This window comes from Dendrobates tinctorius, unplaced genomic scaffold (assembly GCF_039654945.1).
Source record: "Dendrobates tinctorius isolate UK_male_01 unplaced genomic scaffold, ASM3965494v1 ptg000103l, whole genome shotgun sequence".
Classification (NCBI taxonomy): domain Eukaryota; kingdom Metazoa; phylum Chordata; class Amphibia; order Anura; family Dendrobatidae; genus Dendrobates; species Dendrobates tinctorius.
The window spans coordinates 39,388,434-39,460,522 of record NW_027361771.1 but is presented as its reverse complement, the minus strand read 5'-3'; the positions used below and the strand labels follow the sequence as shown (position 1 = coordinate 39,460,522).

General features: G+C 44.7%; 1 protein-coding gene across 2 annotated transcripts; it reads left to right on the top strand.

The window, feature by feature from the left end:
* The first annotated feature begins 14,354 nt into the window (after window positions 1–14,354).
* RBP3 (retinol binding protein 3) lies at window positions 14,355–71,811 on the top strand. Of its 2 annotated transcripts, XM_073588558.1 has the most exons (4): window positions 14,355–17,357; window positions 49,256–49,446; window positions 63,899–64,041; window positions 70,776–71,811. In XM_073588558.1, exons 1-4 carry the CDS (start codon window positions 14,355–14,357, stop codon window positions 71,090–71,092), a joined length of 3,654 nt encoding a protein of 1,217 aa, XP_073444659.1. In that variant the 3' UTR covers window positions 71,093–71,811. The 2 variants fall into 2 exon arrangements, 1 of the variants encoding a protein (XP_073444659.1); XR_012234654.1 differs by lacking the exons at window positions 14,355–17,357; window positions 49,256–49,446; window positions 63,899–64,041 and adding an exon at window positions 68,995–69,225 and having other exon boundaries at window positions 70,776–70,913.
* The last annotated feature ends 278 nt before the right edge of the window (window positions 71,812–72,089 follow it).

Sequence of the window (72,089 nt, the reverse complement as noted above, 5' to 3'; positions counted from 1 at the left end):
CACAATGTCTCGGAAAAGCACATCCTCACTCAAAACGAGGTCACGAGCAAGCTCCAGCAGATCGTCAGTAGCAGAGCTAGCTGCCTTTGCTTGCGCCGGGGCTGAGGCAGCCAAAGCAAGATCTTCCTTCGCCGAACGAGAGATGCATCTAAAGCTGAGACAAGCAGATCAAGATACGGAAGCTGCACACCTGCAAGCCGAAACCACACGCCTGCAGGCAGAACTAGAAAGACTTGCTGCAGACAAAGAGACAGCAGAATATATGGAAGCTATGAAAGATCCTGATTATGAAAGACGCAGCAACATTCTCAGACCAGATCTAGAGCAGCAAGATCCAGCGCAACGCGTCGCAGAGTATGTCCATCAACATTCTGGCGTAGATGACAGCCCTGGTGCATCATATCGATCAGCCCATTCCGATTACCAGCGATCCAACCCCGAGCTTCACTACCTTTTTATATCAATAATTTTTATTAAGATTTTATATAAAACAGATTATACACCGCAACAAACATGCGGACAGTTGAAAAATTTGTCCTATAACAGCAGGACAATAAAATTCAAAGTAGAAACAGATAACAGCTGAAAATTCTGCATAGTAGGCTTAGGGGATATAATGTGCAACATAGGAAGCAAAGGTAGGGATGATAGGTAATAAGATCACAGGTCCACCAATCAGGACTGGAAGGACGAGAATTTGGACACCACCCAGGGGAACCAGCGATTCCTTATTTTATTTTTGGTAAACATATCTGAGGTCAGAAGGAGCTCGTATTGGTAATGTTTATTGATTTTTTGGATAATTTCCAATTTAGAGGGGATAGTTATTTCTCTCCAGTGGTCTGCCAGACAAATACGTGCTGCTATTAGAATGTGTGATACAATTGGTCTCAGATCGCCAGGGAATATATGTAAACCAATCCCCAAAACCGCTAGCGGACAGCTCAAACTTCCAGCCAGGCCTGTAACTGAGGTAATAATGTTAGACACTTCTTCCCAAAAAGGCCAGATGAGCTGGCAATCCCACCACACGTGCCCTAGGGATCCAACACCCGAGCAGTCCTTCCAGCAGGATCGGGGATAGGAACCACGGAATTTGGAAATCTTCAGCGGGGTGTAATACCAGTCAAAGTGAACTTTCTTAAGCTGCTCAAGATGATTGATACAGGAGGAATATTTCTGCAAGTCGCCAGAAGCGGACCACCATTGGTCCGGGGTTGAGGAGAAAGCAAGAGCCCCTTCCCAGCGCCTCATATACGCTTGTTTAGGACCATTACCGGGGGAATTAAACACTTTATATACTACCGAGAGGCCGTGTTTTTGAGAAGAGGAAGAACTAAAAAACCGCTGTATTGGCGAGCAAACAGCATTATGGCAGGATAAGGGAAATACACATGAATTTAAAAAATGGCGCATTTGCAGGTACTGGTAGAAGTTATTTCTGTGAAGGCCAAATTCATCCATTAGGACAGAGAAAGGTTTCAACTCCTGAATTAAGAGGATATCTTTCATGACCACAATACCATTCCTCATCCAATTGCCTAACGTGAGGCCATCCACATGAAGCTCCGAGGCTCTAATAGAGAGAGACTCAAATTTAATCACCTGACGAGAAGAGACCAGATCAGACCAGTAAGAAAATGCCACTTTCATTGTCTGCAAGGGAAGAGAGGGGGCAAAGGAACTAAGCACTCGGGCCTCCAGTAGAAATCTCAAAGTCCCACGCGGGGCCAAGTATTTCTCCACAAGCACCCATTTGTGAGAACTAGAATCATCATACCACTCCCTTAACGCCTCTAGAACTGCTGCTTTATGGTACAAATAAAAATTCAGGACAGACCACCATGTGAATAACTATAAAATAAGGTAGACATACCAACCCTAGGTTTCTTTCCTGCCCAAGTAAATCTGCTCACAACTGCCTGCAGAAGAGAGAGAAACCTCTTGGGGAACCTCAAGGGAAGACAACGGAATAAATAAATAATTTTTGGTAGGAACATCATCTTAACTATCTGAATGCGCGCCATCCAAGAAAGGGGTAAATGTATTTGATTGTCTATGTCCTTTCGAATGGAATCAAGCAGAGTATTAAAATTCTGTTTGACAATATTGGAAAGTTTACAAATCCTTAGTCCTAGGTACGAGAAGCCGTCCCGGGCCCAAGTATATGGGACAAGTGAGGAGATTCTATTTCTAACAGATGGTGGAACATTAACCGAGAAGAGAACCGATTTTCCTTCGTTTAGCTTGTAATATGAAATCTTAGAAAATTCAAGGAGAGCGTTTTTGATCCCTATCAATGATCTTTCACTATCAGTGCAAGAGAGAATTACATCGTCTGCATATAGACCGATCTTATGCTCTACAGGGCCTATTTTAACTCCAGAGATTTCCGGGTTGAGCCTAATGGACTCCACCAGGGGCTACATGACTAAAGCAAAAATTATAGGGGAAAGGGGGAAACCCCGGCGGGTCCCATTAGTCAGGTCAAATCTATCAGAATAGAAGCCAGCTGCACAGACCGAAGCATTTGGTTTTTTGTATAAGGCCATAATAGCACCCTTTATATTACTAGAGAAACCAAATGTGTCCAAAACGGCGTCCACATAGCCCCAGTGTACCCTGTCAAATGCTTTTTCCGCATCTAGAGACAGGAATACACCGGGGGTACCACTGGACTCAAGAAAATCCTTCAAATCAATCACTCTTCTAGTGCCATCTCTAGCCTGCCTCCCTGGGACAAATCCCACTTGGTCAGAGGAGACCAGGGCCGGCAAAACTGAGAGGAGTCTATTAGCCCAGACTTTTGCATATAACTTCACATCACAATTCAAAAGAGAGATAGGTCTGAAGTTACCAGAAGAGGTTGGAGGCTTCCCCAGTTTAGGAATAGTAGTGATTGTCGCAGCCAAGCTTTCAGATTGGATATCAGATGAGTCCCTCCATAGTGAGAACGTTCTAACCCAAAATGGAGCCAAGATGTGCGCAAACTGGCAGTAGTAAGAATTAGAAAAACCATCTGGCCCGGAGGCAGAAAGTCTCTTAGAGGAATTAATAACCCAAACTACTTCCTCCTCAGTAAGGGGGGCATTAAGAGCAGCCAGAGCCGTGGGGGAAAGTTTGGGCAAATTTAGTTTAGCAAGGAAAGAAGAAATTTCACCCTTTGTGGGCTGGTGTGTTTTAGGATCTGACTTGAGATTATATAGTTGGGAATAGTATTCTTTAAACTCACTAGCTATATGAGTAGGGTTTAAAACTTTGGACCCGTCGTGCTTAATCAAAAAGGGAATGGCCATCCAAACCTCCCTTTTCTTCACTCGACTTGCTAGGACCCTACCGGCTCTATCACCCAAGCTATAGAATTTGGATTTAAGCTTTTTAGATTTTTTTCATAGGGATACAGCATAATCGATCTCAGCTGATCTCTCAGACCTCTAATAGAATCAAGGAAAATGTCAGAGGGGTGGGCCTTGTTTGCCCTTTCCAGGAGCTAGAGTTTAGACAAAATATCATTAAATGTTTTTAACCTTTCCCTTTTCTCCATTGCTGCAACTTCGATGAGGACACCTCTAGCAAAGTCCTTATGGGCCGCCCAAAGAGTTTCATCCGAGACCATTTGATTATCATTAATGGCAAAAAATTATTTTAATTGCCAAACGATTTCATCGCTGGTACCTTGGTTAGTGAGGATATAATCATTCAGTTTCCATTTGGAAGGAGACCGGGTAGGACCCTCATGTGAAATTGTTAACATAAGGGGCGCGTGGTCCGACCACGTAATGGGGCCAATGTTAATCTGGTCACAACCCAACAGTAACGAATCATCTACTAAGATATAATCTATTCTAGAGTAGGTATTAAACCTTAGGGAGTGAAAAGAGTAGTCTCTCCTGCATGAGCATATCGCCATATATCATGAAAACGAAACTCACGGATCAGGTGGCCCATCTCTTTTCTGGCCGGGGCTTGGTGGGAACAATCTAGGAATTTACACATAGGGACATTTAAGTCTCCGCATATCACCGAGGAACCCTTTGCTATTCCCCTAAAAGTCTCCAAAAATTTACGTATGAATCTCAACTGGCCCACATTGGGAGCATACACTGAAGCAATAGTAAATTGCACATTGTTTAGTAGACCAATTAAAATGACATATCTCCCCTCAATGTCCCCCACCACCCTTTCAAGCTGGAAGGCTACAGAGCTTTTAATGAGGATTCCCACACCCGCCCTTTTGTGGACATTATTGGCAAAAAACTGATGAGGATAATTAACATTTTTCATTCTACCATTATCCTGGGCTAATAAATGTGATTCTTGAATGCACAAAACATCACTACTCGCCTTCCCTGCCTCCTTCCAGACCCATGACCTTTTATGCGGAGAATTTAATCCCTTTACATTTAGAGATAATACCTTTAAACCCATGGTATGTAAGGCCAGAAGTGGCTGTGATAGCCGAGAATCTGCTTCCTTTGGAGTATTAACCCTGCAGAAAGAAGCGGTACAAACAGGCAAGACCTATCAACAAATAACATGACATAACAATTAAAGAAAAACTGAAAAACAAGTTACTCTTCACATAACATGACGGAGCTATACAAGGACTGACAAGCAGTCAAAGCAGTAAGAGTGAAAAAAAGACGCTCGTGGGGCAGGAACTGCTGGTGGGCTGGATGCGGCCACAAAATTTAGTAGCCAGCACCCTCTGCAGAAACAAAAAAAAAATCCAGAAAAATGGAGACCACAACCTCAAAAGGCGAAAGTTAAGGGAACTTCATGCTCTGCTGTATCATCCCATTCTGGGGGCCTATATACCATGCTGGACTGTATTATACCATGCTGGGGGGCCATATACCATGCTGGGCTGTACTACACCATTCTGGGGGGGCTATATACCATGCTGAGCTGTATTATACCATGCTGGGCTGTATTACACCATTCTGGGGGGGATATATACCATGCTGGGCTGTATTATACCGTGCTCGGCTGTATGATACCATGCTGGGGGGCTATATACCATGCTGGGCTGTATTACACCATTCTGGGGGGCTATATACCATGCTGGGCTGTATTATACCTTGCTGGACTGTATTACACCATTCTGGGGGGGCTATATACCATGCTGGGTTGTATTATACCTTGCTGGACTGTATTACACCATTCTGGGGGGGCTATATACCATGCTGGGCTGTATTATACCATGCTCAGCTGTATCATACCATGCTGGGGGAGGCTATATACCATGCTGGGTTGTATTATACCTTGCTGGACTGTATTACACCATTCTGGGGGGCTATATACCATGCTGGGCTGTATTATGCCATGCTCGGCTGTATCATAACATGCTGGGGGGGCTATATACCATGCTGAGCTGTATTACACCATTCTGGGGGGCTATATACCATGGTGGGCTGTATTATACCATGCTCGGCTGTATCATACCATGCTGGGGGGGCTATATACCATGCTGGGCTGTATTACACCATGCTGGGCTGTATTATACCATGCTCGGCTGTATCATACCATGCTGGGGGGGCTATATACCATGTTAGGCCGTATTATAGCATGCTGGGCTGTATCATACCATGCTGGAGGGGCTATATACCATGCTGGGCAGTAATACACCATTCTGGGGGGGCTATATACCATGCTGGGCTGTATTATGCCATGCTTGGCTGTATCATAACATGCTGGGGGGGCTATATACCATGCTGAGATGTATTACACCATTCTGGGGGGGCTATATACCATGGTGGGCTGTATTATACCATGCTCGGCTGTATCATACCATGCTGGGGGGGCTATATACAGTGCTGGGCTGTATTACACCATGCTGGGCTGTATTATACCATGCTCGGCTGTATCATACCATGCTGGGGGGGCTATATACCATACTAGGCCATATTATAGCATGCTGGGCTGTATTACACCATTCTGGGGGCTATATACCATGCTGGGCTGTGTTATACCATCTTGGGCGGCTATATACCATGCTGGGCTGTATTATACCATTTTGGGGGGCAATATACCATGCTGGGCTGTATTATGCCATTCTGGGGGGGCTATATACCATGCTGGGCTGTATTATACCTTGCTGGCTGTATAATACCATTCTGGGGGGGCTATATACCATGCTGGGCTGTATTATACCATTCTGGGGGGGGCTATATACCATGCTGGGCTGTATTACACCATGCTGGGCTGTATTATACCATTCTGGGGGGGCTATATAACATGCTGGGCTGTATTAGACCATGCTGGGCTGTATTATACCATTCTGGGCTGTATTATACAGCCCAGCATGGTATACAGCCCAGCATGGTATACAGACTGTATACCATGGTGGGCTATATACCATGCTGGGCTGTATTATACCTTTTTGGGGGGCTATATACCATGCTGCATGCTGGGCTGTATTATGTCATTCTGGGGGGGCTATATACCATGCTGGGCTGTATTATACCATGCTGGGCTGTATTATACCATTCTTGGGGGGCTATATACCATGCTGGGCTGTATTTTACCATTCTGGGGGGCTATATACCATGCTGGGCTGTATTAGACCATGCTGGGCTGTATTATACAGCCCAACATGATATACAGCCCAGCATGGTATACAGCCTGTATACCATGCTGGGCTGTATTATACCATGGTGGGCTGTATTATACCATGGTGGGCTATATACCATGCTGGGCTGTATTCCATGGTGAGCTGGTCTGTGTTATATACAGTCATGGCCAAAAGTATTGACACCCCTGCAATTCTGTCAGATAATATTCAGTTTCTTCCTGAAAATTATTGCAAACACAAATTCTTTGGTATTATTATCTTCATTTAATTTGTCTTAAATGAAAAAACACAAAAGAGAATGAAGCAAAAAGCAAAACATTGATCATTTCACACAAAACTCCAAAAATGGGCCGGACAAAAGTATTGGCACCCTCAGCCTAATACTTGGTTGCACAACCTTTAGCCAAAATAACTGCGACCAACTGCTTCCGGTAACCATCAATGAGTTTCTTACAATGCTCTGCTGGAATTTTAGACCATTCTTCTTTGGCAAACTGCTCCAGGTCCCTGATATCTGAAGGGTGCCTTCTCCAAACTGCCATTTTTAGATCTCTCCACAGGTGTTCTGGACTCAGGTCTGGACTCATTGCTGGCCACCTTAGAAGTCTCCAGTGCTTTCTCTCAAACCATTATCTAGTGCTTTTTGAAGTGTGTTTTGGGTTATTGTCCTGCTGGAAGACCCATGACCTCTGAGGTAGACCCAGCTTTCTCACACTAGGCCCTATATTATGCTGCAAAATTTGTTGGTAGTCTTCTGACTTCATAATGCCAAGCACACGGTCAAGCAGTCCAGTGCCAGAGGCAGCAAAGCAACCCCAAAACATCAGGGAACCTCTGCCATGTTTGACTGTAGGGACCGTGTACTTTTCTTTGAATGCCTCTTTTTTCTCCTGTAAACTCTATGTTGATGCTTTTGCCCTAAAAGCTCTACTTTTGCCTCATCTGACCAGAGAACATTCTTCCAAAATGTTTTAGGCTTTTTCAGGTAAGTTTTGGCAAACTCCAGCTTGGCTTTTTTATGTCTCGGGGTAAGAAGTGGAGTCTTCCTGGGTCTCCTACCATACAGTCCCTTTTCATTCAGATGCCGACGGATAGTACGGGTTGACACCGTTGTACCCTCGGACTGCAGGGCAGCTTGAACTTGTTTGGATGTTAGTGGAGGTTCTTTATCCAACATCCGCACAATCTTGCATTGAAATCTCTTGTCAATTTTTCTTTTCCGGCCACATCTAGAGAGGTTAGCCACAGTGCCATGGGCTTTAAACTTCTTGATGACACTGCGCACGGTAGACACAGGAACATTCTGGTCTTTGGAGATGGACTTGTAGCCTTGATATTGCTCATGCTTCCTCACAATTTGGTTTCTCAAAACCTCAGACAGTTCTTTGGTCTTCTTTCTTTTCTCCATGCTCAATGTGGTACACACAAGGACACAGGACAGAGGTTGAGTCAACTTTAATCCATGTCAACTGGCTGCAAGTGTGATTTAGTTATTGCCAACACCTGTTAGGTGCCACAGGTAAGTTATAGGTGCTGTTAATTACACAAATTAGAGAAGCATCACATGATTTTTCGAACAGTGCCAATACTTTTGTCCACCCTCTTTGTTATGTTTGGTGTGGAATTATATCCAATTTGGCTTTAGGACAATTCTTTTTGTGTTTTTTCATTTAAGACAAATTAAATGAAGATAATAATATCAAAGAATTTGTGTTTGCAATCATTTTCAGGAAGAAACTGAGTATTATCTGACAGAATTGCAGGGGTGTCAATACTTTTGGCCATGACTGTACCATGGGGGGTACATTTTACATTATATTCTATAGGGGGAGGCTGTGTTATATAATATGGGGGGCTACATTATAATCTATGGGGAGGTAGGCTGTATTATATTCTAATTGGGGCTACATTATATTCTATGGGGGAGCTGTATTATATTTATTATATTCGATGGGGGCTGCATTATACTATATGAGGAGGGCTACATTGTGTTCTATGGAGGGGCTATATTATACTATATAAGGGGCTGCATTATATCCTATGAGGGGGTTGCCAAATATTCTATGGGTAGCTGCATTATACTATATGGGGGGTGGGGCTGCATTATATTCTAATTGGGGTTACAGTATATTCTGTGGAGTGGCTGCATTATACTCTGCGGTAGCTGCATTATTCTCTAAGGGGTGGCTGCATTATACTATAAGAGGGGGCTGCATTATATTCTATGGAGGTTACATTATACTGTATGGCGGGGCTGCATTATACTCTGTGGGGTGGCTGCAGTATACTATGTGTGGGCTGCATTATACTGTATCGAGAACTATGGGGAATACATTATATGAAGAACTATGGGGTGCATTATGCTATGGGAAGTGAATTGTACTACATGGGTGACTATAGCGGTGCATTATACTATATGGAGAACTATGAGGAGTGTATCATACTATATGGAGGACTGAGCAGTGTATTTTAATATATGGAGGGCTATGAGCAGTATATTATACTATATGGAGGACAGAGGAGTGTATTATACTATATGGAGGACTGAGGAGTGTATTATACTATATGGAGGACTATGGGGCAGATTATATTATATGGAGGACTATGGGGTGTAAACTGTAGATGTGCTACTGATAACATGATACTGTATGGTGATCTGTTAGGGTGTGTGCACACGTTGCGGATTAGTCTGCGGCTTTTTCTGCAGAGAATCCATATCTCTTGGAAGAAACCGCAGGGTAAAACACATGCATTTTTCCTGCGGATTCCTAGCATGTGTACAGCGGATTTGATGCAGGTTCTAGTGTGGTTTGTCAGTCTGGATGAGAGAGAGAGATTGATTGATTTGCATGTCCCGGAACGTACACTGCAGCTGCGGTTCCGCAAAAAAGAAGTAACATGCTGCAGAATTTTCCGCAGCATGTGCACGGTGGATTTGGTTTTCCATAAGTTTATATGGTACTGTAAAACCGCATGGAAGCTGCTGCGGATCCGCAGGACCAAATCCGCTGCGGATGCGCAGCAAAAACCGCGACGTGTGCACACACCCTTAGTGTTCCATTAGTGATCGTTCTGTTCCCATCATTCTTTCTCAGACGGTGGAAAGTGGCCGGGAAACAAGTGTTGAACGACTTCAATTTTGTCGATCACACTCATTTAGCGGCCTGAACTCAGCGCATGTAAATACAACAGAAATGCTTCTGTGTGATGTGCAATATGTTAGCATTTGGGGCCCCATTTTAAACTTTGCCTAGGGCCCCACTATACCTAAAACCGGCCCTGCCAATAGCTCTACTTCAGAGAAGAGATATACTACAAGTCCACAAGGCTAGAGAATGAATAAATGGCTCCAGGAACGCTCCTCCGTACGCACAGAGACATGACCTTGGATGGGTCATCATAGGAGACGTCTGCCTAGGAGGAGCACACAAGCCGGCCTTAGTCGATAGCATGCTTACCTATACACTTGAAAATGAACGTCCGTCTCTCTTCCAGCCATGTAAAAGTAGTTTCCTGGTAAAAGAGTTGCCACACAATGCTCCTGTACCTTGTCCATTAGCTGATCCTTCCTGTGAAGACCACACATGAGATGGCGACGAAGATCACATAGGGTGAACAGTTTTCCACAGAACAAGAGAGGACAACAAGGTAGCAATGACCATAGAAGACAGACTGTTTTTGGACATCATGGATTGAGAGATGGTAAGAGATGAGTCAAAGAGTTGGATGGCCCCTCTACCACTTAAACCCCAGAGGCAACGCTTACCCAACAACAGAGAACCCGTCTATGGTCGATTTGTCTCTCTCAAACGCAAATTTCAGAAGGAACCTTAAATGAGAGAGCACTTCTTTGCCTTCAAGGAGAAAATACTTCAGAATGGCCATGCAGAAATTGCACCTCTACTTCAAGATTCCGAGGAATGTTGGTATCTACCCATTTTTGGCGTGTATCATCCTAAGGGTACTGTCACACTAAGCGATGCACCAGCGATCCCGACCAGCGATATGACACGGTCAGGATCGCTGGTACATCGCTAAGTGGTCGCTAGTGAGCTGCCACACAGGCAGATCTCACTAGCGACATCGCTGGGGTCGGGGGTCGCTACTTACCTGTCAGACGCGGTGATCCTGCGTCCTCCCGCCCGGCTCCACGCGTCGCTCGTTGTCACAGCAGGAAGCGCCGCAGGAAGCTGACGACGAGAAACAGTCCAGCCTGTTCTCGCGCGATCAGCGATAAGCAGCGGGGGAGCGGGTCGTAGGTAAGTATCATACACAGCGATATCGCTAGCAATATCGCTATAACGTCACTAGTTATAGCGATATTGCTAGCGATATCTCTTAGTGTGACATGCCCTTTAGAAACCTGGTCAGATAATAGTAGTATTTGACTCAAGCGCCAGATATGAAGGTGTCTCGCTAAACGATGTCTTTTTGTCTTGCCCAGACCTCAACAACAGACTTCTAGGAGTACTTCTTCGCTTCCGCAAAGATGCAGTGGCATTCATGGCTGGCATACAACAGATGTTTCATTGCTTCCTTGTCAAAAAAGAACATAGAAACTATTTGAGGTTTTTCTGGTACCGCGATAATGACCCCTACAAGGACATCATGGAATATCGGATGAAAGTACACATCTTCGGTAATGGCCCTTCCCCTGCTGTCGCCATCTATGGTCTTAGACATTCAGCCGGGGAAGGCAAGGCAAATTATGGGTCGGAAGTTAGATCGTTTGTGGAGAAGGATTTCTACGTGGACAACTGCTTGAAATCCACACCCACAGATGAATCGGCGGTCATTCTCCTAAAGAGGACACAGGAAAGGCTCGCTTTGTCCAACTTGAGGCTGCACAAAATTGCTTCCAACAGCCAAAGAATGATGCTACAAGCAAGGAGAAACAAAGAGTATATGTTGCCAAAAATTCAGAAAGAATGTATCTATCCAAAATTATTTTTTTAATAAATTATCAAAAAATTATACAAAGGTTATATAATATATTACAAAATTGCATGGGCATATATCAAAATCATGTGACTAACTCCATGGGTCAATAAAATGACCAGAAGATACAGGACCAGACTACATAATAACACATGTACCAGTTAAAATGTCACCATTAAACTCTTAAACCATTCCAAAACATGTGCTAAACGATATAGAGAGAGCAAATAAATGAAAATACACAGTGCTGAAATCGCCTAGTACATATCAATCACTATACCGCTAGGTAAACATCATATGATAAGGGTAAATAAACATTGCCAATACTATAATTACCTCATGTTGACACAGTGTTGTGCCTTTACATATACATCATCTAGTGCATGGTGAAGGAGGAAATAGTGAGGAATAATTACCCATAAAAGTGTGTATGAAGTCCCGTCCAGACCCAGGTCTTATACCCCAAAGAATAATGGCAGCTTTTCCCTCTCAAGATTACTCAACTGATCTAAAAGACTTGGATTTGGACACTAACTCCCTTCCCATGCAACGGAGCCTTGGTTTGCTCTGGTATTTGAAGAGAGATGCATTTACCTCTCGGATCAACGAAGAAGGAAAACCTTTCACACGTAGAGGCATCCTATCCGAGATAAACAGCCTGTATGATCTTCTAGGATTTGTAACCAGTGTAACTATCCAAGGTAAAATGATGTTGAGAGACTTCACCCAAGAGATGTCTGAATGGGATGATCCACTTCCCATGGAGAAGAGAGATCTGTGGGTAAGATGGAAGAATTCTTTAGAAGCCTTGTCAGATCTTTTCGTGGCACGACCATACGCTTCAGTGCCATCAACAGAATTCAAGACTCAAAGGCTCTGTATCTTCTGTGAGGCCTCAACCAAAGCGATTGCAGCAGTAGCATATCTGAAAACTACTGACATCAGAAATAAATGCCATGTAAGGCTTGTTATGAGCCAGACAAAACTAGCGCCAGTCCAGGAGCACACAATACCCAGACTGGAACTCTGTGTGGCTGTGCTAGCAGTAGAGTTAGCTGAACTTATCTTGACAGAAATTGACCTTGAAATCAAGGACGTTGAGTTCTACTCAGACAGCAAGGTAGTGCTTGGGTACATTTGCAATGAAACTCGATGCTTTTATGTTTACATCAGCAATAGGGTGCTAAGGATAAGGAGATCCACTTGCCCTAAACAGTGGCACTATGTGTCCACACACCACCATCCTGAGGACCACGCAACTTGATCCGTTGAATCTGGACACCGTAAGGGCACAACCTGGTTTACGGGCCCTGCATTCTTATGCCGTTCAATGCCTTACAGTGATGAACCAGACACCTTTGAACTGGTAGATCCAGATGCAGATGATGAAATCCGTCCTCAGGTATCTGCTCTAAGTACAGTGACTTCAGACAATCATCTCAAATCCCACCATTTCGGCAAGTTTTCAACTTGGAACTCACTTGTTCGTGCCATTGCTTGTTTAATTCATGTGGCTCAGTCTTGCATCCCGACGCGTTTCGTCATTTACTGACTCTTCAGGGGATCTAACTGCAAGTGCTGGACGTAACACATAGTAACCAGGCTCCCTCCTAGGTGACAGCCTGGTTACTATGTGTTACGTCCAGCACTTGCAGTTAGATCCCCTGAAGAGTCAGTAAATGACGAAACGCGTCGGGATGCATAGGGACATTGCAGGGCTATTTTTGTGAGGGTCAGATGTGGACTGCCCTTGTTAGGGCGGGAGTCATGGGTGTCAGGTTTGCTAGCCCCTACAGGGTTTGATTAGGGTAATTCCCTGCTTCCTGACTTGTTTCTACTCCGATGGACATCTGATTATCGGCATCTTCCAGACATATAGGTGAGATCCTTCCTTTATTGAGTATATTTATGGACTACTGGTTTGGTTTTTGATGTCTCCTCTCTAGACATGAATGGGTTATTTTTCTGTTTAAGCCAAGTATGATAGGGGCTATATACGCCTCTGGTTAAGTAACCATTCATGATAAGACTGTGGTTGTTATTCACATTGTCTGTTATCTAGTTGTATCAGTCTGTCCAGGTTTTTTTCACTTTTGGACATGGAATTAGCCACATGTATGTACTTTGGGTGATCTGGTGTGGAAATATAAACAGACACTCCACTGTATAGTCTGTGGCAACTGATTTAGTGTTTTTTAATCGCACTTTATCGTTTGGTAGCTTTTATACAATATTAAAAGTTATGTTTTATATTTTCTCTCCATGATTTTTTGTACCAAATTTATTGGGGCTTGTTACATCTATCTACATATATTATTTGATTATGACCTTGGTACTTATGTTGAACTGTTTGTTCAATAAACAAGTTAGACTACAGAGAACAGTCTGCTTATTTTGGAAGACAGAGCTGTGGTTTATGCTGTTTGCTGGAGTGCACAATGTGTCAGCCTGCCTGAAGGCAGAACAGTATATGGCCTACATTAGGGAAAGCAAAAATAAATAATTTTTGGTCAAATATTTTTGAACTTCAACAATGTACTTCTATTACTTCTATGCAGCTTCAAAATCCTTCAGCAAACCTTCAGAGTTACGTAAAGTGTGACATTAGCTAATTTTTCACTGAGTTACCAGAACAGATGCTCACATTCAAGGCAGCACTCTGTTTTCCCAGAAAAAGCCTTCTGCTGATGCTCATCATTACATTAATGTGATTAAAGGTTTAGCAGAGATAAAAGAGAATTTGCTGTTCTTGCCCTGTTCTAATTCTTCACTCTCGGTCCTAGAAGCAGAGTCTGAACACGGCGGAGGAGACAGGAATATTGAGTTTGCAGATTTGCCCAATATGCCTCCTTTCTATCACAGACTGATATTTCTGCTTATATTTTCCAATGCCTGGAGTAACCCTGTGTTTAAACCTTCTCTTGTGCTGGACATGGCCAAAGTCCTTCTGGATAACTATTGCTTTCCAGAGAATCTGGTAGGAATGCAAGAAACTATTGAGCAAGCAATAAAAAGTGGAGAAATTCTACACATCTCTGATCCATATACATTGGCTAATGTCTTCACAGCTGGAGTGCAAGGCTCCCTGAATGATCCTCGTCTCATAGTCTCATATGAGCCAACTGATACAATGGTGAAACAAGATGTAGAGATCATCCCAACTATTGAGCAGCTGCAACTCCTTGTTGAAAAAGCTATTAAATATGAAGTCCTCCCGGGAAACATTGGCTATCTTCGTGTTGACTGCATAATAGGCCAAGATATACTACAAAGAATTGGCCCTTTGCTCGTTAAAAACATATGGAATAAATTGATGCCAAGTTCTGCTCTTATCCTTGATTTAAGGTACTGCACTCAGGGGAAGATCTCTGGAGTTCCCATTGTTGTTTCCTACCTATGTGAAGCTGAACCTGCGGTCCACATTGATACCATTTACAACCGAGCCTCCAACACCACCTCTGAACTGCGAACATTGCCTACACTGATAGGTGAGAGGTACAGCAAAGATAAAGATGTGGTTGTGCTTACAAGCAGGTTCACTCAAGGTGTTGCTGAAGATGCTGCATACATTCTTAAGCACATGAACAGGGCTGTTATTGTTGGGGAGAAAACTGCAGGTGGCTCCTTGGACATACAGAAGATAAAGATTGGCCAGTCAAATTATTATATCACTGTTCCAGTAGCTAGGTCTATCAGCCCTCTGACTGGGCAGAGTTGGGAAGTGGCTGGAGTCTTTCCTTGTGTGGTTGTTAATGCAGAAGATGCTTTGAATAAAGCCATGGCCATTCTGTCTGTACGTTCTAAAATTTCAAATGTATTACATCAACTCAGAGCGATCTTGGGCAACTTTTATGCTTTCTATGATCGCATACCAACCTTACTAAAGCACCTTTCAAATACAGACTATGCAGCAGTCATTTCTGAGGAAGATCTTGCTTCTAAGCTAAATTATGAACTTCACTCAATTACTGAGGACCCAAGGCTAATATTAAGAGGCAAATTAGATACTCCAACAATTCCGGAAGTTTATCCTTCTGCAAAAGATTTACCAGGCGACAAAAATCTTCTCCAAGCTTTGGTCAACACCGTCTTTAAAGTTAACATCCTTCCAGGAAACATTGGATATTTCCGCTTCGACGAGTTTGCTGATATCTCCATTCTTGCCAAGTTAGGTCCTTATATTGTCACCAAAGTTTGGGATCAAATTAGTAACACAGAAAATCTAATTATAGATTTAAGGTACAACACTGGTGGGCCATCTGCAGCTGTTCCTTTACTTTTGTCCTACTTTCAAGAGCCAGAGTCTAGAATCCATTTATTTACTACATTTGACCGTCTTGCCAACTCTACCCAAGAATTCTACAGCTTTCCTAAACTTCTAGGAAAACCCTATGGGTCTAAGAAAGACGTCTATGTGTTGACTAGCCACAAAACATCCACAGCTGCAGAGGAGTTTGCCTACCTGATGCAGTCATTAAGCAGGGCAACTATCATTGGAGAAATTACTTCTGGGACTCTTATGCATTCTCAGGTATTCAATCTGGAAGAAACTCAATTAACTGTTACAGTACCAGTAATCAATTTTATAGATAACAATGGTGAATGTTGGCTTGGGGGAGGTGTAGTTCCAGATGCAATTGTGCTGGCAGAAGAAGCATTAGACAAATCTAAAGAGATAATTGCATTTCATCCAGAAGTGTCTGCATTGGTAGAAGGCACAGGACAACTTTTAGAAGTCCACTATGCGATTCCAGAGGTGGCTTTCAAGGTTAGTCAGGCCCTCCAACACAAGTTATCTGAGGGTAGGTACCGCTCTGTGGTAGACCTAGAGTCTTTAGCTTCTCAACTGACATCTGACATTCAGGAGTTCTCAGGAGATCACAGACTTCATGTTTTTTATAGTGATATAGAGCCTGAAATATTAGAAGAAAAAACAGCAAAGATCCCATCTCCTGAAGAACTCAGCTACATCATTGACGCCTTATTCAAAATTCAAGTATTACCAGGAAACGTAGGTTATCTTCGGTTTGACATGATGGCTGATGCAGAGATTATTAAAGCTATTGGCCCCCAACTAGTTAGTCTTGTTTGGAATAAGCTTGTTGACACAAGTTCCCTAATTATCGATATGAGATTCAACACTGGTGGTTACTCCACTGCTATCCCCATTTTTTGTTCCTATTTTTTTGACCCAGAGCCTCTGCAACACCTGTACACAGTATATGACCGTAGCACATCTACAGGCACAGAAATCTGGACTCTACCGGTCGTGGCAGGCCAAAGATATGGATCTACTAAAGACATTTATGTCCTTACAAGTCATATGACTGGATCAGCTGCTGAAGCCTTTACAAGATCAATGAAGGATCTGAACAGAGCAACTATCATTGGGGAACCGACAAGTGGGGTATCCTTATCTGTTGGTATGTACAAAGTAGAAAAAAGCCACCTTTATGCATCAATTCCAAATCAAGTAGTGATCAGTTCAGTGACTGGTAAAGTATGGAGTGTATCGGGAGTAGAGCCCCATGTAATAATTCAAGCTAATGAAGCTATGAATAGTGCCCACCGTATTATTATCCTGCGCTCCAAGATACCCTCAGTCATTCAGACTGCAGGAAAACTCATAGCAGATAACTACGCAGTTGCAGAAACCGGGGCAGAGGTGGCCTCAAAACTACTGTCATTGGTGAACAAAATAGACTACAAAATGATAAACTCTGAAGTGGAGTTAGCTGAGAAATTAAACCATGATCTTCAGACACTTTCTGGAGATGCCCATCTGAAAGCCGTATTCATACCTGAAAACTCCAAGGATCGCATCCCAGGCGTTGTGCCCATGCAGGTAATCTATATACAATACTGTCTTTTCTGTCATTTATATACATTATTTTTTTCTTAGGGCAGTGTAGAATGATGAAGTAATGTTAGAACGTAATTCAGCTGAATTTTGTTGTGAAATTTTAATTTATTAAGGAGCGACCCACTGTTCAGGATCATCGTTACTTGGTCAGAATAGAGATTGCCTAAAAAGAGCAACTCTAGTTGTAGAGGGCCTGAGCTGTAACCACACATACTATTGATTTGAATGGACACTGTGTAATGCTTAATTTCCCCTGTGGTGGCGTTGTAGGAAACATAGTTGTTAGCAGCCGATCACTTGTTTTTGCACAAGTTTGCTTCAGTATACACTAAACCTTGTGCAAAAACAAGTGATCGGCTGATACTCCACAGAAACCACTAAGATGTCAAAAATGATTGTGCCTTCAACAAAAGTAACTATCCAGTTCAGCGTAGGGTTGACAGTATAATTTACAAATTGCCGGATGGCAAATAGACCCTAACTAAAGATTCTGAGATTTTAAAAATATCTTTTATTGATTAAACTATAATAACAATAATAATGTCTCAGGAATTATAACGTTCTTAAGCACCAATTATGGCAATAGTGTGTAAACACGACCTAATCCTCTTGAATCTCCTTATGGGATCTCTTTAGGGTGGTGCAATTGCATTCATGAAATATCAAAGAAGAAAGGAATAGCACCACTCACCCCATCCTGTTTTATACGTGATTTAATCCATTAAAAAGACGGTATAGTTACAGGTGGAGGTGCAGGTGTCAGGGGTGTTTTTCAAGTGATACAGAAGACCTGATGGACTATGGCTGTTTCACGCCTTCCTGGTGCTTCTGCAGGACCCTATTCTGTTGGGTCACGCTGTGATTTTACTGTACGTGGCAGATGAAATGTCGGGTTTTCCAGGACATGGGGGAGTAAATATTGGACAGCACTTGCATTGCCTGAATGCTGTGTGATTGACTTGCATTGGCGAGTCTCGTCTGAGAACGATACGAGGACAATCAGCATGCTGCAATTTTTTTCGCTTCTTACTTCGGCTGCGGCTTTGGCGCAGACGTACTTTATCTGCTCTGTTGAGGGCAGAGTAAAGCACTGCAGTGCGCAGGCGCCGGGAAAGGTCAGAGAGGTCCAGCGTCTGCGCACTGCAGTACTTTACTCTGCCCTCAACAGGGCAGATAAAGTACGTCTGCGCCAAAGCCGGACCGTGACACCCATCGGACCGGACCGGACGCCAGGGTGAGTATAATCTAACTTGTTTTTCTTATCTTTCAGGTTACATCGGGGACTTACAGAATGCTGTAGATAAGCCGCTGATGGCGATGCCAGCAGCTGATAGGGCTAAAATGGGGTGACAGACTCCCTTTAAGTGAGAATAAGGGGGGTTTCAGATGTTTATGTGTAGAAGGCCGATTAGTCATACATTCCTAAGTCAAGACTTTCTGCGTTTTTTATGTACTTTACTGAACAAACTGAAACCTCAGTGAATGTCACCACCAAATCTTTCTGTAGGTCTTCTGCAGTTACTCTAGGATCATTGACCATTCCTGAGTCCTCAGGAATCTGGTGGCATCTAGTGATATCTTTCTCTTTCTGCCACATCTATGTAGTGTAGCCAGTGTTCCTGTAACTATGAACTTGTGAACCTTGCTTGAATTGTGTGTGAAATGTATCTCTAGGAACATTCAATACTTTTGCTTTGGTATCCTTCTCTTTGTGCAAGACAAATACCTTTTCTCTTAACTTTTTGGACCACTCTCTTGACTTAACCATATATCTAACATGTAATCAAATGACAAAGTCAACAATCCTCTAGCCCAGGTGCTGGGAACCTTTTTTTTTTTTTTGCCAAGGGCCATTTGGATATTTATGCCATCAAATTGTCCTTACAAATTGTGCGCTAACTCCGCCCACAAAGTAAGGGCCCCGTCAGACATAGCGACTCACCAGCGATCCCGACAACGATATGATCTTGTCAGGATCGCTGGTGTGTCGCTACATGATCGCTGGTGAGCTGCCAAACAGGCAGCTTCACCAGCGATCAGCACCAGCGACAACGAACGGGCGTGTCGCTGTGTACCTTAGTTACCAGCTCGCTGATGCAGGGAGCTGGTAAACAAGGTAAACAGCGGGTTTCTAAGCACTGCCCGGCACTTAGAAACTCGCTGCTTACCTTGGTTACTAGCTCCCTGCACCAGCGCGCTGGTAACTAAGGTAAACAGAGGGTTTCTAAGTGCCGCGCGGCGCTTAGAAACCCACTGTTTACCTTGGTTACCAGCTCCTGCTTGTTGATCGTTGCTCTCCTGCCTGCCATACGCAGCGATGCGTGCTGGCCAGCGGGAGACCAACGACTCAAATAGCTTTCAAGAACGATCAGCGATACCCAGCAGGGGGGCCAGTCGCTGATACCTGTCACACACAGCGATCTCGCTGGTGAGATCGCTGTTGCGTCACAAAACTTGTGACTCAGCAGCGATCTCACTAGCGAGATTGCTGTGTGTGACGGGGACTTAAGTCTTGACCCTGGCACTTGTGTCAGGACGTAATCTTTCATTGCACACGTCTCAGCATTCAGTAGTGAACAGCGCTTACTCACAGAGCAAGAAGAAATTAAAACGATGGATGTGTCACAAATCATTAAGGGATTGTGGCAGCTCTGGTAATGCTGGAATTTAAATGTTTTTTTTTCCTTTTTTCAACAAGAGTTAATGTCAGTCTCTTGCTGGTGTCTTTTTTAGGCTTGTCAGGTGATGTTGGCTGGTAATCACTCCCACCTCCCTTTAAATACGTGCATGACCCAACAGCTGATCATCGGTTACAGAGTTACTTCTATGCAGACCATCTAGGTGCATGGAGTTTTCCTTTGACTGTGGTATTTCCTCTGTTGAAGTCCTGTTTATCTGGTGCCGTTTACTCTGCTGCTGTGGAGCAGCAGATTCTGAGCTAAGTTGTATTCTTTCTGTCAGTCCCTTGATTGTCTCTTTCCCTGGGAATATTACCTGCAGTGGCAAGGCTAGCGTCCTTACCGGCCAGTGCACTAGCCAGAGTTAGTAGAGGTGACAGCCAAGGACTAGGGACTTGACATCGGCGGGGGGAGGACTGACATATTGCGTTAGGGGAGCTTAGGGACAGGCACAGGTTGGAGTCAGGAAGTGTCCCATCCCCCTCCCCTACCATGAGGCCCTTACTCCTTCATCATCCCATTGTATATATATATATATATATATATGTTGTGTCATCCACCGGACATACCTATGTTTGTTCGCGACAGATGGCCATCAGAAGACAGCTGCAGGCCCAAGCACTGTGGTCCCCAGGAATCTGCCTGGAGGCTGGAGAAAAGGTCATTTTGGGCCATAAATGGCCCGCAGGCCTGAGGTTCCTCACCCTTGCTCTATCAAGTCTGGGTATGTGTTGTGTTTTAATGAAGCTCTTGATTAGCAGGATTGTTTGAGGCAACACTTCATTTGTGCATGTTGGCTCCTTTGATGGATTCTATTCAGGAGGCTGAAGAATTCTGAGACTGTAGTAGTAAACAAAAGTGGTATTTTGTGTTGAATTTGAAGAAACCTCTTGCTATATTAGGGTTCCGTTTCACTTAGCAACGCACCAGCGATCCCGACAACGATACGACCTGGTAAGGATTGCTGGTGCATCATTAAATGATCGCAAGTAAGCTGCCAAACAGGCAGATCTCTTCAGTGACGCAGCAACGACCCAGCAATCAAACACAGCGATGCATGCTGGCCAGCGGGACGCCAACGAAAAAATGGCCCAGGACATTCCTGCACGATCAGCGATATCCAGCAGGGGGGCCGTCGCTCCTGCGTGTCACATGTAGCGAGACGCATTAGCGATCTCGCTAGTGATCTCGCTATGTGAGACGGGGCCTTTAGTGGTATTCAAGTATTTAAATTGTATTTGTTTGATTGGTTTATGGAAAATAGCTAAAAGTTTGTACATTTTGATAATAAGCCTAATTTGCAATGGTGGGGATTGAATAATTTTGCCTTCAATTGTGGTTATACAATAATTTTGAGCCTCCTTATAGTTATACATAGGGATGAGCGACTTAGCCTTTTTTAGGGTCGAGTCGGGTTTCATGAAACCCGACTTTCTCAAAAGTCGAGTGGAACGAAATTGGCCGACTATCGTGAAAAGTCGGAGGTCCGACTGAAACACGAAACCCAATGCAAGTCAATGGAGAAGCAAAGTTGGCAGGGAGTGGAGGACAGTAAACACACCAACAGTGCCCATTTCAATGCCAATGACATCAATTCTTATTACTTAAGCTTGTCAACCTTAATTTACTTTATAATAATAGTTATGCATTGAAAACTGGGGGTTATTTGGCTAAAGTTGTGGGGGGGGTAGGGCTGGCTCCTGGTTTTCGTGTGCCCTGGGCGAAAGAGTGTCAGTGGGCCCCTTTAACACATACCACAATTCATGATGCTCCGATACGGCAGAGAAATATTGGTATAGTGCAATGACAAATACTTCAATCTTACATTACATGACTGATATCTATTTTAAATTCTACAATAGCTCAAAAACCAGACAGTATATTCCTCCATACAGTATTATGGCCACCACATAGTGCACCATACAGAATAATGATCCCCATATATTGCTCCATACAGAATAATTGGTCCCATATAATGTTCCATACAGTATATGATGAGCTCCACATAATGCTACAGTATATGATGGTCCCCATATAATGTGCCATACAGTATAGGACGGTCCACATAGAGTAGAATGAGCCCCACATATTGCTACATACAGTATAATGAGTCGCATATAAAGCTCCATACAGTATTTGATGGGCCCCATATACTGCTCCATACAGAATGGGCTTCATATAATGCTCCATACAGAATAGGCCTCATATGTGCTCCATATAATGCTCCATACCCTATATGATGCCCCATAAATAATGAACCCCATATGATGCTCCAGTATATGATGGGCCCCATGGATGATGCTCCATTGTATTATGGGCCTATCTAATGCTCCATATATAATGGGCCCCATATGATGCTCCAGTGTATGATGGGCCTATACACTGTGTGCACAATTATAAGGCAAATGAGTATTTTGATCATATCATCCTTTTTATACATGTTGTCCTACTCCAAGCTGTATAGGCTTGAAAGCCAACTGCCAATTATGTAAATCAGGTGATTTGCATCTCTGTAATGTGAAGGGGTGTGGTCTAATGACATAAACACCCTATATAAGGTGTGCTTAATTATTAGGTAACTTACTTTCCTTTGGCAAAATGGGTCAGAAGAGAGATTTGACAGACTCTGGAAAGTCAAAAATTGTGCTATGTCTTGCAGAGGGATGCAGCAGTCTTGAAATTGCCAAACTTTTGAAGTGTGATCACTGAACAATCAAGCGTTTCATGGCAAATAGCTAACAGGGTCGCAAGAAGCGTGTTGATAAAAAAGGCTCAAAATAACTGCCCATGAACTGAGGAAAATCAAGCGTGAAGCTGCCAAGATGCCATTTGACACCAGTTTTGCCATATTTCAGAGCTGCAATGTTACTGGAGCACCAAAAAGCACAAGGTGTGCCATACTCAGGGACATGGCCAAGGTAAGGACGGCTGGAAAATGACCACATTTGAACAAGAAACATAAGATAAAACGACTCAAGACTGGGCCAAGAAATATGTTAAGACAGATTTTTCTAAGGTTTTATAGACTGATGAAATGAGAGTGACTCTTGATAGGTCAGATGGATGGGCCCGAGGCTGGATCAGTAAAGGCCCGAGAGCTCCACTCTGACTCAGATGCCAGCAAGGTGGAGGTGGGGTACTAGTATGGGCTGGTATCATTCAAAGATGAACTTGTGGGACCTTTTCGGATTGAGGATGGAGTGAAGCTCAACTCCCAGACCTACTGGCAGTTTCTGGAAGACACCTTCTTCAAGCAGTGTTACAGGAAGAAGTCGATATCGTTCAAGAAAAACATGATTTTCATGCAGGACAATGCTCCATCACATGCATCCAAATACTCCACAGCGTGGCTGGCCAGTAAAGGTCTAAAAGAAGAAAAAATAATGACATGGCCCCCTTGTTCACCTGATCTGAACCCCATAGAGAACCTGTGGTCCCTCATAAAATGTGAGATCTTCAAGGAGTGAAAACATTACACCTCTCGGAACAGTGTCAGGGAGGCTGTGGTGGCTGCTGCACGCAATGTTGATCGTAAACAGATCAAGCAACTGACAGAATCTATGGATGGAAGGCTTTTGAGTTTCATTGTAAAGAAAGCTGGCTATGTTGGTCCCTTTTTTTTGGTTTTGAATGTCAGAAATGTTTATTTCTAAATTTTGTGTTGTTATATTGGTTTACCTGGTGAAAACAAACAAGTGAAATGGGTATATATTTGGTTTTTATTAAGTTGCCTAATAATTCTGCACAGTAATAGTTACCTGCACAAACAGATATCCTCCTAAGATAGCCAAATCTAAAAAAAAAACCACTCCAACTTCCAAAAATATGAAGCTTTGAAATTTATGAGTCTTTTCGGTTGATTGACAACATAGTTGCTGTTCAATAATAAAAAGAATACTCTCAAATACAACTTGCCTAATAATAATTATACAAACAGTGTATAATGCTCCATATATAATGGGCCCCATTTATAATGCTCAAGTGTATGATGGGCCCCGTATATGATACTCCAGTCTATGATGGGCACCATAGATGATGCTCCAGTGTATGATGGGCCCTATTTATAATGCTCCAAAGTATGATGGGCCCATATGATGCTCCAGTGTATAATGGGCCCTATCTATGATGCTCAAGTGTTTGATGGGCACCATATATAATTCTCCAGTGTATAATGCTTCCCATATATTGCCCCAAACATTAAAAAAATGAAATACCTCTCCTCGCTGGGCACTGCTCTACTCTAGATTCCTCAGTGTCACCATCTTCCAGCTGTGTGCACTTGGACTGTTCAGGCAGAGGGCGTACAGACGTGATGTCATCGTGCTCTCTGACCTGAATGTCACTTTCAGGAAATGCAGAAGAGGTCACAGCAGTGGAGTAGGGAGAGGTAAGTATTGCAAGTGCTGGTGCCCTGAGCAAGCAGGGGGGCCCACTCGTGGGTGACGGCCCTGGCACAGGGCCCCTCATAGTACAACGGTGTCTGTAACGGCGAGTGGGCCCCCCACTGTCAGAGACACCGGCCTACTGTGAGGGGCCCTGTGCCAGTGCCATCGCACATGAGTAGGCCCCCCCACCTGCTCAGGGCCCAGGCACTTGCCCGGGTGCACCAGGTGCTGACACCGGCCCTGGGGGGGGACAGCCCAGTTAGGGAGGTGGAAAAACTGGCATATGTTGAGGTGTAGGCTGGACGTTCAGCAGCTGCAAATGGAGGAATTGGAGAAGTCGGAGGACAAAGCGAGCAATTTTGCTGGCAACCTATGTGTCATCAGGGGAAGGTGGGACAAAATCCTTTGAAACCCATGCATGGTTCATTTTAATGAAGGTGAGATCATCAACAGTTTGGGTCGACAGCCGGGTCCTTCTTTCTGTCAGGATTGCTCCAGCAGCACTGAAGACTCTTTCTGATAGCACACTACCAGCAGGGCAAGTGAGCTCCTGTAAGGCATATTGTGCCAATTCAGGCCAGGTGTCCAGTTTAGAGGCCCAGTAGTCAAAGGGGAATGAACTGTGAGGGAGAACTGTTGTGAGTTCATTTTCCCCTTCGTCACTGAGGTCTTGTGAACTCCCTATTCTGGTAAAGGAAGGTAATGAGCCTGATTATCAGGCACCTGAGTCTAATGAGGATGACTGGCTGAGTGGAGTCACGGACTGGATATAAGGCTGCCGACGCCATTCTGCCCTGCGGGTGATTTCTCTGTGGACTTCTAGGACACCAGTCTGATTCCTGCTCCCCTAAAGCTAAGTTTTTTGCTTTGCCTATTGCATTTGTGTTTTGTTTTTGTTTTCCTTGCTTTTCTGGATTCTGCCATTCCCTGCTGGGGTGAGCTGAATCTCCTTTTGCCTGTTGCTCTGTCTTCAGAATATTCTGAGTACTGACATAGCTTTTTGAAGCCTAGCATCTTCAGGGCCTTTTTCACTGTCAGTCTGTTGGCTCTTATTTTCATAGGGTTTTTCACGGATTGCAGACAGCAGCCTTCCTGTCCTTTCCTATGTAGTTAGCTTGGGCCCCGTCTTTGCTCAGTCTATCTTTCTGTCTGTGTTAGTGTTTTCATCTTGCTTCACCGTCATTATATGTTGGGGGCTGCCTATTGCTTTGGGGTCTGCTCTGGGGCAGTTTAGATATCCCCTTTCTTTCTTTAGGCCTATTTAATTCTCCGGCTGTTATCGAGGGGTCTAGGGCATCGTAGGAACCCCCCACGGCTACTGCTAGTTGTGTTGATAAGTTCAGGGGTCTGCAATCCGATAGCTGCCAACTTCTCTGGTTTTCTGGACTCAGCTAGCATTTCTTTTTGCCTCCTACGGTGACTCAATCATAACAGAATCACCCGCCATACTGCAGATCCTAGGGTACTCAATAGCAGGAAAGAATTGTGCTTTAAAAAAAAAAAAAAGGTGTGTGTATATTCTTTCCTCTATATCTCTGAGGCCGTAGGGGGAATTTTTTTTTCTCTCAATGGAGATAAAGCAATTGTCTGATCGTGTGGAGCAGCTCGCTGCGGAAGTGCGGGGAATTTCCGCCTACCTTGCTCATTCGCATGCTGTTGAACCAAAGATCCCTACACCTAATGTATTTTTTGGGGATCGATCTAAATTTTTGAGTTTCAAAAATAATTGTAAATTATTTTTTGCCTTGAAGCCTAACTCGTCAGGGAGCTCCGCGCAGCAGGTTAAAATCGTCATTTCTTTGCTGCGTGGCGATCCCCAGGATTCGGCGTTTTCTTTGAAACCAGATGATCCTATTCTGACTAATGTGAACGCATTCTTTCAAGCTTTGGGGTTGTTGTATGGCGAACCTAATGCTATTGATCAGGCTGAAAAGACCCTGTTGGCATTGAACCAGGGTCGAGATTCTGCAGAGTTGTACTGTCAAAAGTTCTGAAAGTGGGCGGTCCTTACTACATGGAATGATAATGCCTTGGCTGCTCTCTTTCGGAAGGGTTTGTCAGAAGCCATAAAAGATACTATGGTGGGATTTCCTGTTCCCTCTGGTCTGGACGATTCTATGTCATTAGCCATTCAGGTTGGTCGGCGTTTGCGTGAACGCAGGATTGCACGAGAGGTGTTGCCACCGGTTGAACAGATGTCTGAACCTATGCAATGTGATAGAGTTTTGTCTAAGGCGCAACGTCAGGAGTTCACAAGGCGTAATAAGCTGTGTTTTTTTTGTGGAGATGCCTCGCATATTATTTCTGTTTGTCCTAAATGAGAAAAACGCTTTGCACACACGTTTTCTGTTGGTGGTGTTCAAGCTAAGTTTCTTCTGGCAATTACTCTGATCTGCTCCCTGTCCACATTTTCCGCCAAGGCTTTTGTGGATTCGGGAGCAGCGCTAAACCTAATGGACTTGGATTTTGCTAAACATTGTGGATTTCCGATGACACCTCTGCAGACGCCTATCCCTTTGAGGGGGATTGATGCTACTCCTTTGGCTAAAAATAAACCTCAGTTTTGGACCCAGGTGGTCATGCGGGTCGCCCCAGACCATCAAGAAAATTGCAGATTTTTGGTGTTGCATGGTCTGCATGATGCCATTGTTCTGGGGTTTCCCTGGTTGCAAATTCATAATCCAGTTTTGGATTGGAAATCTGTGTCTGTGGTGAGTTGGGGTTGTCGGTGTGCCTTTGGTGAGGCTCCGGTTTTTTCCACCTCTCCTCAGTCGCATGATGTTCCTGACTATTTGGCAGACTTTTATGATGTATTTAGTGAGAATGAGTCTGCGTCCTTGCCTCCTCATAGGAGTTATGACTGTGCAATTGAACTAAGCCCGGGGTGTAAATTTCCCAAGGGTCGGCTCTTCAATTTATCTGTACCCGAGCACGAGGCTATGCGGTCCTATATTAAGGAGGCGGAGGCGTTGGAGAAGGGTCATATTAGACCATCCTCTTCACCCTTAGGTGCCGTTTTTTTTTTTTGTGGCCAAAAAGGATGGTTCCTTAAGGCCTTGTATTGATTATCGTGCCCTCAATAAAATTACTATTAAATATCAGTATCCGTTACCCCTGATTTCGGATCTATTCTCTAGAGTTAGAGGTGCTTGCTGGTTTACCAAGCTTGACCTCAGGGGGGCGTATAATCTTATCTGCATTAAGCAGGGGAATGAATGGAAGACGGCGTTTAATACTCCGGAGGGACATTTTGAGTACCTGGTGATGCCTTTTGGGCTCACTAATGCCCCTTCTGTCTTCCAGTGCTTCATGAACAATATTTTCCGAGACTTTGTCGATAAATTTTTGATTATCTATCTGGATGATATTTTGATCTTCTCCAAGGATTGGGATTCTCATGTGGAACATATTCGGACTGTGTTCCGGATCTTGAGGGAGAATTCCCTGTATGTCAAAGGATCGAAATGCCTTTTTGGAGTACAGAGGATTTCATTTTTGGGATTTATTTTGTCTCCGTCAACTATTGAAATGGACCCGGCCAAGGTACAGGCCATTTATGATTGGGTTCAGCCCACTTCTTTGAAGGCCCTCCAGAAGTTTTTGGGTTTTGCTAATTTTTATCGGAAATTTATAGCAAAATTTTCTAGTATTGCCAAGCCATTGACTGATCTGACTAAGAAGGGTGCTGATGTGTTGAATTGGTCTCCGGAGGCTGTTGCTTCCTTTCAGGAGCTGAAGCGAAGATTTACCTCCGCCCCGGTTTTGCGGCAACCTGATGTCTCACTCCTGTTCCAGGTAGAGGTGGATGCTTCTGAGATTGGTGCAGGAGCTGTTTTGTCCCAAACGATCCTGTAACATCTAAAATGAATCCCTGTGCTTTCTTTTCCCGAAAGTTCTCTCCATCTGAACGTAACTATGATGCGGGGAATCGGGAACTGTTGGCCATGAAATGGGCATTTGAGGAGTGGAGACATTGGTTGGAGGGAGCTAAAGATCAAGTTGTGGTCCTCACTGACCACAAGAATTTGATTTACCTAGAGTCGGCTAAACGCTTGAACCCTAGACAGGCTAGGTGGGCCTTGTTTTTTACACGTTTTGATTTTGTGGTCTCTTTTCTTCCTGGAACTAAGAATGTCAAGGCAGACGCCCTCTCTAGGAGTTTCTTTGCTGATTCTCCTGTGGTGACCAAGCCTGCTACCATCTTAGGCGAAGGGGTAGTTCTTTCTGCCATCTCGCCCGATTTGAGACTTGCGCTGCAAGAGTTCCAGGAGGACAAACCTGAGCGTTGTCCCAGTGGAAAGTTGTATGTTCCTGACCAGTGGAAGAAGAGAGTGATGTCTGAAGTTCATTGCTCTGCATTGGCTGGTCATCCAGGTATTTTTGGTACTAGAGATCTGGTGAGTCGCTCTTTTTGGTGGCCCACCTTGTCTCATGATGTCAGGAATTTTGTGCAGTCCTGTGGGACTTGCTCCCGGTCTAAATCTTGTTCTCGCTCTAGTGGGTTGTTGATGCCTTTGCCGGTCCCCAGGAGGCCATGGACCCATATTTCAATGGATTTCATCTCTGATATGCCGGTCTCTCAAAGAATGACTGTTATTTGGGTGATTTGTGATAGGTTCTCTAAGATTGTTCATCTTGTACCACTCCCTAAGTTGCCATCTTCCTCTGAGTTGGTGCCCCTGTTTTTGCAACAGGTGGTTCGCTTACACGGGATTCCTGAGAACATTGTATCTGACAGAGGAGTTCAGTTTGTGTCTAGATTTTGGAGGACTTTCTGTTCTAAGCTGGGAATTCAGTTGTCCTTCTCCTCTGCTTTTCACCCCCAGACCAATGGGCAGACAGAGAGAACAAACCAGACCTTGGAATCGTATTTGAGATGTTTTATTTCCGCTGATCAGGATGATTGGGTTTCATTTTTGCCCTTGGCCGAATTTGCTTTAAATAATAGAGCTAGTTCTGCCACTTTGATGTCACCTTTTTTTTGTAACTTTGGGTTTCATCCTCGATTTTCTTCAGGGCAGGTGGAGCCTTCTGCCTGCCCAGGTGTTGACACTGTGGTGGAGAGAATGCACCAGATCTGGGACCAAGTGGTGGATAAGTTATCTCTCTCCCAGGAAAAGGCCCAGCGGTTTTCTAATCGACATAGGACCATTGGTCCCCAGTTTAAGATTGGTGATATGGTGTGGTTATCATCAAAAAATATTGCTATGAAGGTGGCTTCTCCTAAGTTTAAGCCTAGATTTATTGGACCTTACAAGATTTTGGAGATTATTAATCCGGTCTCTTTTCGTTTGGCTCTTCCTGTCACATTTAAAATCCATAATGTGTTCCATAAGTCCTTGTTGAAGAGGTTTGTTGAACCAGTTGTTCCTGGGGTGGCACCTCCAGACCCTGTATTGGTTGAAGGTAACATGGAATATGAGGTAGAGAAAATACTGGATTCCCGTTTGGCTAGACGGAGACTCCAGTATTTGGTTAAGTGGAAGGGTTATGGTCAGGAGGATAATTCCTGGGTCTCTGCCTCTGATATTCATGCCAAAAGATTGGTGCATGCCTTTCATCGGGCTCACCCTGATCGCCCTGGTGGCGTGGTTGAGGGTTCAGTGACCCCTCCTCAAGGGGGAGGTACTGTTGTGAGTTCATTTTCCCCTTCGTCACTGAGGTCTTGTGAACTCCCTATTCTGGTAAAGGAAGGTAATGAGCCTGATTATCAGGCACCTGAGTCTAATGAGGATGACTGGCTGAGTGGATTCACAGACTGGATATAAGGCTGCCGACGCCCTTCTGCCCTGCGGGTGATTTCTCTGTGGACTTCTAGGACACCAGTCTGATTCCTGCTCCCCTAAAGCTAAGTTTTTTGCTTTGCCTATTGCATTTGTGTTTTGTTTTTGTTTTCCTTGCTTTTCTGGATTCTGCCATTCCCTGCTGGGGTGAGCTGAATCTCCTTTTGCCTGTTGCTCTGTCTTCAGAATATTCCTGAGTACTGACATAGCTTTTTGAAGCCTAGCATCTTCAGGGCCTTTTTCACTGTCAGTCTGTTGGCTCTTATTTTCATAGGGTTTTTCACGGATTGCAGACAGCAGCCTTCCTGTCCTTTCCTATGTAGTTAGCTTGGGCCCTGTCTTTGCTCAGTCTATCTTTCTGTCTGTGTTAGTGTTTTCATCTTGCTTCACCGTCATTATATGTTGGGGGCTGCCTATTGCTTTGGGGTCTGCTCTGGGGCAGTTTAGATTTCCCCTTTCTTTCTTTAGGCCTATTTAATTCTCCGGCTGTGATCGAGGGGTCTAGGGCATCGTAGGAAGCGCCCACGGCTACTGCTAGTTGTGTTGATAAGTTCAGGGGTCTGCAATCCGATAGCTGCCAACTTCTCTGGTTTTCTGGACTTAGCTAGCATTTCTGTTTTTGCCTCCTACGGTGACTCAATCATAACAGAGAACATCGATAGGGGAGGAGAGGTAATTTTGAACCATAGTTGACAACTGTTGTCTCCTGTCGCAATCGATTCAGTATTATGAGTCGTGTGAGCGGTCTTCGAGAAATCAGTCAACAACATGGTCATGAAACCCCTGTCTCCAATGCCAGTTCAGCTGTGTGCACCACGAACACCTCTTCCATTTGGCCCAGTACGGCTCATGGAAGAACCTGCACCGCTGCTGTGTGCTGGGAATGCCTCTAACAAACGGTTTACCAGAGTTGCTTGCTTGTTCGCCAATATTAGCTCTAGGTTCTCCTGTGGCATGATGTTCTGTAATTTGCCTTTATATCGTGGATCGAGGATGCCAGCCAGCCAGTAATCGTCATCCTTCATAATTCTGACAATGTGGGGGTCCATTTTTAGGATCCGCAAAAGATAATCACACAAGTGGGCCAATGTTCCCGGTGTCAATGATGCACTGACAGTAGTGGGTGGAGGAGCACTCTGCCAAATCCATATCCCTCCAGTCACGCACAAACCCTGTACCTGACCTTGGCAAGCCAACATTTTCTCTTGCCCCCCCGAGAAGCATCCTCCCCAAAATAATCATCCCCGTCATCCTCCTCCTCTTCCTCTTCTTCCTCCACCTCGTCCAGGACAGTTTCCTGACCAGACAATGGCTGACTGTCATAAAGACTTCCCTCCTCCTCCTCTTCCTTCTCCGCTGCAGACGCCTGATCCTTAATATGCGTGAAAATTTGCATGAGCAGATGCATAAGTGGGATGCTCATGCTTATGATGGCATCGTCTGCGCTTACCAGCCGTGTGCATTCCTCAAAACACTGAAGGACTTTACAGAGGTCTTTCAGCTTTGACCACTGCACACCCGACAACTTCATATCTGCCCTCAAACTTCCTGTCCGTGTATCCTCCCACAAATGCATTACAGCCTGCCTCTGTTCGCACAGCTGTAGGGGAAGTGGACTGATAAAGGTGTAGCGTGATTTAGGTGGACTATTGCATTTATAGATGGGAGACAGCTGGAGAAGGGAAAGATGAGTGTAGTACTGCAGTTTGGCCACAAGATGGGTGTAGAAAGCAGTGAGAGCAGGGCTCAACATCAGCTTATGGCTACGAAAACGCACAGTCATGGGGGTGGGGTTACAGGAACTCTAGAGGGGAATTCCCAGTGAGAGAAGGGATATAAGAGGGGAGAGAGAGTTCCAGAACAGACAGTCCAGAGTGAGGAGCTCAGAAGAGAAGACTAAAGGAAGAGACAGGAGAAGCTCCAGGAAGGACTGTTGAAGAAGATGGTCAGGGTGTGACCCTGACAGGAGAAGCTGCAGACAGAGAGAGAGCCTGGGGGTACGACAAGACCGACGGACTCGGGCAAGCAAAGCGCTGTGGTGGTAGGCCTAGGGCGACCACAGTGAAAAAGCCGCGAGGGATGTCATAGAGGAGAGGAGGCAAGTGAAGGTACCCGGGCCTGTGTGCAGAGTTGAGCAGCTGCTGTGTGGTGCTGTGGAGTTTGTCGCGCAGCTGCTGTGTGGTGCTGCGGGTCGTGAGAGTACGACCAATAAAGAGGACCTGATGGACGCATCTTGGGCTCTGACTCAAGTCTGTTCGTGGCGAAGAAAGGGGTCACCCCCCAGTCGGCACATGTACTACATTTGGCGTAGTCAGCAGGATTATTGCCGCCAATACTCCATCTTCTGCGGTAAGCCTGTCCCGAAGATTCCAAGGACCCAAGCTGAAAGGGTTGAAGATTTCCCCTGTGGATTACAAAATTGGACTGTGTTCAGGATTGCTGGCTATCATCAGGCGGATCCAGAGCGGAAAAGAACTTTGCAGGATGGTGGTGGCGTATAAGCGCCTGAAAGAATCGGAGGAGCGTGCAGCCACATAGGACAACCAGGAGCAGCCGCTGGAGGAGCTGTAGCTGACCGTCCCTGCGGAACCATCAGGCCTGGAGGCTGGTCCTGTCGGACGGCGGGATGACGAACAGCAGCGAACCTTAGATGACAGGACCGGGAGCTGCGGAGGAGCAGCAGAGACCAGCGACTCCCCGCACCGACCCCTGGAAGAGCAGTGGAACGGCTTGAAGGGAGCTGCGGCACCGGGGAAGGTGAGCGTTCCCCCGGCTTGGCCGGCAGCCCCGCAGACAGTTCCCGCTCACATGCCCCATGCTCCCGATGACTCTGCGGCCCCCGCAGGGCCGACCAATGCCCTGATCAATGACCCCGAGCCACTCCGCCTGGCGGCACCCCGTCCCGCATCGCCAGCGCGGAACAGACCAGCGGCCACCCCTGCCGCACTCCACATCCCGGCGGCGGCCAATCCATCGGGGCCTGCCACAGCTTCGGCCCCGCTCCACACCGCCGCGGTGGCCGAGCTGTCAGCCTCCGCGGCCTGCTCACCGATGACCAAGGCTGCCTCTGCTCCGCTTCCAACTCTGGCTGCGGCCTACTTGTCAGGCTCCGCGGCCTACTCACCGGCACTTATGGCTGCCGCACTCCAGATCGCGGCTGCGGCCTGGCCGCTGGGCTCCGCCGCCTCTGCAGAGCCGTCTGCCATCCACGCTGTCGGACCCCGGCTTCCCAGCTCTGCTTTTTGCCAGTCGGTGTCCCCGGCCCCCTGCTTGTGGTTGGAGCTGCAGGAGCTGGGAGCCAAATGGAGTGGAACCACCACGTCGCCGGAGATGAGCGTGCCCACGCCACCACCGGTGGTGGACTGCTGGGCTCCAACGCTGTCCCCCAGTAGGGACGCAGGGTCTGGAGCCCCTGTCACTGGACATGCACGCCAGGCACCCCCGAGGGTCACCGGGCCCTGTGGAGGACGTGCTAATCCATGCTCAGGGGCGACTGAGGACTTCTCTGCCCCTAAGACTCTTCCGCCATTTAAAGATGCTGCGGTGGCGGAGCTCTCTTCAGCCCGTGTCAGGGCCTGGTTCCCAGCAAAGATATGGCGCAGGATGTGCGCCATGGAACTTTCCTTGACCCCTTCTAATGCATATCTCAGGAGGGAGATGTACTCCTGGGTCCTGGACAATGAGAACACTCGGGGCCCAGAAACATTTCAAGCATCCCGGAGGCTCCACGGCTGTGGAGTTCCTTGTTGCCAGCAAAACATCAGCCATCAGGAGATGGCCCGGCATATCCTTAAAAAATGGATAACTGGGACTGTTGTGTGCTGTTGCGCAGCATGGGGACTGTTCCGCGTCCCCTCGGGGTAAAATACCTGACTCTTGATGCAGCGGGGTTGTGTGGACGTGCTGTTCGCAAAGGAAGTCTGTTTAAAAGTATTGTTGAAAAATATTTAAAAATGCATCATGAAGCAGTATGATAATGATGCGCAGTTTGATAAGATTGTAGGAATGATGTCCGTGAAGTAACGGGGATAGTGACTAGTAGTGTTGAGCATTCCGATACTGCAAATATCGGGTATCGACCGATATTCGCTGTATCGGAATTCCGATACCGAGTACCGATATTTTTTCTATATCGGATACCGGAATCGGAAGTTCCCATAATGCTATGAGCCACTGTTGTGGCTGTGATTGGCTGCTGAAATGATGTCATCATGATGTGCGGTCTGTGCGCATCATGATGCGCGGTCTGTGCCGACTGCGGGGGGTCTGTGCCGACTGTCGGGGGTCTGTACGGGCCTCTCGGGGGTCTGTACAGGCCTGTCGGGGGGGCCTGTGCCGGCTGTCGGTGGTCTGTACGGGCCTCTCGGGGGCCTGTGCCGGCTGCTGGTGTTCTGTACGGGCCTCTCAGGGGTCTGTACAGGCCTGTCGGGAGCCTGTGCCGGCTGCCGGTGGTCTGTACAGGCGTCTCGGGGGCCTGTGCCGGCTGCCGGGGGCCTGTGCCGGCTGCCGGTGGTCTGTGCGGGCCTGCCGGGGGTCTTGTGTGTGTGCAGGCATCGTCCGATGGGACTACAAGTCCCATCGGGCGATGCCTGCTACACTGACAGTGATTGATACATTAGCCAATGATGGGACAGTAGTAGTCCCATCATCCGGCTAATGTGTTGAATGTAAAAAAAAACAAAACATACTACATACATACTACATTCATACAACATACATACTTACTACATACATGCTACATATATACTACATTCATACAACATACATACTTACTACATACATGCTACATATATACTACATTCATACAACATACATACATACTACATTCATGCTACATGTATACTACATTCATACAACATACATACATACTACATACATGCTACATGTATACTACATTCATACAACATACATACATACTACATATATACTACATTCATACAACATACATACATACTACATACATACTTCATATATGCTACATTCATACAACATACATACATACTACATACATGCTACATATATACTACATTCATACAACAAACATACTTACTACATACATGCTACATATATACTACATTCATACAACATACATACATACTACATATATACTACATTCATACAACATACATACATACTACATACATTCTTCATATATACTACATTCATATAACATACATACATACTACATACTACATACATACTACATATATACTACATTCATACATACATACATACTACATACTACATGTATACTACATTCATACATACTACATACATAGCACATACTACATACATACAACATGCTACAGACATACAACATATATACATACATAGAACATGCAACAGACATACAACATACATACATACTACATACTGCATACATACTACATACATACTGCATACAATACATTCATACATTCATGCAATACATACATATAGACATACAGTACATATAACATAGAGTACATACTCACCATCACTTGTCACTTTGTTCCCCGAAGCCAGTGTCATTCTCACTGTAAAAAATATGAAAATAGCAAACAAACAATATACTCCCTGATCCGCAGAAATCCACGCGTGTGTGTCCCACGCCGATCTCCCGTGGAGAACAGCAGCATCAGCTGATGCGACCGCTCTCTGCGGGGCACCAGGAATCCAGAGACGGGAGGTAGGTATCCTTCCGCACTGTATTCCTCCGCCACTGTAAAAAAATAGTCCCTAGTCTCACTTTTGGCATTGCTGTGTGAGAAAGTTCCCATGCAGCTTTTGCCATAAAGTGAGACCAGGGACTATTTTTTTTTTACTGTGGCGGAGGAATACAGTGCTTGGATTTCTGCGGATCAGGGAGTATATTGTTTGTTTGTTATTTTCATATTTTTCCACAGATGACTCTGGCTTCGGGGATCAAAGTGACAAGTGATGGTGAGTATGTACTCTATGTTATATGTACTGTATGTCTATATGTATGTATTGTATGAATTTATGAATGTATTGTATGCAGTATGTATGTAGTATGTATGCAGTATGTAGTATGTATGTATGTTGTATGTCTGTAGCATGTTGTATGTATGTAGTATGTATGTATGTATGTTGTATGTCTGTAGTATGCAGTATGTATGTAGTATGTATGTATGTTGTATGTCTATAGCATGTTGTATATATGTAGTATGTATGTATGTATGTTGTATGTCTGTAGCATGTTGTATGTATGTAGTATGTACTATGTATGCAGTATGTATGTAGTATGTGTTGTATGAATGTAGTATACATGTAGTATGTAGTATGTATGTAGTATGTATGTATGTTGTATGAATGTAGTATATATGTAGCATGTATGCAGTATGTATGTAGTATGAATGTAGTATATATGAAGCATGTATGTAGTATGTATGTATGCTGTATGAATGTAGCATGTATGTAGTATGTATGTATGTTGTATGAATGTAGTATATATGTAGCATGTATGTAGTATGTATGTTGCATGAATGTAGTATATATATATAGCATTTATGTAGTTTGTAGTATGTATGTATGTTGTATGAATGTAGTATAAATGTAGCATGTATGTAGTATGTATGTATGCTGTATGAATGTAGTATATGTGTAGCATGTATGTAGTATGTAGTAGGTATGTATGTTGTATGAATGTAGTATATATGTAGCATGTATGTAGTATGTATGTTGTATGAATGTAGCATATATGTAGTATGTATGTATGTTGTATGAATGTAGTATATATGTAGCATGTATGTAGTATGTATGAATGTTGTATGAATGTAGTATGTATGTAGTATGTTTTTTTTTTTACATTCAACATATTAGCCGGATGATGGGACTACTACTGTCCCATCATTGGCTAATGTGTCAATCACTGTCATTGTAGCAGGCATCGCCCGATGGGACTTGTAGTCCCATCGGATGATGCCTGCACACACACACACACAAGACCCCCGGCAGGCCCGCACAGACCACCGGCAGCCGGCACAGGCCCCCGAGAGGCCCGTACAGACCACCGGCAGCCGACACAGGCCCCCGGCAGGCCCGCACAGACCACCGGCAGCCGGCACAGGCCCCCGAGAGGCCCGTACAAACCACCGGCAGCCGGCACAGGCCCCCAACAGGTCTGTACAGACCCCCGAGAGGCCCGCACAGGCCCCGGCCGCACACACAGACACACACAGTGTCTGCCCATGCACCGCCCACACTCTTCCCCCCTCCCGAACAGGATGTACAGTGAAGAAAGGGTTTTTTTTAATTCCGATATTTCTGTCCCATTGACTTGAATGGGACTTCCGGGATCGGAATCGGCGATACCCGATACTTTTTTGTATCGGGCCAATCCAATCCGATCCGATATTTCTGCATATCGGATGGTATCGCTCAACACTAGTGACTAGTTTAAATGGTTAAAACTAAGAGGGAAAAAAATGTTTTGGTAATGTTTGGAATATTGCATAATGAGATTGGTAGATATAGGTAACAGAACTTGTGAATAGTTTAAGCATAGTATGATAACTAATGTAGAATGTTGTAGGAATAGGGTCAATGTTATACCCATCAAAACGTAGTACATGTTGCAACTATGTATAATATGTATAGTTGATTTAAAATGTTATTTGAAAAAATGAAAATGTTCAACAGGTCCCGGGTACTCAGAGTGAAGAGAAAAACGCCGACCATGACTATTTGATTTGACAGGACAAAAGAGACAGATGAGATTGAAACAGACAATGGTCCCTATGTCAGATCCCCAGTACCACAAAAAACCCCAAAAGAAAAGGAGGAAGCCTGACGATAACCTGGTAGGTTAGGGCCTCAGTCATTGCGCTCCAAATTGTAAGATGTTACAGAAGGGGAGAAAAGTGGGGGGTACGCACCCGTAGAGTAGTCCGGGTGGTCCTGACCCAACCTGAAGGAATTGTCATAGTGGCGTATGCGCTGGCGAGTAAGCCGTAAGCTACTCGGAGCATGATTGCTCCCGATTTGGTTCAGCCCCCCCGCGTTTCGCGGGCCTGGCTCAACAACTGGTCCGACAGGAGAAGGTGGGGAAGCTTCAGAACGACAAAGAGAGGGAGCGAGATTGTCAAGGACGACAATGGACAAAGGAAGAGGCGTGTAGGGGAAGTGGACTGACGTACGGACCTGTCTGCAGTGGGAAGGTAAAGGTATAGTGTGCTTTAGGTGGACTGTTGCATTTATAGATTGGAGACAGCTGGAGAAGGGAAAGATGGGTGTAGTACTGCAGTTTGGCCGCAAGATGGGAGTAGGGAGCAGTGAGAGCAGGGCTTAACATCAGCTTATGGCTACGAAAACGCACAGTCATGGGGGGTGGGGTTACAGGAACTCTAGAGGGGAATTCCCAGTGAGAGAGGGGATATAAGAGGGGAGAGAGAGTTCCAGAATGGACAGTCTAGAGTGGGGAGCTCAGAAGAGAAGACTAAAGGAAGAAACAGGAGAAGCTCCAGGAAGGACTGTTGAGGAAGACGGTCAGGGGGGGTGACCCTGACAGGAGAAGCCGCAGACGGAGAGAGAGCCTGGGGGTACCACAAGACTGATGGACTCGGGCAGGCGAAGCGCTGTGGTGGTAGGCCTAAGGCAGCCACAATGAAGGAGCCGCGAGGGATGTCATAGAGGAGAGGAGGCAAGTGAAGGTACCCGGGCCTGTGTGCGGAGTTGAGCAGCTGCTGTGTGGTGCTGCGGGTCGAGAGAGTATGACCAATAAAGAGGACCTGTTCGACGCACCTTGGACTCTGACTCAAGTCTGTTCGCGGCGAAGAAAGGGGTCACCTCCCAGTCGGCACACGTACTACACAGCCTCTCAACCATGTGCATGGTGGAGTTCCACTTTGTTGCAACGTCTATGATTAGGTGGTGCTTAGGGAGATTGAGTGATCTCTGCAGCCTCTGCATACGACTGGAGTCTACGGGCGAGCGACGGATGTGCGAGCACAGTCTTCACACCTTATGGAGCAGGGCTGTTAACTCCGGATAATTATTTAGGAAGCACTGCACCACCAGGTTCAAGGTGTGAGCCAGACAAGGTATGTGTCTGAGCTTTGCAAGGGCTATGGCCGCCACAAAATTACGGCCGTTATCACTGACTACCTTGCCTGGCTCAAGATGTAGACTGCCCAGCTATGACTCAGTTTCTCGCTGCCAGTACCTTTGCGGTGTGTCTGTTATTGCCCAAAGACATCATCTTTAATACAGCCTGCTGACGCTTACCACTAGCTGTTCGATAGTGGGACACCTCGTGTGCAACACTGGCAGCTGCGGATGGAGTGCTCGTGCGACTGCGCTCTGTCGACGAGCTTTCGCTTCTGGAGAAGGAGGAGGGTCGAACGCCTACAGCCAACTGTTTCCTATACCGTGAGCTAGGCAGCACTGTTCCACCGCCGCTGTCCCCTGTGGAGCCTGCATCCACCACATTAACCCAGTGCGCAGTGATGGACACGTAACGGCCCTGGCCATGTCTACTGGCCCATGCATCTGTTGTGAGGTGCACCCTTCCACTCACGGATTGTTTGAGTGCATGGACAATGCGGTCTTTCACATGCAGGTGGAGGGCAGGGATGGCTTTTCTAGAAAAGAAGTGCCGACTGGGTAGGTCATAGCGTGGGACAGCATAGGTCATGAGCTCTCGGAACGCTGCGCTTTCAACCAAACAGAAGGGCATCATCTCTAATGAGATCAGTTTGGCAATGTAGGTGGGTCGCCCCTCACACCCAGGGCAGCGGGGTACTCGGTACCGGGCCGGTGTCAGGGGGATGTGTCACAGCAGCGGTGATCCGGTCCGTGGCCCTGGGCGCCCAATATCAATGGCGGTGATGTCAATAGTGTTATAGTTTAATTGAATAGTTTGTGACACCACCCATGGTGTTTGGCAAGTAAGATGTTGAGCCAACGCTGCATGCAGATCCACTGGGACTGATGGTGTGGTGCAGCAAAGATGGTGTAGCTCCCCACAGGTGGAGCTGTAGTCCCAGGGCAGTGTAGGTGCAATGGATGAGGAGAGGCACAGAATGGTATAGATGCTGGTACCCAGATGTAGCGGTGCTGAAGGTGTTAGCGACGAATGAATGGAGGACAACAGGGCTTGTAGTTTCAAAGCTTTACTCACAGTTCGTGGTACCCACTGGTGCCCGCCTCCGTGCCGTGTCCTCCGGGGTAGAGACTCAATCAACCTCCCGTGCAAGTCAGGGTTCTCCTCTCCAACACTCCGCCAACATGTGCCTTTCCTGAATGACTCCTCTATTGTGCCTTTTAATGTGAAGAGCTCCAGTACCGTAGTTCTCTGGAATTCCTCCTGTCAGATGTTCCTCGAACCTTACTTGTATGACAGACAGCTGTAGCCTCTATCGGGGACTCCTCTCAGAGTCCTGGCTCGCAAATCGGTTGCTGTTGTGTCCCAAGTCTTTGATGGGAGTAGTGCATTTACAGCCAACTACTCCACCGCTGTCTGCTGCAGAACCATAAGTGTCCATACAACCTCAGGGACCGGGCCCCGGCCTTGCGCTGAGAACCTATAGGCAGGGTTCTTCTTCCAATCCACAACTCCTCTCTGTTCTCTTACTCCTTCGTTCCGCGCTGTTCCTTCTCTCTCTTATGGAAGCTTAGGTTGCAGGTCTACGTCTTTCTCCTTCCCTTCTCTTTCCCGTGCCAGCTGGCTCAGATCACTGAGGCAGCTGCAGCACTCTCTCTTCTATCTCTCTTCTAGGGAGCTCGTTCCACTAAGACCAGTCCTCGGCCTCGCTTGACTGACTGCCTTCCTCCGCCTTGAGCTCCCCTCAGGCTGACCTCCTGTCAGCCTGCCCTCTCACTGGCCTCTGCCAGACTGAACTGCAATTCTCCACTTTCCCTCTCATTTATACTAACTCCACCCACCTCGGAGCACATCTCGTGTTATGAAGCAGGGTTCCACGAAGGGTGCTCTGCTACCCCCAGCCTGAAGCTGCTGGGAGGATCTACTGAACTATCCTGTGTGTGGGATGCAGGTGTTGGAGTGTGGAAAGGAGTTCCCAACTTACCTAGTTGGTGGGGCACTACACCTTAGGAGAAGGTGCAGTACCTCTGTGGCGACTGAGCCTTAGGGGCGCCACATAGGCGTTTAAAGCCAGTGTACGCGGATGATAGGATGAGTACTTTCTTGTCCTACTCAGAGTGTCTGCTAGGGTGAGCTGGACTTGAGAGCTGCATATGGGGGAACTAGTGGTGGACCTGACGGACTGAGAGGGGGTTGGTGATGGTGATAGTGGTGGTGCTGGCCTAGATTCAGTCTTTCGTTGCAAAAACATTGTGATTCCCTGACTGCTTTGGCCTTGCGACGACACCTCAACATTTCTTGCTGGTGGTGTGCTTACCAGTCGGCTTACAGTGACGGAAGCGATGGAGCGTTGCTGGCTACCTTCAGTCGGAGCAGGTGCACATGTGCTACCTGAGGTTTTGTAGTCTGTCCACGCTTGCAAGTGCATGGTGATTAAATGTCTAAGCATGCGACTGGTATTCAAATTTCGGATATTTTTCCCTCGGCTAAAGGTCCTTCCACACTTCTTACAGATAACCTTTGCCTCATCAATAGGATTTTGGTCAAAAAAGTGCCACACTGCAATCTTCCTACTATGGTATAAATTTTCAGGGTTTGCACTCTGTGCTAATTTGACCCTCTGGGCAAGCTGTCCTGCAACTCTTTTTGTTTTTTTACCACGTTTTTGGACAGCTACGGGCCTGCCAGATAACCGCTGCTGCGATGTCGATGCCTGCTGCGGATCCTTCTCCTCTTCTGAGCTATTGTCAGCGGCACCCTCTTCCCCCAATGGATGCCAATCCGGGTCAACAACTGGGTCATCCATCACCTCCTCTTCAATTTCAGCTGCACCTTCCTCTGTGTCACCGTGTAAGGTGGTATAGTATGCGGGAAGGGGCACCTGAGTTTCATCAGGGTCAGATTCTGGCTCAGTAGACTGCGAGGGCAATGTAGTGCTCTGGGTCAATGTACCAGCAGAATTATCTAGCAGTGGCTGTGCATCAGTGCACTCCATGTCAGATTCATCTTGGACTGGGGAATTCAGGATTTGACTTGGTAACCCAGGCATGGTATGTGAAAAGAGCTCCATGGAGTAATCAGAAGTGTGACCTGCCGCATCCTTCACTTTTGGTGGGGGTGAAGGACTCAAGGAAAGGTGTTGTTCCTGACCAGCAGCCTGCACTGATGACTCGGTGCTGGCATTTTTGGACACTTCAGAAGAGGAGGCGATAGAGCTGGAGGCTGTTTCTGCCATGTAAGCCAAAACCTGTTCCTGATGCTCCGGCTTTAAAAGCGGTTTACCTACTCCCAGAAAAGGGAACCTTCCAGGCCTTCTTGAGCCAGATGATGATGCAGGATCAACACCTCCTGCCTTAACTGCTGTTGTGCTTTTGGCATAACCAGCAGATGCACAACCACCATCATCAGTACCAGCAGCCCACCACCCACGTCTGTGGCCTCTTCCACCAAACTTCCTCATGTTAGGGAAAATGCACCAAAAATACCAGCAGATATATGGTACTGTATGAGGAGCATACACCTGTACACAGTGTAGGGAAAAATTTAAATCTCGGTATTTATTTCAGTAGTCACAGACAGACGCTCTCCCAGTATGTATTTGACCGTTATCCAAACAGCAGATATACGGTACTGTATCAGAAATGTACAACTGTATAAAATGCAGAGGAAAATTTAAATCTCCTTTTATACATTCCCTTAGTCACACACAGACACTCTCCCAGTATGTATTTGACCGTAATCCAAATAGCAGATGTATGGTACTGTATCAGAAAAGTACAGCTGTATACAGTGTAGGGGAAAATTTAAATCTCCATTTATATATTCCCTTAGTCACACACAGATGCTCTCCTAGTATGTATTTGACCGTAATCCAAACAGATGTACGGTACTGTATCAGAAACGTACAGCTATATAAAGTGTAGGGGAAAATTTAAATCTCCTTTAATATATTCCCTTAGTCACACACAGACCCTCTCCCAGTATGTATTTGACCGTAATCCAAACAGCAGATGTACCGTACTGTATCAAAAATGTACAGCTGAATACAGTGTAGGGGAAAATTTAAATATCCTTTTATATATTCCCTTAGTCACACACAGACGCTCTCCCAGTATGTATTTGACCATAATCCAAACAGCAGATATACAGTACTGTATCAGAAATGAACAGCTGTATACAGTGTAGGGGAAAATTTAAATCTCGGAATTTATTTCCGTAGTCACACACAGACGCTCTCTCAGTATGTATTTGACCGTAATCCAAACAGCAGATATACGGTAATGTATCAGAAACGTACAGCTGTATAAAGTGTAGGGGAAAATGTAAATCTCCTTTTATATATTCCCGTAGTCACACACAGACGCTCTCCCAGTATGTATTTGACCGTAATCCAAACAGCAAATATACAGTACTGTATCAGAAGCGTACAGCTTTATACAGTGTAGGGGAAAAATTAAATTTCCGTTTTTATTTCCGGAGTCACACAAAGACGCTCTCCCAGTATGCATTTGACCGTAATCCAAACAGCAGATATACGGCACTGTATCAGAAGCGTACAGCTGTATACAGTGTAGGGGAAAATTTAAATCTCCTTTTATATATTCCCTTAGTCACACACAGACGCTGTCTCAGTATGGATTTGACCGTAATCCAAACAGCAGATATACAGTACTGTATCCGAAGCGGACAGCTGAATACGGTGTAGGGGAAAATTTAAATCTCCGTTTATTTATTTCCAGAGTCACACACAGATAGTCAGCATGTATTTGTCCGTGATACCAGCCGGTACACAGTAGTATGTGAGGAGCGTACAGCTCTATACGGTGTATGGAAAAATTAAAATCTCAGTATATATTTCCGGAGTCACAGACAGACACTGTCTCAGTATCGATTTGACCGTAATCCAAATAGCAGATATATGGTACTGTATCAGAAGTGGACAGCTGAATATGGTGTAGGGGAAAATTTAAATCTCTGTATATTTATTTCCGGAGTCACACACAGATAGCCAGCATGTATTTGTCCGTGATAGCAGCTGGTACACGGTAGTTTGTGAGGAGCGTACAGCTCTATACGGTGTGGGAAAAAATTAACGCTCGGTAACTGTGTACAAAAAATAATAAAAGTATGAGTTCTGTGTAAAAAGCAGTCTGCACAGCAGTGTGCACACAGCAATGCAGCTATCAGGTAGCCTAATAAGGCAGCCTAATAACCAGCGCTGCTGCACGCAAGAAACTCCTCCCCTGTCACTGTACAGCACAGTTTCTATCAGCAGAAGCACAGATTCTTTTTTCTTTCCTGCCTATCTTTTTTTCTTTTTTGCCTAACACTCTCCCTATTGAGAAACAGCGGCAACAACCTCTCCCTATGCTAAGATTGGCAGAAGTAAAATGGCGGACGGCAGACAGGGCTTTTATAGCCACTGTGACGCCACACAAATCAAGCCAATCACTGCAATGCCCTTCTCTAAGATGGCGGTGACCGCTGCCCATGTCATCGCGTTGCCCACAGTGTGCGTCCTTGCTCATTGGCTGAGAAAAGGTGCCTGTAAGCATTATGGGAAACGCAACTTTGGCGCTCGGGTCAGCGACCGCTTGGCCGACCTCACTCTATGGTCGGGTTTCGAAACCTTTGGCGAAACTTTGGCGAATGTCGGCGACTTTTGAATCTGACCGACCTGTTTCGCTCAACTCTAGTTATACAGAACCGTGAGGTCTTATAGTAATAGTGCCCCACCTTTGCCATCCTTATAATAATAATTATAATAATTATTATACAGCCTTCTGCACCTCCTTATAGTCATACAGCCTCCTACTCCTCCTTATACTAATAATTACCCTGGTGCGCTTTATAGTAATAATGCTGCCTCTTAGCCTGCTTATAGTAATAATGTTCTCCTGTACTCCCATCTATTTATTATTTATTGTGCTTACTTATACAGCATCATCGTATTCCACAGCGCATTACAGATATTGTCATCCATGTCCTGCTTGGGGCTCACAATCTGAATTCCCTATCAATATGTCTTTAGAGTGTGAGACGAAACCTACACAAACACAGGGAGAACATGCAAACTCCTTGCCAATGTTGAACTTGGTGGGATTTGCACACAGGATCCCAGCGGTGAAAAGCTTCAGTGATAACCACTGAGTCACTGTGCTGCCATCTGCCTCCTAATAGTAATAATGCCCCGAACCTCCTCCTTGTGCCTCTATACCGTAATAATGCTCCCTGTGTTCATACTTATAGTAATAATTGCCTCTGCTCCTATCTGCCTATTTATAGTAATATTGTCCCCTTGGGCCTCTTTATAGTAATAATGCCCCATGTGGCTCTCTGAAGTAAGAATGCCCTCTGTGTCTCCTTATACAGTTGAAGCAAAACTATGCAACCGACATCGTAAACTAGGCTTATTATGATCAACATTTACAAACTTTTTGCTGCTTGCAATAAACCAACCAATAAACTTCATTATAGCAATAGTGCCTCCCTGTGCTTTGAAATAGTAAAAGTTCCCCATTTGTCTTTCTACAGTATTAATGTCCCCTTGTGCCTCCTTAGAGTAATACAGCCACTCTATAGTATTAATGTCCCCAGTGACTCCTTAGAGTAATACAGTCACCCTTTAGTATTAATGTCCCCCTATGCCTCCTTAGCATAATACAGCCATCCTATAGTATAAATGTCCCCCTGTGCCTCCTTTGAGTAATACAGCAGCTCATTTACCAATGGTTCTCAGCCTTTATGGTAGCTTCTTGGCACCATCCAGTTTGAAAACTATTTATCCCCAGACATGGATTACGGCATGGGACATAAAGATGGACAGGTGAGGAATATTGTTGTGTTTTTTTCATTTTTGTTTTATTACAGTAGACAAGGGCTTCAATGGAATTAGGCGTTAGGTGAGTATAAGTGTTTGATATTTTTAAATAAAAAAGTTAGTGTTTTGTTTTGATATCAAATAAAGGACTTTATTCTGGCTGTGTCTTTATTTACAATACAACTATAGGATTAGTAATTTATAGGTGTCTTATAGGTGTCTCCACATCTAAGCTGTGGGCCTGATGTCACCTGACAATACAAAGGTGTCATCAACCCCAAAACTATGAACCTCACTTGACCTGTAGAGCCTGGCCTTTTTTGGGTTGCTGTGAGCTGCTATTTTTAGACCGGGGGGGGTCAATATCAATGGCCCCTTACCAACCTGAGAATACCAGCTCCTAGCTGTCTACTTTAGCAAGGCCGGTTGTCCAAAATGGGGGAGCCCCACGACAGTTTTTCAAATTATTTATTTAAGTAATGTGATGCAGTAACCTCTGTTACAGCTAGGGGGCGCTGTGTGTGCGCTTCAGGATACGCTTGGAGGCATAATTATGATGGTGAATTAAGGACTGGCATTATTGTAAATGTCCAGTATGTGTCACATAGGTCCTCTGCGCTGTAAGCTGAAAATGATATGGTTATGCTGGGACTTATAGTTCCACAAGTTTGTTGTGTTTATTTAAAGGGGGTTTATAGGGTTAGTCATAGAGCTGGGCGGGAATTGAATAACCACACATGCACCGCCCATCCATGGGGGTGGTTATGTAGGTAGGGTGACCGACAGGGGGGTGGTCCGTTACTGCCCGCAGACAGACTCGAGACAGAGACAGGATCGTGTCCAACAGGTCTTTTTTATTGATCGTACTTTCCACGACCCGCAGCTCCACACAACAGCTGCTCGACAGACTCCGCAACTTTACACAGCAGCTGCTCGACTAACTCCACAGCTTCACACAGCAGCTTCTCGACTGACTCTGCAGCTCCACACTACAACTGCTCGACTTCGCAAACAGGCCCGGGTACCTTCACTTTCTTCCTTTCGCCAATTAACGTCCCACGCGGCTCTTCCACTGTGGTTGCCCTAGGCCTACCACCACAGTGTTTTACCAGTCCGAATCCGTTCATTTTCTAGTACCACAGTCTGTCTCTATCTGCGGCCCTTCCTGTCAGGGCCACCCCCCCGTGACCTTTTTTCACTGTCAGTCCCCTCCAGAGCTTCTTGTCTGTCCTCTCTCCTCAGCAGACCTTCCTGTCTACTGCGCTCCTCTCACTGACTGACCTTTCCAGAACCTTCTCTCAGCCTTTTATCCATCCCGTTCAGGTAACCCCGCCCCCCATAACTTGAAAGTTTCTTTAGCCAATGGCAGTTGTTCAGTCCTATCCTCGCACTCTCCACTGCCTTCTAATGGTCAAACTCCAATATTGCACTCTTCCTCTTTATCTCCAGCTGTTTCCCATCTTTCCCTCTAACAGTCCACACACAATACACTACACCTCTGCCTTCCCACTGCAAACAGGTCCGCCCGTCAGTCCACCTTCCCTACACTTACAACCATATAATGTGACTGAGGTCTGGTCACATGGTCAGAGTGTGTGTACCTGAATGGTTCAGGGTGCAAGGTCCTGGAAGGTCTGTGTTGGAAGATCCTGGGAGTAGGATCAGATTCCTGAAGCACGTGGTGAAACCTTGGTACCGGTGGCCTGGGTGTTGGACGAATGTCCTGAATAGCACCCGGACAGGCCACGTGTGTTTGAGGAGTCTGTGAAGGCACTGCGTTTGGGGGAGCTACCTTCCATCTGAGGATTTGGACTGTCAGTAGTGCACGGGGCGCATGAACGGTGATCCCAGTTCGGCAGCTTCCCCAGGAACCAGGACTGACAGGCGGTTAGTCTGTGGAGCAGGAGCTCCTGAGAGGTAACCCCGGGCATGGGGAAAGAACTGTGTGCACTGGATAAGGTCAGTTATTGAACTGTGCAGTCACCCGGTGACTGGAGAAAGACAGGCGTGACTAGTGAATGCTTGGTAAAGCTTATGTGATAAAGTAATGGACTATGTGTACGCCGGTAATGTGCAACCTGGCTTAATGGCACAGTTTATGGCACTTAAATAAACCTATGGACTATTTTTTGTGAAAAACCCGTGCCTGACTACGTTAATCCGCTGCCAAGCGAGTGTTCCCCAACACATACCGTAGGCGTTGCGCCACAGTAATTACAAAATTAAAAACACCGCATGGGGACCCCTCTATTCTTGATAATCAGCCTTGCTAATTCTCACAACTGAGGGTTGCAGCCCCAGTTGTCAGTTTTGCCTGGCTGGTCATCAGAAATACAGGGGAACCCACTCTGGATTTTTCATTTACTTATTTATAGTGCAGTTGGCGGGTGATGAATATTTCCATCAGCCGCCGCTTGCTCTCACTATTATTAGTAGCAGCAGCCATAGGCTGATAGGAGTAGTAGTACCATCAGCCGCCGCCTGCTCTCACTCTTATCACTTGAATATAACTCTCAACATTCTACCCTGCTCGCGCTGATCGCCAGCAGAGCGGGGGACAATGATGAGAGCTGTCTTCAGCACCCAACGCCGGGGAACAGCATTTACTGTATCGTTGTTTCTCAGGTGCCGGTACATGTCACACTAAGGACATCCATATGCACGTGTGCGGGATGTCTTGCGGCCCATACTGCGGACATGTCAACATATTTTGCTGGCTGACACACTTTCTATAGAAACACAATGACATGGGCATTTGAATGGGTCTACGTGTGTATCTGTCTCCTGTACGTGTGAAAATTGTCACCACATGTATGGGACACACTGACATCTGAAAGAGGTAAAATAGAACCACCCTATAGTATTAATGCCCCCCTGTGCCACCTTATAATTATACCATCCCCACCACAGTAATAATGCCTCCACTGTGCCTGGCAAAGAATAACAAACTAATTCTTACCTAACCGCGCTCCCACGACGAGTACTTACAGTATGTGCTGCTACATTGCGGACTCCGGCCTAGTACTGGTGGCACAATGGATCACTTCTTAGTCTTGTGCATTCACATCTCTGTCTGCCAGCAGTGTCTCTGATCAGTGCTCTATGAGCCATTTCTGACTGGTTTGATTTCTTGAGCCTTATAATGTCACTTATGCTATTTCTTTCTTTCAGATACCGCCTCCTGAGATGTTTGAGGACCTCATCAAATTTTCCTTTCACACTGATGTGTTTGAGAAGAACATTGGTTACTTAAGATTTGATATGTTTGCCGACTGTGAGATTCTTCACCAAGTATCAGATCTTTTAGTAGAACATGTTTGGAGGAAAGTTGTTGATACAGATGCCTTAATCATTGACTTGAGGTAGGTTGGCTAGTCCGGTTTGTTCAGAATTTGCTTAGTATTTCAGTCCTCCAAGACATCTCCTAGTGTTCAAGTTTAATCTTCTAGGACAGAGGACAGAGCTATAACTATGGTAGGTTTTACTTTAAAAGCACTACTCAGTGTATAAGGGTATGTGCACACACTTAGTATTTACTGCAAACACCAGAGTGTTGGTAGGAAAAACGTTGCATAAAATGTACCTGTTTTTTGCCTCGTTCTTGATACATTATTACTTGCTTTTTTTCTTCATTTGAATGGATGATAAATGCTGCAAAAAATCTGAAAGAATTGATATGCTGCTGAATGATAAAGGTTCAAGTCTACAAAGAAATAATTAGCAGCATGTGCATGAGATTTCAGAAATCTCATTAGACTCAGTTCCCACCCCCCAAAATGCAATTTGCGTAACTTGGATTGACAGCAACATATCTACTATACGGTACACATACAGTGCCTTGCGAAAGTATTCGGCCCCCTGGAACTTTTCAACCTTTTCCTACATATCATACTTCAAACATAAAGATACCAAATGTAAATTTTTGGTGAAGAATCAACAACAAGTGGAACATGATTGTGAAGTTGAACGAAATGTATTGGTTATTTTACATTTTTGTGGAAATTCAAAAACTGAAAAGTGGGGCGTGCAATATTATTCTGCCCCTTTATTTTCAGTGCAGCAAACTCACTCCAGAAGGTCATTGTGGATCTCTGAATGATCCAATGTTGTCCTAAATGACTAATGATGATAAATATAATCCACCTGTGTGTAATCAAGTCTCCGTATAAATACACCTGCTCTGTGATAGTCTCAGGGTTCTGTTTGATGCACAGAGAGCATCATGAAGTCCAAGGAACACAACAGGCAGGTCCGTGATACTGTTGTGGAGAAGTTTAAAGCTGAAGTTGGATACAAAATGATTTCCAAAACTTTAAACATCCCAAGGAGCACTGTGCAAGTGATCATATTGCAAACTGAATATTGAAAACTGAATTTCCACAAAAATTTAAAATAACCAATGAATTTCGTTCAACTTCATAATTGTGTTCCACTTGTTGTTGATTCTTCACCAAAAATTTACATTTGGTATCTTTATGTTTGAAGCATGATATGTGGGAAAAGGTTGAAAATTTCCAGGGAGCCGAATACTTTCGCAACGCACTGTAAATAGTACAAATAGGTTGTGTACACATTAGCTCAGCTGCTGGGGGAGCAGAATGTGCAGTCACCCGGGGCTCCATGCTCTGAAGGGTCTACCCATAGCTACGCTACTTTTAACCATATTGAAGTGTGCACCATGCCAATACAGTTAAACTCTGCGTCAAAGCACAATCTCCCTGTACTGTCAATGATGGCATCAGGCCACACGGCCATCATGGGGGCCCCAGTCCATAATCGAAAGTTCAACTGTCTTGGCATCCTGAATGCTGATAGAGTTGAAAGCAATGATAAAAGAGCTAGTAACCTCCATCATTCTTCCTTGGGGTCTGACGTCTCAGCGCAGTAGGTGCGATGACGTTACTACATGGTACCCATTGTGCTGAGGTTTGCAGCGTTTCAGAATGGAGTAACCTGGGAACGAGGAGAAGAGATAAGTATTGTATTATTTGTTTTAAATCAGCGTGAACATTGTGGTGGCCATAATACTGTACGGAAGACAATGGGGAGTGTATTATATTGTATGGAGGACTGTGGGATGTGCATTATACTATATGGAGGTCTATGGGGTGCATTATACTATATGGAGGATTGTGGGGAGTGCATTATACTAAATGGAGGACTGTGGGATTCATTATTCTATATGGAGGACTGTGGGGTACATTATAATATATGGAGGATTATGGGGAGTGCATTATACTATATGGAGGACTATGGGATTCATTATTCTATATGGAGGACTATGGGGTACATTATACTATATGGAGGACTTTGGGGAGTGCACTATACTATATGGAAGGCTATAGGGAGTGCAGTATAATATATGGAAGACTACAGGGAGTGCAGTGTACTATATGGAGGATTATGGAAAGTGTTATACTATATGGAAGGCAATGTGGGGGCTATTATAATATTCGGAGGTGTATGTGGGAGACTTTATACTGTATACAAGCAATTATACAGTGTGAAGGTTTTTTGGGACCATCACACTGTGTGGAGCGTAATGTTGGCGCAATTATACAGTGAATATAAAACAATCCAGGTCACCGATCAGGAGGACATCATGACGCTCGGAGCACGGAACCGCCGTGTCTTGGCGTATAGAATTCCAATGAAGAGAAAATACAGCTCAATGATGAAGTGAAAACACAATTCTTTATTCACTCAGATTTTTACAAAAATAGAGGATAAAATTCAGCATCGTATGTAAGTATCAGACATAGCGATATCGCTGCTGCGTCACAAAATCGGTGACGCTTTGTGTAAAGGCCCCTTATGTTATGTGAAATTCACATTCTTGATTTTAATCATGTCTGTCTTCACCTGTCAGTTATTTGTGTCAATTAGTTATGCTAATTGTTTTTTACTGGTGTGTTTTTTGGACTTCAGTATAAAAGTGCTTTGTTAAAAAATGCTTGTTTTCATGACTAAGGGTGCTGTGACACCTGAAACGCGTTGATAGCGCAACTTTTTGTCCGTACTATGCTGAATTTTATCCTCTATTTTTGCAAAAATCTGAATGAATAAAGAATTGACGCCCCCCCGAGGAAGCTGCACTATAGCCGCGAAACGTGCGATGGGGTTCCAGGCCAGCACATTTGTCATACTTTGCCGTGATGGGTACATTATTTCAGATTATTTGAGCTTCTTCTCATGCATACCTAGCACTGGCTAATATTTATCATTTCTCAGGCACAGTTACCTCCTAATTTTACCACTCATATTGCCCTCTATTTGATTGTGAGTTGTATGAGTCGATTCTTTGTGGTCGTATTTTTTGTGTGGCTGCTCTTGGCATGATGAGTTCCATATAGGTCACTAGGCACATGTATTGCGTTGGGACTTTATCATGCTGATATCAGCCACACTTATCTATAATAATAAATGACCTAAGCAGCTTCCGGTTGTAACAACTTCCGTCCAGTTGTAACCGGTGACGTCACCGCACACCTCTTTCCATGTTTACCCTCAACACACATACTCCTCTCACCTTTCACCATCTCCACTCACTCTTTCACTCCACATACGACCCTATCTCTCACTCCGTCTCTCATACTCACGCCGTCATCGCCGCTGCTCCACGATCCCCGACATCTTCTTCCGCCGGCGCCATCCTGGATCCAGACGTCCTCCACGCCGGCGACATGTTCTTGCGGCGACGCTATTTTGGATCGGCGAAATCCCGCGATACTCAAGATGGCGTCGCCGCAAGAACATGTCGCCGGCGTGGACAACGTCTGGATCCAGGATGGCGCCGGCGGAAGAAGATGTCGGGGATCGTGGAGCAGCGGCGATGACGGCGTGAGTATGAGAGACGGAGTGAGAGAAGGGGTCGTATGTGGAGTGAAAGAGTGAGTGGAGATGGTGAAAGGTGAGAGGAGTGTGTGTGTTGAGGGTTAACAAGGCAAGAGGTGTGATGCTATCGCATCCTCCCGATGCTATAGCATCGGGCCATAATCTAGTTTCTACATAAAGAGACACTTTTTTGGGCAACGCATAACCAATTCTATCAATAATGGAGGATTAACTTTGCCACTCTCTGGATGCATGAAAAGCTCCATTACATGGACACACACGCTCTGTTTCCAATATCCCTGGATTGGCTATCCTTTTAGACATTCAGATTTACGACAATGTCCTTCTGCAGCTGTTCCTAACTTGATGGAACTCATACAGGTATTCTTAGCATATGTACCTTGTTGAGGGTTTTACCCCCTCTTTCTGCGGCATATCATTTATATTGCTGCAGTACGACATTGCTGAGTTAAAACATTTGGGCAACGTACAATAATTTATGTAAAATTCAGTCACAAAGAATTTTACTCAGTATCCATATATGCATTAATAATAATAATAATAATAATAATCTTTATTTATATAGCGCCAACATATTCCGCAGCGCTTTACAGTTTAACAGTTTCAAAACACAAGTCATAAGTAACAACGTTAACAATACAATAATTAAAGCAAAATAAGACGAAATAAGACGACCCTGCTCGTGAGAGCTTACAATCTACAATGAGGTGAGGGAGATACAAAGTACAGGTGTGTATTTACAATGGTGTGTTTACAATGAAGGTCCAGCCATCTTGCGGGAGTGAAGGATGGATGGAGATAGTGAATGGGCTACACACGCACACTTACACAGAGAATGACTTTGATTAGTGAATGTGATAGGCCGCTCTGAACAGGTGTGTTTTGTGGGAGCGCCTAAAACTATGCAAATTGTGGATAGTCCTGATTTCTTGGGGTAGAGCATTCCAGAGGATAGGAGCAGCACGGGAGAAGTCTTGGAGTCGGGAGTGGGAGGTACGGATTAGTGCAGAGGTTAGTCGAAAGTCATTTGCAGAGCGCAGCGATCGGCTAGGCCGATAGACAGAAATGAGAGAAGAGATGTAAGGGGGTGCCGCACTGTGGAGAGCTTTGTGGGTGAGAACAAGTACTTTGAATTGGATCCTATAATGAATGGGCAGCCAATGTAAGGACTGGCGAAGAGCGGACGCGTCCGAGTACCGATTAGCCAGATGGACGATCCTGGCCGCTGCATTAAGTATGGACTGGAGAGGGGATAGTCGAGTGACGGGGAGGCCAATTAATAGAGCGTTGCAGTAATCCAGGCGAGAGTGGATCAGTGCAACAGTGAGGGTTTTTGTTGTTTCCATAGTGAGAAAAGGGCGGATTCTAGAGATGTTCTTTAGGTGTAAGCGGCAAGAGCGGGCAAGGGATTGTATATGGGATGTGAAGGAGAGATTGGTGTCAAACATAACACCCAGACAGCGCGCCTGCTGCCGGGGTGTTATTGTGGTACCACCCACGGAGAGGGAAATGTCAGATTTAGGGAGGTTAGTAGATGGCGGGAGCAGAAGAAGTTCAGTTTTGGAGAGGTTGAGTTTCAGATAGAGAGCGGACATGATATTGGAGACTGCGGACAGACAGTCACTGGCGTTCTGTAGTACAGCGGGGGTAAGGTCGGGGGAAGACGTGTATAGTTGTGTGTCATCAGCATAAAGATGGTACTGAAAGCCAAATCTGCTGATGGTCTGTCCAATTGGGGCCGTGTAGAGAGAGAAAAGAAGGGGGCCAAGGACTGAGCCCTGAGGTACCCCGACAGCAAGAGGAAGAGGAGATGACGTGGAGCCAGAGAACAAAACACTGAAGGAGCGGTCAGAGAGATAGGAAGAGAACCAGGAGAGAGCAGTGTCCTTAATGCCTAGTGACTGGAGCCTAGAGAGTAGGAGATGGTGGTCAACAGTATCGAAAGCTGCAGATAGGTCAAGAAGAATGAGCAGAGAGTGGTCCATTACGTTTTGCTGTCAGAAGGTCATTGGTCACTTTGATGAGTGCAGTTTCAGTCGAATGTAGGGGGCGGAAGCCGGACTGTGAAGGGTCTAGAAGGGAGTGAATGGAGAGGTAACGGGTAAGGCGGGAGTAAACTAGGCGTTCCAAAAGTTTAGAGATGAAGGGGAGATTGGAGACTGGTCTGTAGTTGTTTGTGCAGGATGGGTCTAGAGCAGGTTTCTTTAGTAATGGAGTAACGATGGCGTGTTTGAAGGAGGATGGGAAAATGCCCGAGGAGAGGGAGAGATTAAAGATTGTAGTTAGGTGGGTTGTGACGACTGGAGAGAGAGACTGGAGGAGATGTGAGGGAATGGGGTCGGTAGTGCATGTAGTCGGACGAGAAGAAGAGAGGAGTCTGGAGACTTCTTCTTCTGTGATGGGATCAAATGTGGAGAGTGAGCCAGGGGAGATGCAGGAAGGGATGGGAGTCACAGCACTTGGTGGTTGGGAGCAGATTTCTTGATGGATATTATCTATTTTTTCTGTAAAGTGGGAGGCCAGGTCATCAGCACAAATGTCTGTGATAGGGGCTTGTGCTTTTGGCCTGAGGAGGGAGTGAAAAGTGTCAAAAAGTTTCTTGGGGTTGTTGGCTAGTGAGGAGATCAGGGTGGTGAAGTAGGTCTGTTTGGCAAGGTGAAGGGCAGCGTTATAGGTTCTTAACATAAATTTGAAGTGGATGAAGTCTTCTGGTGTGCAGGTTTTTCTCCATAGGCGTTCAGCACTCCTGGAGCATCGCTGGAGAAGTTGAGTTTGCGATGTGAGCCAGGGCTGTTCTACTCTGCGTTTGGAGGTTCTAAGGGTGAGGGGAGCTACTTGGTCAAGGGTGCTTCTAAGAGTGTCATTGTAGTGATGAACAGCCAGATTAGGACAGGAAAGAGAGGAGATTGGGGACAGAGATGAGTGTAGGGAATCTGAAAGTGTCTGAGGGTTAATAGCTTGTAGATTATTGACTGTGTGGTAGGTAGGAATGAGCTGAGGTGGGCGAGGATTTGTGAGCATGAAGGAGAGAATGATGTGGTCAGAGAGTCGAAGCGGTGAGTTATTTAGGTGGGAGATTGAACAGAGCCGGCAGAAGACCAGATCAAGGGTGTTACCGTCCTTATGTGTCTCAGAGGTTGAAAGCTGTGAGAGGCCTAGAGAGGTGGTTAGTGATAGAAGCTGGGATGCAGATGTGGAATTAGGGCTGTTAATGGGGATGTTGAAGTCTCCCAGGATGAGGGTTGGTAGATCTGAGGACATGAAGTGTGGCAGCCAGGCTGAAAAGTGGTCAAGGAAGTGGGTGGGTGAGCCTGGGGGCCGGTATATGACTGCTACCCTGAGGGAGAGGGGACGGAAGAGCCTGATGGTGTGGACCTCAAAAGAAGGGAATAAGAGTGATGGGACTGGGGGGATGACATGGAAAGTGCATTGTGGGGACAGGAGTATGCCAACTCCACCACCAGGTCTGTTTGTGGGTCTCGGGGAGTGAGAGAATTGTAAGCCACCGTAGGAAATGGCAGCAGGAGAGACAGTGTCAGAATCCTGAATCCAGGTTTCAGTGAGGGCCAACAGATTAAGAGAGTTGTTCAGAAAGTAGTTGTGTAGGAAAGGAAGCTTGTTACAAGCAGACCGTGGATTCCAGAGGGCACAATTAAAAGATTGAGATGAGGGAGTGCAAGTAATGTTAATCAGATTATTGTGGTTTCGATATGAGGTAGGGTAGGGGTTGAGGTTGGGGGATGGTGGACCAGGGTTGGGGGAGATGTCCCCTGAAATCAGTAGGAGAAGGAAGATAAAGAGCCAATAGTTGTTGGAATTGCAAGTAGTTTTTTTCTGCGATGTGTTTGGGCAAGATGGGCTGAGGTTTCTCAGGAAGGTGAGGAGTGCGTGGGAGCTGTACATGGGAGAAGGAAGTATAGAGGGGCTGATGTGTATGAGTCGTGATGGAGGGGGGATAGGGTGATGAATGTGGATGGCAAGGGAACACAGGAGGATAAAAATAAAGCACATGGTTAAAGGGGAAGGCAAAGTGTGGGTTACCTGACTCCTGCCCTGACTAACTGCCATGTATAACTGCCGTTTTGCTGGATGCTTAGCTTCTGTGATGCTTTGCTTATGGGATGCTTGCGTGCTGCACCCCACACTTGCGTGCTTCCCCTTAGCAACTACTACATATATAGGCCACACTACAGGGTCAGGAGAGAGGGATTGTGGGAGCTGGTTGGGTATAATTTGGCAGCTGGGGCCAGCACACCAGGGGATGGTTAGATGATCAAAGGCACTAGACCAAGATGTGGCAATATGCTATAGCACCTTCCACCTGATAAGATCTTTGTTTGCTCTTATGTTTTGGAACCAAAATATAGTATCTGACCTACTTACATTCTAGTAGGATTGTCTATTTGAGATTTTTTTGATTACACATCAGTGCTGACCTGTTTTTCGATTGGTTCAGGGTTACCTTATTATTAGATGCCTCATTTAAATACATTTTAAACTTGTCGTGTTTCTGTTTCATGTGCCTTCTTTTTTGGAATAATAAAAAATTGACTTCATTTAACCCCTTACTGCCATCAGACGTACTATCCCGTCTATGTGCCCTGGAACTTAATTCCCAGGGACGGGATAGTACGTCATAGCGATCAGTGGCGCCGACGTGGTGAGCGCCGCTGATCGCGGCTGGGTGTCAGCTGATTATCACAGCTGACACCCGGAACAATGTGTCAGGGGCGGTCACGGACCGCCCCCGACACGTTAACCCCTTGCATACCGCGATCAAACATGATCGCGGAGTACCGGGGGGTTAAAGGGAAGCATCGGCAGGGAGGGGGCTCGCTCCGTGCTTCCCTGAGCCCCCCACGGCAGCGCAATGTGCAGCGCTACTGCGGGGGGCTCTTTCCCTACAGGCCCCTGGATCCAAGATGGCGACGGGGACCTTCGGGGGCCTTTGGGGAGCTGACTTCCTCACTGCCTGCGCTTGCAGAGATGGGGAAGTCTGCAGCAGTGCCTGTGACAGATCTCTGATCTGTCACAGTGATCTGTGATGTGACAGATCAGCGATCTGTCACAGGACAGTGATGTCCCCCATGGGACAATGTAATAAAGTTTAAAAAAAAAAAAAAAAGTGTAAAAATAATTTTTAAAAAATCGCTAAATAAATTAGTAAAAAAAAAAAATATTCCCCAATAAATTCTTTTTTTGAAAATAAAAAAAACCAAAACAATAAAAGTACACATATTTGGTATTGCTGCGTCCGTAACGACCCGCCCTATAAAACTGTCCCATTAGTTAACCCCTTTAACGAACCCCTTAAAAAATAAAAATAAAAAAGAAGCAAAAAAAATTATTTATTATCATACCACCGAACAAAAAGTGCAATAACGCATGATCAAAAAGACGCATATAAATATCTATGGTACCGCTGAAAATGTCAGCTTGTCCCGCAAAAAACGAGCCACCATACAGCATCATCCGCGAAAAAATTAAAAAGTTATAGCTCACAGAATAAAGCGATGCAAAACTAATTTTTTATATAAAATAGTTTTCATTGCATAAAACTGACAAAGCATAAAAAAACAACCTAAATGAGGTATCGCTGTAACCATACTGACCCGAAGAATAAAACCGCTTTATCAATTTTACCGCACGAGGAATGTTGTAAACGCACCCCCCCAAAAGAAATTCATGAAACGCTGGTTTTAGTTCATTCTGCGTCCCAAAAATCGGAATAAAAAGCGATCAAAAAATGTCACGTGCCCGAAAATGGTACCAATAAAAACATCAACTCGTCCCGCAAAAAATATGACCTCACATGACTCGGTGAGTCAAAATACGGAAAAATTATAGCTCTCAATATGTGGTGATGCAAAAACTATTTTTACAATAAAAAGCGTCTTTTAGCGTGCGACAGCTGCCAAACATAAAAACCGCCATAAATAGTAAATCAAACCCCCCGTTATCACCCCCTTAATTAGGGAAAAATAATAAAATTAAAAAAATGTATTTATTTCCATTTTCTCATTAGGGTTAGGGCTAGGGTTAGGGTTAGAGCAAGGATTAGGGCTAGGGTTAGGGCTAGGGTTAGGGCTGAGATTAAGGTTAGGGGGGTGTTGGGGTTAGGGTTGGAGTTAGAATTGGGGGTTTACACTGTTTGGGCACATCAGGTGCTCTCCAAATGCAACATGGCGTCTGATCTCAATTCCAGCCAATTCTGCGTTGAAAAAGTGAAATGGTGCTCCTTCCCTTCCAAGCTCTGCCATGCACCCAAACAGTGTTTTACCCCCACATATAGGGAATCAGCCTACTCAGGACAAATTGCAAAACAACTTTTGGGGTCCAATCTCTCCTGTTACCCTTAGGAAAATAAAAAATTGGGGGCAAAAATATCATTTTTGTGGAAAAAGATGATTTTTTTTATTTTCACGCCCAGGCGTTATAAACTTCTGTGAAGCACTTGGGGGTTCAAAGTGCTCACCACACATCTAGATAAGTTCCGTAGGGTCTAGTTTCCAAAATGGGGTCACTTGTGGGGAGTTTCAATAGTTTTGGTACATCAGGGGCTCTCCAAACGCACATGACACCCACAGACCAATCCATCAAAGTCTGCATTCCAAAATGTCACTACTTCCCTTCCGAGCCCCGACGTGTGTCCATACAGTAGTTTTCTCCCAGATATGAGGCATCAGCGTACTCAGGACAAATTGGACAACAACTTTTGCGGTCCAATTTCTCCTGTTACCCTTGGGAAAATAAAATAATTGGAGACTAATTGATCATGTTTGTGGAAAAAATACGATTTTTTTATTTTCGTGCCAGGGCATTATAAACTTCTGTGAAGCCCTTGGGGGTTCAAAGTGCTCACCACACATCTAGATAAGTTCCTTAGGGGGTCTAGTTTCCAAAATGGGGTCATTTGTGGGGGGTTTCCACTGTTTAGGTACATTAGGGGCTCTCCAAACGCACATGACACCCACAGACCAATCCATCAAAGTCTGCATTCCAAAACGTCACTACTTCCCTTCCGAGCCCCGACGTGTGCCCATACAGCAGTTTTCTCCCACATATGGGGTGTCAGTGTACTCAGGACAAATTGGACAACAACTTTTGGGGTCCAATTTCTCCTGTTACCCTTGGAAAAATAAAAAAAAATGGGGACGAAAAGATGATGTTTGTTGAAAAAATACGATACTTTTATTTTCACGCCCGGTCGTTATAAACTTCTGTGAAGCACTGGGGGGTTCAGAGTGCTCACCACACATCTAGATAAGTTCCTTAGGGGGTCTAGTTTCCAAAATGGGGTCACTTGTGGGGGGTTTCCACTGTTTAGGTACATTAGGGGCTCTCCAAACGCACATGACACCCACAGACCAATCCATCAAAGTCTGCATTCCAAAACGTCACTACTTCCCTTCCGAGCCCCGACGTGTGCCCATACAGTAGTTTTCTCCCACATATGGGGTATCAGCGTACTCAGGACAAATTGAGCAAACAACTTTTGGGGTCCAATTTCTCCTTGTACCCTTGGGAAAATAAAAAAAATTGGTGACTAAAAGATCATGTTTGTGGAAAAAATACGATTTTTTTATTTTCACGCCCGGGCGTTATAAACTTCTGTGAAGCACTGGGGGGTTCAAAGTGCTCACCACACATCTAGATAAGTTCCTTGGGGGGTCTAGTTTCCAAAATGGTGTCATTTGTGGGGGGGTTTCTACTGTTTTGGTACATCAGGGGATTTCCAAACGCGACATGGTGTCCGATCTCAATTCCAGCCAAAAACGTCAAATGGCGCTGCTTCCCTTCCGAGCTCTGCCATGCACCCAAATAGTGGTTTACCCCCACATGTGGGGTATCAGCATTCTCTGGACAAATTGCACAATAACTTTTAGGGTCTTGCTACCCTTGGAAAAATAAAAATTGGGGGTGAAAAGATCATTTTTGTGGAAAAAATATGATTTTTTAATTGTACCGCTGTACGTTATAAACTTCTGTGAAGCCCTTGTGGGTTCAAATTTCTCACCACATATCTAGATAAGTTCCTTGGGGGGTCTAGTTTCCAAAATGGGGTCACTTGTGGGGGGTTTCCACTGTTTAGGCACATCAGGGGCTCTCCAAACGCAACATGGCATCCGATCTGAATTCCAGCCTATTTTGCATTGAAAAATTCAAACGGCGCTCCTTCCCTTCTGAGGTCTGCCATGCGCCGAAACAGTGGTTCCCCCCACATATCAGGTATCAGCGTACTCAGGACAAATTGCACAATAACTTTTGCAGTCCAATTTCTCCTGTTACCCTTGGTAAAATAAAAAAAATTGAACCTGAAGTATTTTTTTTGTGAAAAAAAGTTAGATGTTCATTTTTTTTAAATATTCAAAAAATTCCTGTGACGCACCTAAAGGGTTAATAAACTTCTTGAATGTGGTTTTGAGCACCTTAAGGGGTGCAGTTTTTAGAATGGTGTCACTTTTGGGTATTTTCTATCATATAGACCCCTCAAAGTGGCTTCAAATGTGATGTGGTCCGTAAAAATAAAATGGTGTTGCAAAAATGAGAAATCGCTGGTCAATTTTTAACCCTTATAACTTCCTAACAAAAAAAAATTTGGTTCCAAAATTGTGCTGATGTAAAGTAAACATGTGGGAAAAGTTATTTATTAAGTTTTTTGTGTGCCATATCTCTGTGATTTAAGGGCATAAAAATTCAAATTTGGAAAATTGTGAAATTTTCAAAATTTTCACCAAATTTCCATTTTTTTCACAAATAAACGCAAGTTATATGAATTAAATTTTACACTAACATGAAGTACAATATGTTACGAGAAAACAATGTCAGAATCACCAGGATCCATAGAAGCGTTTCAGAGTTATAACCTCATAAAGGGACAGTGGTCAGAATTGTAAAAATTGGCCCGGTCATGAACGTGCAAACCACCCTTGGGGCTTAAGGGGTTAAATAGCTTTGGACTCCAATGTTTCTCCTGTGTTTTATTATACTGTTAAAGGAGTCGTCTCTATTGTAATTACTATTGAGGCCCACTATAGGTACTGTATATTACTGGTGATGGGTTAACAATGTCTTTTTGGAGTATTTTTTTCATATGAATAAAGAATTGTGTTTTCACTTCATCGTTGAGCTGGATTTTCACTTCATTGCAATTATACAGTGTTGAGAGGTGTGGGGCCATTATACTGTATGTAGGCCCATTATACTGGAGTGCTGTTGAGAGATCATACTGTGTTGAGGTCACCATACTTTTCTGGGTCAAGATGAGGGGTGAGGTACAGCAGGGTCAAAATACTGTGTGTGTGGAGGGTACTGTGGAGGAATTTCTATCTTACAATATTTGCTGGGCATGTTTGTTGACATCATACTTTATGAGTGCAATGACAGGGACTTCACTAGGAGGAAAATTACTTTGTAAAGGCTGCAAAATTGTGAGATATAGTCTTCTGTGAACCCGTTAAATATACATTTATTTCTTTTTTGGGGGTCATCTAATTAGTACTTCTACTATAGGGCCCCTTGATTTCTATGTACGCTCCTGACTACCGCTTTCCGTTTTATAGACTGTAGGCCGCTTTAGTCCTGTGGACTAAATAATCGCAGGTCCAGAGCGGAGCGATGTGAGTCCTGGCGTGACATCAATGCATTCGTCTGCCCGGGACCTACCGCTGTCTGCTGCTGGACTTGCTGGGGTAAGATGAGTATATGATAGATATAGTAGTGATATATATAGTATATCTCAACTTCAGCAAAGCATCTGATAAAGTATCTCATTTTATCCCTATTGAAAAAATGACCAAGCATTGGATTGACAGTTAGGTGGATTCATAACTGGCTCAGTGATCGTACTCAAAGAGTGGTAATAAATGGCTGCACATCCAATTGGAAGAGAGTTTCAAATGGGGTACCACAAGGCTCTGTATTGGCTGCAGTGTTGCTCAACATTTTTATAAGTGATCTAGATAAGGGAACGGAAGGTCAACTAGGACGGATAGCTAACACTAGAGAAGGCAGAAAGTATTCTAAAGGATCTAGATAAGCTTTAACAATGGACAGCGACTAATAGAATAGTATTTAACAGAGAGAAATGCAACATTCTACATTTGGGCAAGAAAAATGAAAATTACATATACAGAATGAGAGGCATAGGGCTAAGCAACAGCACTTGTGAAACAGACTTGGATATACTAATAGATCACAGACTGCACATGAGTCAACAGTGTGATGCAGCAGCAAAAAAGTCAAACACAGTACTAGTATGTATTAAGAGAAGCATAGAGTCTAGATCACATTAAGTAATTATCCCCTTCTACTTCTCCTTGGTCAGGCCTCATCTGGAATACTGTGTCCTGTTCTGGGCACCACATTAAAAAATAAAACATTGAAAAACTGAAGCAAGTTCAGAGAAGAGCTACCAGGATGGTAAACGGACTGCAAAGTATATCCTACGAGGAACTGTTAAAGGATCTGGGAATGTTTAGCTTGCAAAAAAAGAAGGCTAAGAGGAGACTTAATCGCTGTCTACAAATATCTGAAGGGATCTCACAGTGTACAGGGATCATCAATATTTTCATTTGCACATGGACACAGAGAAGCAATGGAATGCAATTGAAAGGGAGAAGATAGAGTTAGATATTAGAAAAATCTTTTTGATAGTTAGGGTGATCAATGAGTGGAATAGGCTTGCATGAGAGGTGGTGAGTTCTCCTTCAATTTAAGTCTTCAAACAGAGGCTGGACAGACATCTGTCTGCGATGGTTTAGTGATTCCTGCATTGAGCAGGGGGTTAGACACGATGACCCTTGAGGTATCTTCCAACTCTAACATTATATGATTCTAAAATAAATACATTAATCTAGTCTTTTTAAGTCACTGTCTTATGGTATGAACAATAAAAATGTCATGTACAGTATTTTGTAAAATAATCATTAACAGAGTTAACGTTTCTTTTTCGCTCAGATTCAACATTGGAGGTCCCACCAACTCCATCCCTGCACTTTGCTCCTATTTCTTTGATGAGACAACCCCTGTTCTGTTAGATAAAGTCTACAGTCGAACTGCAAATGTCATTTCTGATTTGTGGACACTGTCTAAAATTGCAGGTAAGAAGGGACTAAAGCAACATTGTACACTGCATAATACCTCTTGTTGGTGCCCACCTTCCCATAACAGCATTTTAAAGGGTAACCATAGTTTTAATTTTTATTTCATAAGCCAATAGTAGCTTGAAAAGAAGAAATGTTGTAATATAACTTAACTTATACTAAAAATCTGCTTCTCTCTCTGCCAGGACTGTTCATTCATTCTAAAAATTCTCAATTCTAAGGTAAAATCTGTATTCAGTGAAGACAGACTTTCCCATTACGTAGATAGGAGATGGCGGCTGCTACTGATGAGATTCTATATAGATAGAAGAGGGAGGAGCTCCATTTCCTCCTCGTCCTTCACACTCTTCCCTTTACCTGATCAGTAGCAGCACTCATCTCCTTTCTCAGTAGCGTAAAAATCTGCCTTCACATATTGTACCTGTGAATTGATAATTTTGAGAATTAACCCCTTAGTGACCGTCTGACCGAGCCATTTTTGACTTTAATGACCATGGCAATATTTACAATTCTGACCACTGTCAATTTATGAGGTTATAGCTCTGGAACGCTTCAACGGATTCCACTGATTCTGAGAATGTTTTTTCGTGACATATTGTACTTCATGTTAGTGGTAAAATTTCTTTGATATGATATGGGTTTATTTCTGAAAAAAACGGAAATTCGGCAAAAATGTAGCAATTTTCAAACTTTTAATTTTTGTGCCCTTAAAACATTTCCCACATGTCAACTTTACATCAGCACAATTTTGGAAACATATTTTTTTTTGTAAGGAAGTTATAAGGGTTAAAAGCTGACCAGCGATTTCTCATTTTTTCAACAATATTTACAAAACCATTTTTTTTAGGGACCACCTCACATTTGGAGTGAGTTTGGGGTAAATAAGATAGAAAGTACCCAAAAGTGACACCATTCTAAAAACTGCACCCCTCAAGGTGATCAAATCCACATTCAAGAAGTTTAGTAACCCTTCAGGTGCTTCACGAGAATTAAAGCAATATGGAAGGAAAAAGTGAACATTTTACTTTTTTCACAAAAAATTTACTTCAGACCCCAACTTTTTTATTTTCACAAGGGTAACAGGAGAAAATGGACCACAAAATTTGTTGTGCAATTTCTCCTGAGTACACCATATGTTGGGAAAAGCCACTGTTTGGGCACATGGCAGGGCTCAAAAGGGAGGGAACACTGTTTGACTTTTTGAATGCAAAATTGGCTGGAATCAATGGTAGGCATCATGTTGCGTTTGGAGCCCCTTGATGTGCCTAAACAGTCGAAACCCCCCCCAATTCTAACTCCAACCCTAACACAGCCCTAACCCCAATCCTAACCCTAACACAGCGCTAACCCCAATCCTAAACCCAACAACGCCCCAACCCTAATCCCAACCCTAACCACAACCATAATCCTAGCCACAACACTCCCCTAACTCTAATCCCAACCCTAGCCATAATACCAACCCTAACCTCAACCATAACCCTAACCACAACCCTAACACCATGTAACCACAACACCACAACTGTCACTCCAACGCAACCCTAACCCCAACCCGAACCCTAGACCCAACCCTAGCCCTAACCCTAGCCCAACCCTATACACATATACAAAAAGGGTTGCACTGTATTGTGCTAAAGCATGTCAATATGAAATATGAATAGCAATATGGCTTTTGAATATTAGGGAAAAATGAATGAGACGCTTTGCACAAAATTTGGCCTAATAATGTCTGCCCATCAACCATCATCAAGGTGGTCTCAAATCTGATGGGTCCCTGACCTGTGTGAACAACAGGGCAGAATCAGACGGCCATATTTCTCGTGCAAGAATTGCATCATAAAACTTGCACTGGCTGTAGGCCCTCCTGACCTGAGCTTGACAGCTACATAGTAATCCATCACGCTGTCATGCTCAGGTCAGGAAAGGTACCGGACAGTACGTGCAGTGCGATGCGAATATCGCAGGAGAAATACGACTGTGTGACTCCAGCCTTAGGCTGATGTCTGAATTTACTCTCTCAGTAAAGCCTGCATTTATGGGTCGGTAGGAACCTGCTGTAATTAAAATCACCATATGGTGAAGGACAGAGTTCTCGGTCAATAAGCTAACATAGAAATAACAAAAGACTGGCCTTTCCAAACTAGTGTGAATAGGTGATTACCAGGAGCAGCTACCTCCATATACAATATGCAAAAAAAGGGTTGCACTCTATTGGGCTAAAACATGTCAATGTGAAATATGAAATATGAATAACAATATGGCTTTTGAATATTAGGAAAGAGTGAATGAGATGGTTTGCACAAAATGTGGCCAATTAATGTCTGCCCATCAACCATCGTCCCGACCAGGGATATGACGCGGTCAGGATCGCTGGTGCATCGCTAGGTGGTCGCTAGTGAGCTGCCACACAGGTAGATCTCACTAGCGACATCGCTGGGGACGGGGATCGCTATTTACCTGTCAGACGCGGCGATCCTGCGTCCTCCCGCCCGGCTCCACGCGTCGCTCATCGGCGCCACAGGAAGCCCAGCAGGAAGTGACCGACGAGGAATGGTCCAGGAGCTTCTCGCGCGATCAGCGATAACCAGCGGGGGAGCCGGTCGGAGGTAAGTATCAAACACTGCGATATCGCTAGCAATATCGCTGAAACGTCACAAAATCGGTGACTTTAAAGCGATATTGCTAGTGATATCGCAGTGTGTAACGGGGGCTTTTGGCTGATGTCTGAATTCCTGGGTGAATGTGGACACCTCTCTCAGTAAAGCCTGCATTTATGGGTTGGTAGGGACCTGCTGTAATTAAAATCACCACAAGGTGAAAGGTGGAGTGCTCTGTCAGATAGCTAACATAGAAATAACAAAAGACTGACTGACATATCCAAACTAGTGTGAAAAGGGCAGACATTAATTGGCCAAATTTTGTGCAAAGCATCTCATTAATTTTTTTTCTAATATTCAAAAAAGCCATATTGCTATTCATATTTGATATTTCACATTGACATGCTTTAGCACAATAGAGTGCAACCCTTTTTTTTGTATATTGTATATTGAAGTAGCTGCTCCTGGTATGCACCTATTCACACTAGTTTGGATATGCCAGTCAGTCTTGTGTTATTGCTAGCTCCACCCTAACCATAGCTCTATCCCTAACCCTAGTCCCAACCCTAACTCTAGCCCCAACCCTAACCCCAATCCTAACCCTAATGGAAAAAATGGAAAAAAATATTTTTATTTTATTTTATTATTTTTACCTAACTAAGGGGGTGATAAAGGGGGTTTCATTTACTATTATTTTTTATTTTGATCACTGTGATAGTGTCTAGCACACAGTGATTAAAATGAAACAATAGGAAAAATCTCCCACTGTTGCCAGGTCTCGGCTGGCAGATCTCGGCGGGCGCACTGCACATGCGCCTGCGATTTTCTTACAAGAAGATGACATGGAAGGCCGAAGGATGGAACCGGAGGGTCCAGGAAAAAAATAAAGATTATTATTATGCTGGAGGTACATGGCGGCTCGGTGGACCCCATTTCTCTTTCCTCTGGTATGCTAGACCATATCAGAGGAGAGAGAAATGAATGAGAAATCTGACTTTTTTTATGATCACAACACTGGAGACAGTAAAAACTGACCCCGGATATTTTCCAACACTGGGGGGCGCTATACCCTTATTTCACAGTGTCTTTAAAAATCATCACTGAGGAATAAGTACCGTTAACTGCCACCGTTAAAAGGCGTATCAGCGGTCGTTAAGGGGTTAAAGAACAGTCCTGGCAGAGAAAGAAGCAGATTTCTCTGATAAGATTTATTATTATGTTGCTTACTTTCTTGTGTACTATTGACTTATGAAGATAACAATGATAGAGGAGAGCACATCAGGTGACACTCCCTCTCCCATCATTCCTCCTCTGCATCTGACAAAGCAGGCGCCATGACATCACTTCATCGCGCGCCATGCTATGCTTGGTGATGGAACTGTAGAGTAGACGCGCTACAGAGACTGGAGCGGATTGAAGTACAGGACTGGACTCTAGAGCCATTATTGGAGACAAGAGAAATTCCCATAGCACTTTGCTGGGTTGTGGTGAAGGCAGAGAAAATAACTGAAGCAGAATCGAATGAGAGAATGTGTATGAAGATATTCCGTTGTGTTAAGAGAAACATCCATGAGGTTTTGTACCCACCATCCACTGTACATACCCCTCCCTACGGTGATGTTCCATAAAATACAGTTAATTTTTGAGTGGTAGTCTCCCTCACTGAACTCTACAACATCTAGTCCTTGCCAGTTGAAGTCAATGGCATCATGAGGCCTGCAAAGATGTAGTGCCCCCTTAAAGCCCACATACCCAACCAGGACCCCCATGTTCATGTAGAGTGCCGTGGCATGGAAGACGAATACCTCGCCCATGGATACTGCCCTGCATCATGTTACACCTGTACAAAGACTCTATTAGCATAAATCTGGCTATATTAGAGACAAATAATACCACCAGACCATAACCAAATATTTCCACCATATACTGAACATCAGTGGCGTAACTAGAGTCCGGGGGCCCCCAAACAAAAATTTGGACGTAGACTCTCACATGCTAGCTGTTCAAATATATAGGCCCTTGTAGTTATAGCCTTTTATATCATATAAAGACCTACATGTTTGACTTCCATGTAATGATGTCTCCCTGTTAGGAATGTTAGGAATCTGTGTCCTGCCATACTAATGCAGAGATCCAGATCCTCACATTCATCTCCAGAGGCTAAGTCCTTTCTGCCATCTTGTGAGCATGCTCCTGGAATGAGCTCCCATTGGAGTTCAGGAGTCAGGTGCTCAGGTCCTGCTCCTGATTCCATTGGTTCAGCTGAGGTCTCTGGAGATTTCCGGAAGGTCCCGGTCACTATAAAAAGTGCGCATGGCCGTTATACCATGCGCTAGTATTTTCTGATACTTGCTGCTGTATGTTTGTTGATGGATGCTTGGTCTGGTGGATGACTTATTATGAAACCCCTTCCCTCGGTTATTACGAGTGTGTGAGTGATTGGGTCAGCCAGTAGCAGCACTAGCGCCAGCACGCTCAAGCTTCAAGCCATCTCAGCAGCAAAGCGTCCTGCATCGCGCTTGCGTTATTGCGGTTGCAGACTTCTGTGGCGTTCGCAGTTGCGACGCCGTGCACATGCTCATTTACGGTAAGTCCGTTTGGTTGTAGTGCCACTTTAACTACTCCTGTGTTCGGCTACCGTACGTGTGCCGCTGTGCCCCTGTGCGTTTAACAGGCTCAGCGTTACCTTTTCTTTATTATTTTCCTGTGCAGCTCTGTGTCCCATAACAGAGACTGCCTCTTTTGCACTTGGGTGATTTAGAACCCTGTGCACACTACCGCTGTAGTGCACTGCCTCCCTTAGCAGCGGTTTTGCCATCTGCCGCACGGTGGACCCCGAGCGGCGAAGGCACTTTAATTATTTATTTTTTTTAGTGCCTTCCGCCACTCATAACACTCCCATCCTGAGCTATTTCCTGTAATAATGTCCTCCATCCTGGGTCCATTCCTGTAATAATATCAGCCATTGTGGCCCCATTCTGTAATAATGTTCCCAATCCTGGGCCTCTTCCTGGAATAATCTCCACCATCCTGGCCCCATTCTGCAATAATTTCCCTTATCCTGGGGCTCTTCCAGTAATAATGTCATTCATCCTGGGCCCCATCCTTATATAATGTCCCCCATCCTGAGCGCCTTCTTGATATGATGATCCCTATCTTGGGCCCCTTTCTGGTATAATGTCCTACATCCTGAGTTCCTTCTTTGTATAATTTTTCCCATTCTGGAACCCTTCTGGTATTGTTCCACATCCTGGGCCCTTTCTTGGTATAATTCACCCCATCCTTGGCCCTTGCTATAATAATATCCCCCGTTCTGCTGGTGAACTGCATTACTGCTGTAGAAAACATGTCAAAAAAACTAAGATACTTAGAGTGCACAAATTGGCCAATTAGTGTGAGCCCAACAGCCAGTGACAAGGTGTACCCCTTTTCTGGGACCCTAAACCTGACATGATGCCTCTCCAAGGGTAAAAGCCTGCAATTATATGGGCAGGTAGGATCAAGATTTTTAAATAGTGCTAGTCTTCATTCGAGGTACACCAAGAGCTCAGCATTGCATTCCCTTGGTTCTAGAACCAAATAATTTGATACTTAATATTATCGAGATATTTTAAAAATGTTGTTTCCATATCATTAACATGTCTATCCATCCATCAACTTTTTCTTGATGAGTTCATTGTCAGTTTATTATGTGGGTTCAGTAAACCTAGTCTGTAGCAAAATGTTAATAAGGTTGGAAGGTCAGTCCCCAGGAAAAAGAGGACTGATAACAGAGACTTACATAGCCTCACAGTGCCAAGTTTCTCCTCTTCTTTCTTCTTGAATATGTCCCATATCACTAGTCACAACAGACCAACACTCTGCAACCCACAGTGCAAAAGGAGAGAAAGGACAAAATAAGAGGGATGCTAGGGGGAGACACAACAAATAAATGCTAAATAATCAAATTGTGACAAATCCTTGCATAATTTGTGGTGGCATTTTGTGGGCAGTTTATGGCTGTTTTATCTTGGCACTATACAGTAGTATGACAGTATTATAAGCAAGAAAAATGGCAAGCATGTGCTGGGCTTTGTACAGATGACCTAATCTCTAAGTCTTGGAAAGATTTAATTTTCTGTTTTGTTATTTGTGCAGGTGTTCCATACGGTTCTGCGAAACCCCTCATCATTCTGACCAGCTCTGTAACAGAGGGGGCAGCGGAGGAGTTTGTCTACATAATGAAAAGACTGGGAAGGGCATCTATCATTGGGGAAAAAACAAGCGGAGGCTGCCACCCTCCGCAGACCTACCATGTGGATGATACCCACCTGTACCTTACCATACCTTCATTGCGATCAGCTATGAGTGAGCCCAAAGATTCTTGGGAAGGAAAGGGGGTCTTACCTGACTTGGAGGTGCCCTCTGAAACAGCTCTGCAGCAAGCAAAGCAGATCCTGGCCTCTCAGTTATAAGGCAGTAGGTGACAGATGACTATTTTATGTGTGGGTTTAGGAAGAATATTTTTATGTGCATTAGAACCGAAAAGAATAATATCAAATATACTCTAATTTTTATATACTTTCCATACATGAATGTAGCATGTGTGGCATGTTGTATGTACAAAGTAGGATCATTTGCGCTACACACTCTAGTACTATATGCAGAAACCCAATAGTTCTATGTGTTCTGAATGTAACAATGTATACATTAGCTGTTATAAAAGTAATTTCTGTATGTATTAATCTGTCCTGTGTAATAATCACTTGCCCATTGTAGTTTTTGTGACTATAAAGTGAATGCCCACCTTTTTACACTCTGAGATATATCTAACAAATACCTCCTATTGATGAGAGCTGTCTTTTTCTCAATATCGCCTGCTGAGTAAAACATTAAAATTCTGTTGCTGTCACTAGAGGGCGCACACTGCATTCTGTTTTTACTTTACTTTACTTCTGGCTAACACAGTACCACAATTTTATTTTGTATTGTACATGTTTTTACTTTGAAATCAAAAAGTAATAGTAATCAATTAGGTTCTAACCTTCCTCAAGTGGCTGTGTCCGGTGTGCAACCAGCCAGAAACTACAGGACAGTCCGAAAAATAGAACCCATTTTTCCCCTCTCTGTTAAAAAAAGTAATTTTTTTGAAGCTTGATGAAACTTATTCAGATTTTTATATCAGGTTTTTTAACTTAAAATTTTACAATTTGGTTTTGGTTTTACAATATTTCCTTAAAAATTCTTGACTGTTCAGAAAAAAAAAAAAATCAACTTGGCAACCCTGTCTGTGGGCATAAGGAGTTGTATCCAGGGCCGGACTGGGACTAAAATTCAGCCCTGGCATTTGAAGTTACACAGGCCCACTAGTCACATGGTGACTATATAATATCTTTGTACACTTGTAGGCTACAAGAAGTGAGAGGAGATTAACACGACTATATAACATGTAGTCACAGCTGTGCCCAGTAT

What these genes read in the sequence shown, in the direction of transcription:
- RBP3 (XM_073588558.1), top strand. Translation starts at nt 14,355, where the DNA reads ATGCCTCCTTTCTATCACAGACTGATATTTCTGCTTATATTTTCCAAT. An exon ending in GCCTTAATCATTGACTTGAG is followed by an intron (nt 49,447 to 63,898) that starts GTAGGTTGGCTA and finishes TTTTTCGCTCAG; the next exon opens with ATTCAACATTGGAGGTCCCA. An exon ending in GACACTGTCTAAAATTGCAG is followed by an intron (nt 64,042 to 70,775) that starts GTAAGAAGGGAC and finishes TTATTTGTGCAG; the next exon opens with GTGTTCCATACGGTTCTGCG.